The sequence below is a fragment of the Magnolia sinica genome, chromosome 15 (genome assembly GCF_029962835.1).
Source record: "Magnolia sinica isolate HGM2019 chromosome 15, MsV1, whole genome shotgun sequence".
In the NCBI taxonomy this organism is placed as follows: domain Eukaryota; kingdom Viridiplantae; phylum Streptophyta; class Magnoliopsida; order Magnoliales; family Magnoliaceae; genus Magnolia; species Magnolia sinica.
Genome location: NC_080587.1, coordinates 6,960,553 through 7,032,641, shown reverse-complemented (window position 1 = coordinate 7,032,641; position 72,089 = coordinate 6,960,553). Strand labels below are relative to the sequence as shown.

General features: G+C 40.4%; 2 protein-coding genes across 2 annotated transcripts; one reads left to right on the top strand and one right to left on the bottom strand.

The window, feature by feature from the left end:
- Positions 1 to 17,332: 17,332 nt before the first annotated feature.
- LOC131227913 (very-long-chain aldehyde decarbonylase GL1-4-like) lies at positions 17,333 to 34,665 on the top strand. Its single transcript, XM_058223747.1, has 5 exons — positions 17,333 to 17,451; positions 19,329 to 19,561; positions 32,735 to 32,954; positions 33,215 to 33,593; positions 34,459 to 34,665. Exons 1-5 carry the CDS (start codon positions 17,381 to 17,383, stop codon positions 34,648 to 34,650), a joined length of 1,095 nt encoding a protein of 364 aa, XP_058079730.1. The 5' UTR covers positions 17,333 to 17,380; the 3' UTR covers positions 34,651 to 34,665.
- An 8,616-nt stretch (positions 34,666 to 43,281) lies between these two features.
- LOC131227730 (very-long-chain aldehyde decarbonylase GL1-4-like) lies at positions 43,282 to 68,363 on the bottom strand. Its single transcript, XM_058223538.1, has 10 exons — positions 68,295 to 68,363; positions 67,900 to 68,123; positions 63,660 to 63,892; positions 50,876 to 51,095; positions 50,234 to 50,612; positions 49,253 to 49,360; positions 45,304 to 45,504; positions 44,629 to 44,730; positions 44,348 to 44,521; positions 43,282 to 43,549 (listed from the first exon to the last, which is right to left on the bottom strand). Exons 1-10 carry the CDS (start codon positions 68,352 to 68,354, stop codon positions 43,388 to 43,390), a joined length of 1,863 nt encoding a protein of 620 aa, XP_058079521.1. The 5' UTR covers positions 68,355 to 68,363; the 3' UTR covers positions 43,282 to 43,387.
- Between the last annotated feature and the right edge of the window lie 3,726 nt (positions 68,364 to 72,089).

Genomic DNA, 72,089 nt, shown 5'->3' with positions numbered 1-72,089 from the left:
AAGTACCTTCATAACAAGTATCATGCATATCTTTTGAAATATCATCTATAATATGATACTTGCCTTGAATCAGAAAAGGTTGATACACTTATACTCATAACCTATTGATCAACCACTTCTAACAAATGATTATTGGTTCATTTGGATTACATTGATATATCTAAGGATCATGTCTCCTATATATGCATTAGAGTCAAACCAAAGGATAAAACTTGATGTTTGGTGTAATTGTTAAATCTGAGGATTCTAGACCTCTAAACATTTTGATAATTTCATGCTGAATTTTCCCTCTCAATCATACCATGGAATCCCATTTTAGAATCATGCATAGTAGGAAATTCAGTCCTAGAGATCTTTTGAGTTCCAAGAAGACTTCGGTAACACTGAACTTACCTTTAGTGCTACCAAAATCGAGCCGCATCAAGTCATTTAAAAACATTTTTTTATATATAAAATGATTGTGTGTGCAAAAATGTTAATGAAAACTTGGCCTGATTAACCTTGCCCATTACACACTATTTGAGGGTTTTGGTGTTAATTGCAATGGTGAAATAGTTAAACCACTCCATACCACTTATCAACTCATATAAGGATACCATTGTTTTCCAAAACAACCTTCTGAATTACAAATACACAGAATTAAAAGAGGCTGTTTTGAAAGGAACTCACTATATGATCTATATGTGCGTATTTACTTATAGGATATGAACATCATTTCAGATTAATTATTATTTTACTTATACTTATTGTTTTAACCTATGATTTTAGTATAACATGGTTAAGAACAAAGGAAAGGAAGATGCAAATGGAGAAACCTCATATAGAAAAATCAGACCATATGCCCCTTATCAACACTCTAATGCCAGGGCAAATGAATTTACCTTTGATCGATTTATCAGACCTAGTCTCATAGAGTCTTAGGGGATAAATATTTATCTAAAATCAATGGGGTGGGACAACATCTTTTATTTAAGAGGAGAAATACAATATGACCTTGTTTATCAATTTCTGATTTTTTTTGTCATAATAGTCGAGATGATCCTCCGTCAATTAGCATCAATTACATGAACCAAATCAAGGAGATCACTCCTTTGATGCTAGGAGAACTCCTGGATCTTCCAATCACATATATGTCACCAACTAATCATTGCTTAAATGATCCAAGTGTCTGAAAAGAAGTGACAAGAACTCTGTGTGATGAGTCAATGATATCCAGAAACAGAAATAACTATTTATCTTCATTGCATCTGGACTCTACCACAAAAGTGCTTCACAAAATATTTGAGTACCAATGCATATCCCTGTGAAGTTTATGGAGATATACTTTCACTAGTTGTTCTAAATACCCTATATGATATCTATCGGAGAACCGAAATATGTTTACCCACTCTAATCGTGAGACATTTAATTCAAGTTTTCAAAGGTATTCACCACACAAGTCTTCCCTTTCCCAATATCATACACAAACTCTCCAAGTTTCTTACACTGCCCCCTACTCATGATACAATATATCTGGTAGTATATCTTACTAAGAAAATTTTACTCAAAATCGTCAAAACTAAGCAAAAATAAAATAGCGGCGAAGATGCTAAAGACACTCCCATGGCCGTTGGTTGGGACTCTTGTCGCACCCCAGTACCTGCACCAAGTTCATTATCTGTCAGCAATGGGTGCCTCATTCGCCAAAACGATCCAGTTCGTCAACTTCTTGAAGGATAGTCAAATGTAGAAGCTCATCTCCGGCAGTGCAAAAATCAACTCTCTGGGATTGAACTTAAGTAGTATCATGTTCACAAAACTAAGATATAAATGGGGTCTAATATGCAATATTTTACCCTCAACATTGTGTTGCTAAAACTGGATAATTTATTTTAATATGTTGGTTTTGGTATGCCCTTAAGGGTTTTTTTTTTGGGTTTTTGGACATTGACTTAATCTACCTAACCTTGGGATAGTAATTTTGAAGAAGTTTTGATATTATCTTTTCTGCTTATGTTAGATACTCTCTATATTGCTATCTTTTCTATCTAACATATGATTTGCCTGTTTATGATGATATATTCCTTACTCGGATGATGATCTTAATGCTTATTTCATCATAAGATTTATTCTCTTACCCTCTGTTTTATCCATTCTCAAATGTTATTGGAATATTTCTTGACTAACACTTTGTCAATAACTGACAAAAAGGGGGAGAAGAAACCTACCTACGAAAACAATGTGTGTTTCTTGCAGAAATTGTTTGTTTCCTTTATTGCAGGTTTTTCTTGGTAAACACTAAGGGGGAGCAACATGTCTTTGTATTACATGTCAAGTGTGGAGTTATAAATTTTATTTTTGATATGTAATCTTTATTATTTTGATATGTCATTGGTATGGACCATGACATGGTTGTAGGTAAGGTTATTTTTATCACGTAATTGACAAAGGGGGAGATTATTAGTGCACTTATTTGCAGCCATGTCTGTCAATTACATTACTAGTTGTGTCTTGATGCCGAATGAGTTATTGGCAAACGAAGACCAGTGACGCAACTGGAGCTGAAGCAGGAAAAGCTACATTGAAGATGAAGAACTGCTTCTAAGATTTTGACCTTACATATAGATGACCTTGACCCAATAGGAAAACCCATTAAGGTCATGTATCTAAAGCCAAACCCAAGTCCATATTGAATATCCCATAATCTTGGCTTAAGCAAGTCTTAAGTTGTTGAATTATTGGACAAAAATAGGAAAATATGTCCACTTTCGGTAGGATGAAGGTACCATTGAAGATACCTTCAGTGTTACCGAAGGGACTCAAAATAGTCTAGCAAGCTTACAACGTTAATTCGGTATCACCGACTGGGTATTTCGGTAACACCAACAGCCATCGACGAACAAAGTTCGGTGCCACTGAAAGAGATTTTATTCAGTCAGCAACTTGAGGAATTTAATTTGGTACTACCGAAGCAAGTTCGGTGGTACCGAAGGTCACTTCGGTTGCACTGAGAACTAGCCGTTTTATATCTATTGGAAGCTTTTATCTATAAAAATGGCTTGTGGGAACTTGCAAAATTAGTGGAGATAGGCACCATAGAGTTTCTAGTGTATCCCAAGCTTATCCTAGCCCATTTAGACTTTATCCATATGAGTTTATGTTCTCTTTATTGTAATCCTTCACTCTTATGAGCATTCAAAGCTCCTATTTAATGAAGAACATGAACTCATGCCTTCTTTAAAGTACTCGGACCAAACTAATAGAAATGTCCTTGGTTCTTTGATACTCTAGAGCGTCTATAGGTTGAATCTCTTAGGAAATCCACTTATTATCCTAGATAAGAGATTCAACCAACTCCCATAACCTTGGTCACCTTTTAGGTACATCTTATGCAAGATTTTTTATCATGGAGCTGAGCCAACAGGTAAATCTAAGCTATGCGATCAGGGGAGCACTGGGAAGCTGATTCAAGCTCAAGAGCGCGAAGATCAAGCAACCCGAGAACAAGTGTCATTCTAAGAGTTCAAAAGGTGCACTAGGAAGCTATAAAAGAGAACTCATCCGACAAGTAAGTGTCATTTTAAGAGTTCAAAAGGTTAGCCTCATTCCTTGTGAGGGATTGAGGCTAAGAGTTTGCTATCCACAAACTCGTTTAGGTTCCTAGTGTGGGACCTTGGCCAGTGGGCCTAAACTTAGGTACCTTATGTGGGACCTTAGCCCGTGGGCCTAAACAATAGGTGCCTAGTATGGGACCTTGGCCGATGGGCCTAAACAGTAGGTGCTTAATGTGGTACCTTAACCGGTGGGCCTAAACTCGGAAACCGGGCTCACAAAATTCCCGATCGCGAATCCGGCGCCGACGACCTCCGTAAAACTCCATTCTCGGATCCCGACACCCATTCACCAGGTTCCGATCCTGGGATACTACAAGGAGGGTTTCAAATCATCACCGATTCATAATGAGCATAACAAAAGCATAACCCACAAACAATAACCACAAGAACACCACCACAAAATCTACTATGATCAAAAACTTTTTAGTACAATGCAACATGAAAGGGAAAATACAATGTAGCAAAAGAAACAAAACTCCAGAAGCTCACCGCACGCTCCAACTACGGTGAGACTATGGCTACGGCTGCGTCCTAGCGTCACCAGCACGCATCAATCGTACATAAGCTTATAGAAAGCTTAAAGGGTGGTGTAAGTGTGTGCGCAATATGAGCATGCTCAGAATGTAAAGTCAGAGTAATGCAGAATCATGTTGATGAGTACATGAATGCAATCAGCCGTACCAAGGCTATGCAGTGCAAGATATGATTGCTTTCGGCCATAACACGGCCATGCGATGCGAGATGCAACTCAAGCATGCCAATCCTCATCATATATCATTACAGTTCTCATTCTGGACATTCACTAGGGTTCAGTACACTCCAAATGGCACTGCCGCTTTCCAAGCCGCACGTCCAAGTGAGCGTAAGAAACCTCACTATCCGCCTGACCAATAGTTTGCTAATACCTATCCGGCACGTCGATAGTGGACCCATTCACGAGCTGGTCAAACTCAGCCTAGTCTTGTCCCCTACTCTCAGGCGAGTAAGGCCACACCCCTTTCCAACCGACCATGACATAGTGGGAGACGCGGCCTGCTGGTATTCGACCCTCATGCACTCATATATCCACTAGGTCTCGACGTTAGAGTCATCCTCTGGTACCATCGGGTTTAGGAATTTTCACCCAGGGACATCTATGGTGCCCCAATCCTTAGTAACAATATTTTCGGTATCCAATCCTACCATCCACGATGTGTCTGTGGAGGCTATGGCCCTGATGTCGCTAGGACATACAGTAACTACAATCACACAAATACAAGTGCATGAATCACACTATCAGTCATGCAACAGTCCTGCGTGTACCATGCACTCATATGGGGTAACTTCGCCTATCAGGGAGCCCATAAACAGTCCGCCCGAAGGCATATGCTATGATCGGTCACTCCTCACATCAGGCATACATATGATGCGTATGATCATGAATCATGGATCTGCATATTATGTGGTGATGGGCTCTGATCAAAATGAAGATGGGCCTAGACGGCCTATATACTACAGGTATGGACCTATTAATGGGCCTTAGGGAGAGCGACAATGCGGACATTTAACCAACATTGTACTTGCAATGTGGACGTCAAACCAACATTGTTCCCAAGGCATGAACCATGATAGAATCACATTGTAATGGACTTATACAAATCTTGTGGAGCCTCGACCCAAGGCCCAAATACACCAAATGGGCCTCAAACCATGGGCTCATATATCTTAAGTGGGCCTTAGTGGGCAGGCCACAAATACATCAAGCTGGGCACATGATTCTTATATGCTTCACAATGGGCCTCATAATATGGGCCCTATACAAATCAAGGTAGGCCTCGGCAATGGGCCTTAAATCATCTCTAAGATAGTTGGACAGTTGGATGAAACATATGCATCATGATGGAGCCCACTCTAATGGAGGGTATGGTTTATAATACATACATCAGTGGGTCCCATGCAGGGCCTACCATAAAGTTTATTTCCCATCCAACCCATTGATAAGGTCATTCAGACCGGGGCCCACAGTAGTGTTTATTTTCCAAGCCACCTAGGGCCCAACATAATGCTTATTTTCCAACCAACTGTTCATATGGTCATGTGGACCAGGGTAGGGCCCACTATAATATTTATTTATCATCCAATCTCTTCATAAGGTCACGTGGGCCTGGATAGGGCCCACTGTAATATTTATTTTCCATACAACCTGTTGATGGGGCCGTGTGGACCAAGGGCCCACTGAAATGTTTATTTTTCATACAACCTGTTCACACAGGGTACGTGGTGAAGGGGGCCCACCGTGAGGCCCAGCTCGTCCTCCACGCGGCAGCGGCGGACGCTGCTGCTGCTGCTTTTATTATTTTTTTTTAAAAAGTTTACTTTTTCAAGGAATTTCCTAGGTGGGACCCTCATCAGTGAAATCCAGCCCACCCATTATGTGGGTCCCACTGGCCTAACGGTCCAGGCCGAATTTCAGAAACATCTAAAACTCAGGTAGGCCCCACCAAGTGATTTTATATGTTTTGACATGTCTTCACCTGATTGTAAATGGTATGGCCCACATGAGTTCCGTATAAGGTTGATTTTTGAATGGCCCACGGCCAGGGAGGGGGGTCAACGAATGGACGGTGTGGATGTGCAAAATACACATCATGGTGGGGCCCACGGTTGGACGTGGATCCAGCCCATCCGCCTGCCCTCTGGCGTCCCTGACAATGGCAGCAGCAGGCGCTGCTGCCTAAGCTTGTTTTTTTTTTTGAAGAAAAATTATTTTTTTACAAAATCTCCTATGTGGGGCCCGCATCGGATGAATCCACTCTAGCCATCAGATTCCATGGTCCAAGACCGATCAAATGAGTCTAATATACGGCCTGTTCTTGGCAAATAAAGGGATCTAGGTGGTTTTCAAGGGTGATACCGTTATTTCCTATGGTATGGCCCACCTGAGAATCAGATTACCCTCAGAGTTTGGCTCAACGCCTAAAATGAGCTGGGGAGAAGGATGGGCGGATTGGATTGAGAACATACATCAAGATGGGGCCTACATAGGTGGCCCACCCCAAAAAGGCAACTAACCTTTTGTTTTTGTTTTTTTTTTTTAAACACATCATGCCACTCTGCCTCACGTCCAGCGTCCAGGGACGCTGGACGGCATGGACACTCACAGCGTCATGGTGGGCCCCACTTAGACGTGGCCTACATCTTAGTCAAGGTGGGTCCCACATAAACGTGGCCCACCTGATATGGATCAATCTAATACTTGTGTTTCCCCTCCATCTTGGCCCATTAATGGGTTGGATGGCATAGATCCAACACATTCATCCAATGGGTCCCACATGAACTATATGATTCATGGTGGCCACACTTACCCCTCCATCATCACTACCATCCAGAGAGAGAGAGAGAGAGAGAGAGAGAGAGAGAGAGAGAGATACGGTGAGACAGAGGGACCCCGCCACTATGGGCCCCTCTTGATTAAATCAAATACAACCAAATGGGTCCCACCAACAAGTGGGCCCTAAAGATAAGATTTCAACGGTGGATCACCCACCTCGTTGGCCTCCTTCTTGATCCCTTGGCTTCAAATGCACCTTGCCTATGCCTTAGATGGTGGATGATGGGAGATTAATGGTGTGGATGAGAGATGGGAGGGTGTAGATGGAAGATGGAAGGTGGACCACACTTGAGAGGGAGAGGAAAGCTTGGACGTTGAGAGGTTTGAGTTGCTTGGAGATTTTGAGAAATGAGAGAGAAAATGAGGGAGAGAAAGAAGATATGGATGGGTGAGGTAAGATGATGGAGTGATGGGTGATGGGTTGGGTTTAAATTTTTGAAAAGTGGTATGGTTGTTGTTGAAAATGAGAAAAAAGATGAGTTGTAAGGGGGAAAGAGGGTGGACTATTGAAAAAGGAGGAACTGGGTTGATGTACTTGAGGTACGGCTTGCATTTATGATAGATTGATGGGACTTATAGTAGAGATTCCCTCGAAATCCGCAACGCGCGGTGTTTCTTCGGAACTAAACGGTAAGTGCCTTGTGTGGGACCTTGGCCTGTGGGCCTAAATGTTAGGTGCCTTGTGTGGGACCTTGGCCGGTGGGCCTAAACTATAGGTGCCTTGTGTGGGACCTTGGCCGGTGGGCTTAAACTCTAGGTGCCTTGTGTGGGACCTTGGGGCCTAAATGTGAGTTATAGGTGTAGGACTTTTGTTCTTGCGAAGAGCATAAATTTGTGTCCTTAGTGTAGGACTGTAAAGGTTATAGGTGAACCTATTTAAAACCTTTAATAGTGAAATCCAGTGCACTTTAGGATTGAGTATGGATGCCAGGAGTGGAGTAGGCATGTAGCTAAACCACTATACATGCTTGTGTTTGGGATTGTCATTTGCGCATATATTTAATCATGATTAAATATGCTTAAATGTTTAAATTCTTATATATGATTGAATGAATGTTATTTGATTGATAAGAAGCACTTCCCACACACAAGCTCACTATGATATAGGCTAGTTGCTTTATTAGTATATCTTAAGCTGCCTATGTGATTGGACCCTCTAACTAGCTTGGAAGCCATTAGAGTTCCATTACCTTACTGAGGTTATTTGTAAATCATTTATGTTAGGCAACAGAAATTTTTATTTGGTACAATCGCTTGTAAAGTCCTCTTCACCCCTCTCTAAGACTATAAAGACAGTTCCATACTTCTTCTAGTGCGGTGCAATCTACAATTTCACACCGTAGTTCCCACCTTTAAATTCACAAGTTTCAATTACATTACTTACAATTACTCTTTCCAACATTCAGATTTAGATTTACATCTTCTTCTAGTTCTAGTTCTAGTTACTTTTAGAAACGTACAACATTAGTCTCTGTGGATTCAACCTCAGTCTCACCGAGATTATTACCACATCACGACCCTACACTTGAGGTTGTGAACAACAATCGATGCTTTGGATTCTATGCAATCAATTACCTACATCTTTATAAGAGATCAATCTATTTTGATTCGTATATTTTAATTGAGAATTTTTTATTGATTTAACAAAATTATCTTTCAACTAAAATGAATCATTATTTCATTCTAGTTGAGTTATGGAGTTGAATTAAACGAATTACGTTAAGGAATTGTTAATTGTAGATTCTTAGATCCTTAGATACTTTATTATTATTATTTTTACTCTAATTACTTCACTGGATTCTTAATTCTTAAAAATTAAATTAGTTCTAGTTGTGTTCTTAACAAAAATTTCCCTATGGATTGACCTCGGATTCACCGAGTTATACTACTTTGCAGCTTCATACTTTGAGTTGAGTACATATTTTTGGCACTATTGCCGATGAATTAACTATATTGAGAACACTTTAGGTTAGGATATAAGCTTTTGCTATACCTTTTTATCACTTTTTAAATCCTAGTTACTTATCACCGGTAACATCCTTCCTCATTTCTTATTAATTATTTTCTATTTTCTCCTAGGATTTTGTTTTGGTATAGAAATTTGGTTTAGGTTTTTTATTTAGGGTTTTTATGTGTGTTCATGTCCAAGTGGGTCCATGATTACATAATGAGGCTTATAAGTTAATGATGTTTAGTTGAAGGACTTTCCATACATTATTGACTTAGAAAACACTTGAGTGCTTATGAATCAACTTGAATTATGGCTAATTATAAATAGGCTATACTATAAACGTAGTTAATTTAAACCCTAATAATTACACATAAAAAATCTTAATACCTAATTCATTTCAAAAATGCCCTGATTTTCTGAACAAGCTTTAGAACTCTCATTAGTGGGCCACTAGTTCCGAAACTATAGAATAATGTCTATCTCGCTGGGTTTGATGTCCATCGCGGGTGAAGAATCAAGATAATACCCAGAACTGCGTAACTTGGGTAAGTGGCCGAGTACTTGAAATGGGCAAATACCCTACGCTGAAGCCTGAAACTTAAGTGAAATAGACTTTTCGCACTTTCGTGAAGTCATGGCTTTCTGACCGTTAGATTGCAACCAAACTTAAGGTCTGAGTTAAGGATATTTTCCTGCTCATATCTGTATAGCCACGGCCCCGATCGATCACCGACGACTGTCCATCGTAAGTGGGGCCTCCACTGTTGATCGAAGAGTCCGATTGCCTCCTGATTCTGACAAACCATAAATCCTATAGTGGGTCACTTTTCCTCTGATGTGGATGAGCCAGTGGGCCCCCGGAAAGACCCTATAAGTGGGAAACAACCTCCCTTAGGGTCAATATAATGGATAAAGGGCCATTAGGCCCATTTACACCACTTTCGGCACTATATAAGGGCCTTGTTTAGGCACCCCCTCCTCCCATACGAATTTCATACCCTAGCTTGGGTGAGGGAGAAGAGAAAGAGAGAGATGGAGAGAAAAGAAAGAGAAAGAGAATGGAGAGTGTGTGTGTTTGAGTGATGGAAATCTTGGTGCTTGTAGGGTTAGTACTCATTTAACCAAACCTTTAGCTACTACCAAACTTCCACCAAATCCACCCATGCCAAGAATCGGAAGTAAAAATTATATCTTACCCTTCGATTAAGCAACCTAGTGTAGATTTCTAGTCATTAATTGTGTTTTCTTGATTTTGATTTAAGAATTTGTGATTTTCTTTAAATCCCTAACCCTATGAGCTCAAAATCGAATATTCCTTCTTAAGGTGCGGACCATTATGCCTAGGTTTCCATTTATCGACCCTTGAGGGTCTCAGTTAATGATTAGATGCCTGTAGATGAATTTATGCATGCTAGTATGTTAACATTTTAATTTTTACTATAATATATGCTATTGCTTGGATATGGATGCTCACGTGTTTGATGAAATGTCTGAGTGGTGAAATATCTTGCTTTGTCAATGTTCACATGCTTGATTTAATGCTTAGGTGGTTGTATTACTTTATGCGTGTTCGTATGCTTGATTTAATGCTTTAGTGAACGTAGTACACTATGGATGCTCACATGTTCGATGAAATGCCTAAGTGATTGTGTAATAAAACTTATGCTATAATTATGTGATATAGTGTTAGTTCAGAGCGATACTTAGGATTGTTACGATGTTGGGTCAGTTGGCTAACCGCCTGAACTAAAAGGGTGGCCTAAGTTAAGGCGGCCACCCTAGGCTTGTTCGATCGATCCGGGTTAAACATGGACTACCAACAGTAACCGGACTACATGGGCTACTTGCACCCAATGCCGATTGTGTCGTGATTCTCCTAGGTCAATCAAATTAGTCCACTAGCCGACTGATCATGTATGTTCATAATGTATGTCACGACTAAATGGAATCTAGGATACCCTATTCCCAGTGGATGTGTCCATTCATAACCGTTAGTGCGATATGATCTCACTAAGACTCATGAGTCGGGCATGGTGGTATGGGACACCGTGATCGAGCTGTCAGCCTACGCTAGGGTGACGAGCCTCCCCGTAGTGACCAGTGAGGACTAATGGAGGTGATAAATCATTGTTCGAATGACCCCCGTAAAATAACTGGCCGATGGTTCCGTGTCAGAGTACTATTTGAACGACCCAAGCGTGAATGAAATTGGGTGACAAGCCTTTTCCTTGTGATGATTTAGTTTTATGTGATAAGCCCGCAGCTCTATAACGCCCTAACCACTGTTCATTCAGGATGTGGTCTAATCGTGGGTTGAGGTGAGCCGTTTGATCCGGACCCCCTTCGAAAATAGCGCTCCAGTCGGTCGAAGCAGTATACTGTGGGTTGTTACAACCTCAGAACTGAGTGATCATACTCGGTTTAGGTGACCACCCATATCGGGTTAATCCTCATACATTTATGTATCATACCGTACCTTTGAAATTGTTGATTTGTGAGATAAACGGGTGACACTTAAATTTGGATCAATGGAACTGGTAAGGAGTCGCTACGTGTGGCAACAAGCCACGTGATCCGATAAGGACTCATGATATAACATCGGTATCCTAGCTTCGCCAATATGCTAGATGAATTGAACTTAATTACTCGGCTAACATGATCATTCACCGCATTGCATTAGCTTAGCATGTGGCGAATAGGCATGATTGTCGGGTGATAAGGAAGTGTTATTATTTGCGAAATAGGTGGTCGGATTCGCGTGTGAGGGAGTGTTGTTTGGAAAGGGAATGTATCATGTTATATCTTCATATGCACATTTTAAAAAAGTATTTATGAATTGTTTGATTTCTTATTTATCATTAACTGCATTGATTATGTTGATAACATGTGTAACTTAGGAGTAATGGGACCACTGAGTTAGCTACTCACTCCCACCTGGGATGGTGTTTTAAAACACCAACCAAGCGTATCATTGATGCAGGTACTAGTGAGACCTCAGCAGGTAGGCTTATATCAGGTTGTACCAACGCCGTTATGTTTTGGAGAATTAGGTGTAAATTAAAAGTTTTACACTTTAACCGTCTTAGGTATGTATATTATGGATTGTGGTTTGTATAATCTCATTTTGGGCGATCATCACTATAAGAATTGTATTTTTAACTCTTAGCCTTATATTTCTAAATCTATTGTTATCTCCACCTCACTTTGGATCCCTAATCGGAATTACACCACTCTGCCTATCTGTGTATGAAATGAATTTGAATTTGAATGAGGACACGTGTTCTTAACAAAAATTTCCCTATGGATTGACCTCGGATTCACCGAGTTATACTACTTTGCAGCTTCATACTTTGAGTTGAGTACATATTTTTGGCACTATTGCCGATGAATTAACTATATTGAGAACACTTTAGGTTAGGATATAAGCTTTTGCTATACCTTTTTATAAGATTTTTTAAAGCAAATTACTAACATTGGTATTTATTTTCTATTTTATCGCTTTTTGAATCCTAGTTCTCTATCACCGGTAACATCCTTCCTCACTTCTTACTAATTATTTTCTACTTTCTCGTAGGATTTTGTTTTGCTATAGAAATTTGGTTTAGGTTTTTTGTTTAAGGTTTTTGTGTGTGTTCATGTCCAAGTGGGTCCATGATCACATAATGAGGCTTATAAGTTAATGATGTTTAGTTGAAGGACTTTCTATACATTATTGACTTAGAAAACACTTGAGTTCTTATGAATCAACTCGAATCATGGCTGCCAATGCACCAAATTAACCTGAAAACGAGTCATACCAAGATGAGAACGAGGTACACAATGTTCCACTATTTAGGAGTTTACATGATTACTTGCAATAGGCGAGAACAACCACACCATATTGCATGGTTTTTCCAGTAAACATGGGCGATATTGATTTTAAACCAAGTGTAATCAACTACTCCCGAAATTCCATGGACTTGACTTAGAAAGTCCATATTTAAACTTAAAAGAGTTTGATGAGATCGTTGTAACATTGCATTATAACGTCTCACAGGACGTTATTAGACTAAAATTGTTCCCATTCTCATTGAAGGAGAGGGCCAAATCATGACTTCACTCCTTAAGGCCAAGATCCATCGGAACATAGGTTGAGGTGATCCGGGAATTCCTTAAAAAGTTATTTCTAGTTCATAAAACCAAAATGTTGAGAAGGAATATCATGAACTTCTCACAAGAGGAGGACGAAACATTCTTTCAATGTTATGAGAGATTCAAGGAGCTTTTATTTACTTGCCCACATCATGGCTACGAAATATGGCCGGTCATTAGCTTTTTCTACGGTAGACTAAATTCTAGTATGCGCCAATTTGGAGAGATGATGTGCAACGCCGAGTTCACGAGTAAGGATCCTAAAGAGGCTTAGGATTACTTTGATTGGCTAGCTTAGAATGACCAATCATGGGATATGTCTAATAAAGCTAGTAATACCAAGCATGTGACTAAGGAGAAAGGGAAAATTTATATCTTCAAATATGAAGATGATGTAAATGAAAGGATTATGGGTCTCACAAGGAAAGTTAAGGCCATCGAGTTAAGGGAAAGTAGAAGTTGTTCAAACCAATGAGGCTATAAAGCACTTATGGATTTTGTAAGAGCAATGCACAGCTAATTAAGGATTGTTTTACAATCCCTTTAAGAAGTGTTACAAGCTAAAGCTAAAGCTATGATTGCTTACTAACATCCATTTAGTGCCCCAAATTCAAATATGTATAATTCAAATTTTGTAACGCCTCGAATATTGGCACCCGAGTACGAAGACTTCGATCCCAAGTTCCTGGTTGTTAACTTAATAAAAAGTGCACGTGGACAAGTTCCCAGGGTGCTCTCGCAATAACCCATGATTAATAATCAGAGTAGCCTTAGATTAGCGGCATTAAAAGTCAAGCAGAGATAACAAATCTTAGAAATATAGGCTTAACGATTAAAGTACAATTCCAATAGTGGTGATCACCCAGAATGAGAATTATACAAGCCACAATGAACATACAACGAAATCAATGCATAATACACCTAGTGGGGGGCTCTAACATAGACATGCAAAAAATTGAAATAAATATAAGGTTTCTAATTTCACCCAACACTCCTAAGACTTCACGGTGAAAGTGCAAGCCAGTCCATGCCTTTCACCGAAGGTCTTGATAGAACTTGCATAAAAAACATCACATGGTTGGTATTTTAAAACACCATCTTAGGTGTGAGTGAGTAACTAACTCAGTGGTCACATTAGTTATAAGTTACACATGTTATCAACTCAATCAACGCGGGTAATAACCAAATAGGTAAACAAACACTACCAAAGTACTCTAGTTAAATTTACGAATGAGATTATGAAAGGATGCATTGTAACATCCTGAATTTTCGCGGCCCAAGTACATACTCATGCCCAAGAATTCTGGGTTTTAATAATGTATAAATTGGATGCTTTAAAAATCACACCATATATATATGTATATATATATACATATTATTTAGATCACATCCAGTTACATTTATGTAGATAACCATTCACGAGAATAAAATCGATTGTATTTATTATTTCGTTAAAGTAAAAAAGAATTTGACAATTTATCAAATGCCCTCTTAATGGGAGCTTATTACATTATCGAGTTTGCAAAGGAAATATAAAACTATCTTCTTATTCATTCAGTATAATCTTCCATAGTGAGATGGTCCTCTAGGTCTTCAATTTGTACATCACTTGCATCATTTGTACGATTGGAGAGGGTTAATGCCCTACTCATAGTGGTGGTTATCTTTTAAAATTACAATTAATTTAAGAGATTCATAAAAGTAATGCCAGAGTTGTTTTACGTCCAGTGGTCCACAACTACGAGGGGTATCAATATATGCAAGTAACCTACATAAGATGTATGCTGAAAAAGGCGAGCTAATAGTCCTAGAGGAGGGGGTGAATAAGACTATGCCAAATAAAAACTTAAAGAACTGAACTAATAAATAAACCAGAATAAATCACAGATCTCAATAGTACTAGTATTGAAAAATTGATTCAAATTTAGTTCGTAGGACAACCTTACACCAAAAATAAAGTTTTAGGTAGAACAACCTGATCTCACAAACGTTTGTAAGAATTAAGATCTTAAACTAAGTGAGAGATAAGAGAGCTATCCATTACAAGCATTCACCACATTTGCATAAATAAATTACAATCATTCACCACATATGCAAAAACTAAACATTCACTACAAACACCAGGAGTTATAGTGATTCGGTATGTACACCAACTATTCTAAAAAAAGCCACACCTACTCCACTCCCAATAATCAAAACCCATGTGATATTGGCGTTCAATAAAGACAAGGTTTTCACAAGTTCACCTTAAAACCTATACAGTTGTGATTTTAGAAGGGTTATCACAAACAAAAACCCCACGCTAAGATTTTCTGGCTATCTCAGTCAAAACCAATATATGAGATTTTCTCGATATCTTAAAGAAACAAAAATATAAAGATATAGAATGATACTTATCTTCTCTTTGAAGACATTCTTGATGTAGCTTGCAGAACTGCTTTGCTTGAAGTAGAATGTTCAATGTCCAGTAAAACAAACAAGGGTTTTAGGTTTCAGATTGATTTTAAATTAATTCAAACTACAGGCTACTTGTTTGAATTCCTCAAATATCAAAAGAAGAGTGATTAGTTTGCCAACCTAGATTTTCTAGCGAGTCATGGTCGAGTTTTCTCTTAATCATTGAGCAACTGATCGACCTACCCTTGGACGTCATACCCAGAGTACTAAGACCGATTTCTCTTCCTTAGTAGAATTAATACAGATGAAATTGGGGATGACCTATCCTATTTCGTCTTATCATGCAATGCAGGGCTCCCCTGAGTGTAGGGGCTTAGCATCTTGCCTGGTACTGAGTAATACCTTGGGGATCCTTATCAAGAGACGATCCGAGCAAGAGCTTAGAAATGTATGGGACTATGGAAGAGCTCGGTATCTGGTGGAAAAGAAGGCACTTCATCCTCTTATAGTCGAGCTTGAGGAACAGGCGGATTTCTTAGCGGTCGATTATTGCTTTCCGGTTATTGAGGAGCTCCTTGGTTGTGCTCGGCACTAACTAATCACACAATGAGCACATATGTCGGAGCTTACCTTTTCTCATTAGTCAATCCAGTTTTACCCATGACATATCTCTCATCCATTGTAATAATAAAAATAAAAAATATGCTTGTGTTCCCTTCTACTTACAAAATATTTGTGGTCAATGCATCGGGAAGAGAGAGCTCACCTCATATATGACTATGCTTCACCACATATACAGGAGACGTATGCATGTTTCACACGTAGAGGTACCACCGCAGCAAGCTCCACGGAATGATGGTTGGAGTCATCAAGTCAGTGTAACTTTCTTACATGTCACTCGTGTAATAGAACCCAAATTCCCAACACAATTCGCGACTGGCAATCCGGAGCCACGATCAAGGCAAGAGTAACTTGTTGTTTAAAGGGGAAAATATTTGATACTTGTTACATTGTGATAGATGACAAGTCAAATTAAACTGGTCGAATTACACATTCCAATTTAGATTTATTATCAATAAAAAATTACACTTACTTTACTAACTCAGATACGTGGACATTTATTGGATGGTTAAAAATGGAGAAATACCATTGTTCAATCAATCTAATTTTTAGGCAGTTAGCAACGTTGGATTATTTCACAATTTAGTTAATTAATTTTAACTCTTTCTTTTTCTTTCCTATTTTTTTTGTGTGTGTGTGTGTTTTTTCGGTTAGCTTGTTAGTACACACAACACCGTCAGTCCACACTCCACTGTTAGCCACCCCTACTAGGGAATCGATACCATGACCTCAACTGTTGAAACGAGATATCTTCTCTCCGTCTACCACTTGAGATATGGATAAGGGTGTTCAATTAATTTTAACTTGGTTAATGCATGCCATGTAAACAATTACTGACTTCCTGCAGATCAACGTCATTGGCTGCCTAAGTATCAAACAACTCCTCTCTATTTAATGAGATGCGATCCAGTGGAGAAGATCAGCACCAAAAGAGAAAAATAATATGGCTTCAAAACCAGGCCCTTTCACGGAATGGCCATGGCACAAGCTTGGTAGCTTCAAGGTAATCCCGTTTTGCCATCTATTTTCCACGGAATTATCCTCCAATGTGCATTTAGACAGGCTTAAAAGTTTAGTAATCTGTTTTTCTTTTCTTTTCTTTTTCTTCTTTTTCCTTCTTTTGTGGGGTATTGATGTCCATTCTTTTTTTATGGTGCGAATGAAGTACGTTATTTGCTGGCACCGTTTATGAGACGTAGCTTCTATATGTATTGCGTGGGAAAAGGAAAGAAGGATTTGCTTAACATGATTATCCCATTACTGCTGGTGTGAAGGTGACTTCACAACCAGATATGGATTAGCTTGGCTCGCTTTTAAATGGCCAGGAGCAAGCACAGGATACTGCACAGGAGTATTGAATTTGATCAGGTGGACAGAGAAAGCAACTGGTTAGCGCGCTCTCTCCCTCTTTCTCTGGCATGGGACCAGAATCCTCTACAACACCTGCTCTCTGTGGGGAACGGAATGGCTACTCCCTTTGCCACCAGCCTGTGGCTGGTGGTCGGTGCTCTGTCAACCCCACCATGATGTGTGTTTCATCCACTCCGCTCACCCATTTTTACAGATCATTTTAGCAAAAATGAGAGGGATATAAATCTCATTAGTACCACACTACATGAAAACAACAGTGATTGGATATCCACCATTAAAATCCTCCTAAGGCCCACTATACTGTTTATTTGACATCCAATATTGTTAATCTTGTCATTCCTATCGATGAACTGAAAACAAAAATAGTAGCATGAATCAAAGCATGGCCCACGAATATTTCAACTGTGGACGTTTACTTATCATCACGTTTTTGGCTCACTTGAGCTTCGGATACTGTTCATTTTTGACATCATGTCGTAAAATAAACTCACAAAACAAATGGACGGACGGGGAGGATTCTTCACAAACATCATAGTAGCCCCACCTAGGTTCCAACACGGGAACTTTCTGCCAAAGGCTTTCGTTTCCCTCTCTGTGCGCCCACCATGACCTGACATGCACTCTTTTAATGACTTAAGACCATCTCTAGCACATGCAAGAAAGCGGATTGGCTGGGTACCACACACCACCGATGTGGCTAGTGTGTTGACGTCACTAAGTTCTGTGGGTCCCAGAATGAGTTATGAGTTATATCTAAACCGTCCTTCTAGTTGGTGAGCTCTTCCTAAGTCTTGATTTGAAAAATAAGACTTCATTTCAGAGAATTATCTAAAAAAAAAATGAATCATATCCAAATATCAACTGGACCACACCACAAATAGCACCAGATAATGATTTTCAACTATAAAAATTTCGTAGGGCCCACCATAACCTTCATTTTCCATCCAATCTATTCATAAGGTCAAAAAGACCTGAATGAAGAGGAAAAACAAATTTCATATTGATCCAAAACTTCTGTGACCCCAAAAAGGATTTCAATGGTAGAAATTTAATCCCCACTACTTTTTGCAGTGTGGTCCATTTAATAGTTAGATCTGTCTTATTTTTTGTCTCAAGCCTTAAGACGAGCTGGCCAAGTGGATGAACGGTTTGGATATAACACATACCTCGTGATCAGACCCACAAAACTTGCTGACGTCAATACAGCAGTTATATAGCTGGTGTGAGGTATGGCTGGAAGTTTTTGTTTTGATATTTTTCATGTTAACCACGTATACGTATTGACATGTAGTTGTGTAAGGAAGTGAGGTGCTTGTAGGACCTGCACAATTGAACTCGACAGTCCATATCATATTGCAGACATCTTGAAAATATTGCACCAACTCGATGGTGCTAACCATCGCAAATATGGATGACCAAGATCATTTCGTGAGAACAGTTCCAATGACCCATCTCAAGCATCTAATTAGTGGGGGCTATCTTTGACTGGATGTGATTTTATAGAACCATCATAGTTATACGATGCAAACCATCTGATCTAAATCGTTAGGAGAGGGATGGTCAAAGTAAAAGTCCATAAGTGCAAGGTCTAAGTTGGGAAGGTAAGTTTTGGATCCTTCATAAAAGACACTAGATAAAAGGTAGGGTTTACAGTGGTAATTTTCTCCATGCATGGATGCATGGTTTTGATACTCGGTTTGGCATGAAATTTTCAAGGTGGCCCAAGGCCAGTTAGATTGATCAAATGGAAGGTACAGATGGATGGTATTATCTGCCTTCAGGTCCAAATGCAACTGTATTGCATGGGAAGGCTTCGGTGCACTCAGTGCAACAGAGCATTTTTCCTTTATGTTGTACTTACCGATGCCTCATATGTTTGAGAAATGAATGGCAGGGATGATCAGATACTCTTGAGTGGCATTGTTCTGTACTTGTCTAAGATGGTCGTCCCTGGAGCTACAAACGTGCCTTTATGGAGAACTGACGGTGTGGTTTTCATAATACTCCTTCACGTGGGTCCGGTGGAGTTGCTGTATTACTGGGCACACAGAGCATTGCACCATCATTTTCTGTACTCTCGCTACCACTCCCACCACCATTCCTCTGTCGTCACCGAGCCCATCACAGGTAAGAAATTCTTCATTTTCCATTGATTTTTCTTTGGGTGCGTTTGGATGCACCCTAAATCTCAAGAAGAATGGATTTTTATTTTTTATCTCATACGCACGCAGCGTGGGTACTCGAACCCATGAAGTCAAACGTTGAAACCTAGTCTGTCTACCAATGTCTACCTAAATCACCTGCACGTTGGAGCTACGTGAGACCCACCGTGATATATATGTGAAATCTAAACCGTGCATCTGGTGAGCCCAGCCATGGTAGGCCAAGATTCCAAACATCATCTCGATCTGTAACTCAGATGGAAATCAAGGAGGGTGACGCCTACCATCGAAACTCATAGATGAAGTATCCCTAGGTTGTGAAATCCCACTACGGCGTGAGTGTGTGGGTGGGTGTGTGTGCGGGTGGGTGTGTGTGCGTGTGTAAAAAAAAAAAAAGAAAAAGAAAAAGAAAAAAAAAAGTATGGTTTTCACCGTGTGTTGCATATACCATCCAAACCATTCATCAAGTTAGAACCCCCGGGGTGAAGCGACACAGAAAAAATCACTAGATCCAAAAAAACTCAGGTGGGTTACACCAAGTGACGATTGCACATTACTCTTTGTAGTTTGTCCCACCCTAATTTTGGATCAGGATGATTGTGGGGATGTGCGATGAGCATGAGGTGGAGTTTGGATAACACGTTACAGGTGGGCCCCCACAGCTCAAACGCATCATCTTAACTTGCGTTTGTACGGCATGTGAACAAAATCCATAGTGAAATAGGAAACGGATTGGCTACGCCCCCTGCCATCAGCCAATGGCTGGTGGTCGCTGCTCTGTGAGACCCATCATGATGGACGTGTTTCATCCATGCCGTCCATCTATTTTTCCAGATAATTTTATGCTATAAGACAAAAAATGAGATATATGCCAATCTCAAATGGACCACATTATAGGAAAGAGTGTTGAATGAGTTTGGACCATTAAAAACCTCTTGGGGGCCATAAAAGTTTTGGATCAAGCTGATCTTTGGTTTTTCCCTTCATCTGGTCCTGGATGACCTAATCAACAGATTGGATGTCAAATAAACAGTACAGTGGGCCTTAGGAGGATTTTAATGGTGGATATCCAATCACCATTGTTTTCCTGTGGTGTGGTCCACCTGAGATTTATATCCCTCTCATTTTTGGTATAGAAATCTAAAATAATCTGTAAAAATGGATGAACGGAATGGATGAAACACATACATCATAGTGGGGCCCACAGAGCACCGGGCGTAGCCAATCCGTTTCCAGTGAAATACAACATTCTACCTTTCATTGGGACATCCAAACGCAACCTTTTATGTATCTGGTACTTCATATGCTGTTTTTCCTACATAATGAACAATACATCAATGTTGAGAGATGAGCCCTGAGAATTCTCCCGGAGCATTCCAGATCATCAAGTCATAGTTTTTAGCACTAAACAGTTCATATGGATGTACAATCAATGGATCTGAACCATCAACCGTTGATGGTATATGATCCAAATCTTAACCTAGATGTAGTGGAGGATAATTTTACATGGACATTGCGGTGGCCTCCATGGAGCTTTCATGTTGCAGGAACTCCCTTATGTGTTGCCATAAACTCGTCACCCAAGAACAGTGGAGAGAGGCAAAGGGACTGCAGTCTTCCAAGGCACTTGTTTTACGCACTGAGTAAAATATGCAAGTCCATATTGCCCACCATATTTTAATTATAAAATTTACCTTGTTCATTAAGCTTTGTAGTCAATGTTAGGTCATGGGTGAAAAATTAGCTATATATATATATAAGCCACACCATATGAAACAGTAAGCACGGGATGCTAACTATAGGTTTTTGTTCGGACCGTGACGTTTCTTTCATGAGACTAGTTAACCAGGTTTAAATACAAACGTCTGTCAGGCAAACACTCAGCTAGGTCCCGCTGCTATGTGAAGTTACCAGCCACTTTCACGCACGATTTCCGCATTATGGTGCCGCATGAAGGAAAAGCCGAGAAGGTGCATTAAAAGACGTAAAGGAAGTGGGCCTATTTTAAATCATTCACTATACTGTAAAAATCTCAGACCGTTTCATGCCAAACAGCTATAATTTCATGTAGAATTTACTTTCTTAGCCTCTTTTAGCTAATGTCATGAAAATCAATTGTCTAGGCAAAAATTTCCAAATCTACAGGCCTTATATACAGTAGGAATAAATAGATTACGAAATTTAGAATAAAATGCCAGCGCATTTGGAATCTATATATATATATATATATATATATATATATATATATATATATATATATATATAAAATACGCAGCAGAGTTCTGAAATCATCTAGCAAAATGTATGATTTCACAAGTGCAAACTCAGACATGTGCAGGATATCCGAGCCCTGTATTAGATAGGATCCACTCTATAAACTTTTGGGTTAATTAAAAGATAGGGCTGGGCAAATATGATGATGTGCATCCCGTTTGCACTGTTCCCTACAGTGTAGTTCACTTGAGTTTTGGATTTACCAGATTTTGGGCTCACATTCAAATATCAACTGGTGCCACCAACATGGACAAACTAGATGTCACACACACCACAGTGGCCTCCACGAAAGTTTCAATGATGGGCATTTAATACCACTATTTCTTGTGGCGTGGCCCACTTGAATTTTGGATCTCCCTCTTGTGTAGGCTCATGCCCTAAAATGTGCTGGCAAAACATACGGACGCAGTGGATATGGCCCAAACATCACAGCAGCCCATAGGGCTTACATGGAATTTCCCCTGTTACAACCAAGTCTAACCGTGTCTTTTAAAAAAATAAAAACTCATGCACACACACGCCCACACACTCACGCCATAGTGGGCTTTCACCACCTATGGATACTCGAATCCTTGACAGGGTGTTGAAACTCCTGTGAGATAACTGAATAGCCCCAAAAATATTCAAATGGTGAAAATTTTCTTCTCAGTGTAATTTTTATGTTTTGCTTCATTCATCATATGGGTCAGCTTTTCAAACAGTCGGAATTGCTATAAAACTATCCCCATCCAATTGTTAAATCATTTAGGCTGGATCTTTACTCTTGCTCCGGTGGTAGCTAGGTGGCAGCTATACTCTCAGGAGTTTCAACACCGGGTCAAGGGTTCGGGTATCCATTGGTGGTGAAATCTCATTAAAGTGTGAGTGTGTAGGGGTGTGGGCGCTTGTAAAAAAATAAATAATAATAATAATCATTTAGGCCTTTTATTTTTAGTGCATGCTTTCAAACTATTTACAATGAAACACCTCAGGTTTGTAAATATGGAGAAAAAACTGTCTGGCTAACCTTGACTAACACTCAAAGACAAAATTATACCATTAAGATGTCTAAATGTTGGATTTGACCCCATCCACTTTTATACCCTATTGGGAGGGAGTGGGTATGCAGAAGGTTAATTTGATGAAGCCCAGCTTTATGTATGTGTGTGATCAACACCGTCCATCCATTTTTCCATCTCATTTTAGGCCATGAGCTCAAAAATGAGTTAGATCTGAATCATAGGAACCTAGGTCTCAAAAGTAGGCAATCTCGGAACCTTAAATGAGCCTGACTAGTATGAGTTAGATCTGAATCATAGGAACCCAGGTCTCAAAAGTAGGCAATCTCGGAACCTTAAATGAGCCTGACTAGTATGTTTCACTTGTGCATTGGATCTGCCTCATTTTTGAGATCATGCCCTAAAATGATCTATCAAAACAGATGGACAGCGTGGATTATTCATGAATGTCATGGTGGGCCCCATCTAGCTTCCCACTCCAGGACACTGACAGCCCATCTCTTTGTGACAATTACAAGGCGACATTTGGATGGCTTGTTGCCCTCATCGCAGGTGGGGTCCACAATGATGTTTGTGAGAAATCCACACTGTCCATCTATTTTGCCAGTTCATTTTAAGTCATGAGACTAAAAGTTAGCCGGATCTGACATTCAAGTGGGCCACGCAGATGAAAATAATAAAAAGAGGTTGCCTATCATTTAAACCTTTTTGAGCTCCAAGGTGATGTTTATATGCAATCTAACGGTTCATAAGGTCATCCCAACTGAAATGAACCGAAGAAAAAAAAATAAAAATTGCAGATCCAAAGCTTCTATTTTATATCATGTGACCATTGAAGCTTTGGATATGCCTCATTTTTTGAGGTCGTGCCTTACAATCATCTCGCAAAATGTACGGATGACATGGACTTTTCACAAACACCTGGTAGCCCAGGACATCTTATCTCTGTCAAGGAGCAGATTAGGTGCGACCCAGCCTCACCCAACAGGGTGAAGCCCTAACAGTCCCCCACCTTGATGCGTATATTGTATATCCATGCGAGTCCATCCATCCGTTTCTCCCCCTCATTCTAGAGCATGAGCTCAAAATATAAGCATATCTATATTTCAGGAGGGCCACACCATAGGAAACAGTGGTGATTGAACGCCCACCATTAAAACCTACCTAGGGCCCATCATAATGTTCGTTTGCAAACTAATATGTTGATAAGGTCATATGAACAAGCTTTTAATGGTCAATCACCACTCTTTCTTGTATTTTGGTCCACTAAACACTTGGATCTGCTTCATGTTTGGCACTATGGCATGAAATGAAACGTAGAACAGGATAGACCGCATGGGTATATATATATATATATATATATATATATATATATATATATATATATATATATATATATATATATATATATATATATATAGATATATATGGGAAAAGTTACTATACGCTCGACTGTATGTCGTTGAACGTCGGATTTGAGTTTTTGAAACCAACGGTTGAGATGTAAGCGCGGATTGAAGGAAGAAAACCGGTGAAGCACGTACACGGCCGCTGAAAAGTTACTATGCACTCGGCCTCACGAGACCGTCTCATGAGATTGAGTTGTGTGGGCCTCACCGTGATGCGTTTCGAATATCTACCCCATCAGTAAGATGCACCATTCCATCGTGGGCCTAGGTCAAAAGTCAAGTCAATCCGTGACTTTTGTGGGCCACACCACATACAAAAGTGGGGAGGGGCCATGTACCATTAAAACATTCATAATCATTTTTTGGACCTACCGAGATATGGTTTGTAAATCCAGCACATCCATTCTGTGCGTTCCACTTGGATGAGGGTTCAGACCAAGTTTCAGCAGCATTAAAAACTCAGGTGAGCCCCACCAAGTGCTTTTATATGTTTGTGGCTTGTCTTCACATGATTTTAGATGGTATGGCCCACCTAAGTTCCATATACGGTTTATTTTTGGGATATCCCATAATTTAGAGGGGACCCATCAAATGCTCGGTGTTGATGGTCGACACACATCACGGTGGGGCCCACACAGCTCTACCTCACGGAAGCTTATCGCGAGGTGGAGCGCAAAGTGCCTTTTCCAGATATATATACACACACACACACACCAAGGTCGGCCTTATGTTCAGGTCGCACGGTGTTGTGTGTGGCCGGGGCCAAATCTATTCCACTCCTCCCTACCGCGATTTCATGCTGACGTGAGCATTTGAATGTCCTAACCACCGCTGTCCTTGTTGTAGGTGGTGTCCACTGTTATTTTCGTAAGAAATCTATCCTCTCCGTTTGTTTTGTTAGCTCACGATAAGACATAAGAGACAAAAAAATCAGGCGTATCCAAAATATTAATTGGGCCACATGACCGTAAACAGTAGAAAGGAGTTATATATCATTCAAACTGTGTGGGCTCCACCGTGATATTTATATACAATTGAAATCGTTCACGAAGCTATTCAATTATTCATAAGGTCATTCCCAGTAGGATGAAGTAGAAAAACAAAAATATTAGCCTAATACAAAGCTTATGTGTCCCACGAATAGCCATACGGTCCCCACTCTTTTCTATTAATTATGAGGCCCACTTGAGCTTTGGATCTGCCTCATTTTTAGGTTCATACTCTAAAATGATCTGAAAAAACATATGGACTGGGTGGATTTCTCATAAACACCATGGTGGGACCTTCCGCCACGGGACACTGAACAACATGTAACAAAACTGGATATCATGTCAGATGTATGGATCCATCTAACGGTGGAAAACTTAAGTGGTTTGCTTTAAATAATTTAAAAGCATGTAATTTTGAAAAAAAAAAAAAAAGCCTAGACCGCAAGTCGTTATAAGAAAATATAAACAATAAAATAAATAAATAAAATAAAAATAAAAATAAAAACCCTTTTTTATATTGTTTTCTCCTCAAATATGAGTCCAGGACATGAAAATGTAGTACTGATAGAGACACCTGGGACGAAAGTACCTCTTTTTTTTTTTTTTTTTTTTAAATTAAAAAAAATGGAGTTTGGACATTAAAGTCAGTTAAAAGGTGGCATTGTATCATAAGATGTCCCACAAAAATATGTGGCTAATATTCAGCTGATGAACGCGTACGGACTGAGAAAAATAAAGCTTAGTTAAGGGAAGAGAAACAGTCACAAAAAGAACACGTAATAAAACAGAAGGATCTAGAAAGCAGTAGAATATAGAGAATGACTCCTCAATTACCATAGCCATTGGAGTAATGATAGAAATATCTAGAAGAATAAGTTGTGCAAAAGAAATCTATAAATAGCATATGAAATCAATAAAGTAAGGGGTCTCACACCAATCAAATCAAATATATCAATTTACTTTATCTCAGTTATCTTAGGAGTAGCAGTGATTTTTAGTTCTTAGTTATAATTCAAATCTATGATCATACGCTGGACTTAATTCTCATCTAATATCAAGTAGTTCTTTCAAGAGACGCATTCTTGCAGTTACTCTTAATGACTAATTGTGAATTTTTCCTTTTATTTGATTGTACTAGTATTTTGAACTTTTTCCTTTTATTTAATTACACTAATATTTTGAATAGTATTTTCTCGTGAAAGTCAAAGCACCATCTTCAGATGAAGAAATTTTTTTTTATGTGAGTGATCGAGTAAGCGACCAATCTTTTCAAAATATAGTCATATACGTTGATATTGGACATATCTCCTTATTTTGGCACTTGGGGGTCGAAAGATGTGTGGTTTGTATTGAGCCGCTATATTGATTATGGCATACACTCTACCGCACACACACATGATAGAAAACAAATTGACACAACCAATAGAACTCAAAACTACTCAACTGTCATGAATCTTCATTGTAAATCGGTTGTGCAAAAAGTGGAGTGCCAATAGATTTTTGCACGACCGGTGAAACTCAATGCCACTTGGTGGTTGGAAATATTTATTTGACACTGGTCGTGCCAGATCTGAACAGAATGCCAACACATGTGATTGATAAATTAAAAACCATATGATAGGGGTTCACCAGGTGCATGATTTTATCACGGAGGTTAAGATCCATGTAGACTAAGGTCCTATGAAATAAAATGGGTTTACTAAGGTTCCATGAAATAAAATATGTGAAACTTTTGAAAGAGGATGTGCGATACATTAATCAGGCCAAGTGACCGCTCAGTACCGATTTGGCATTGTCCAAATGGTTGAAACGGTGGGATTCACAATGAATACCCCGTGGAATAAAAGTTCAGTCAGAAGATAAAAAGTCCAGTCATTGGGTTGTCATAGGCCAATTTTTTTAATGAAAGGGCTCCCATTCAACGTGTGTGTGTGTGTGAAATGGTACCATGAGGCCGGCTTCATTGGAACTTCCCATGAGTTCAAGCTGTGTGGGCCCTACCATGATGTGCGTCGAACATCTACCGATCAGTCAGATGCACCATTCCATGGTGGGCCGCGGGCTTAAAAATCAATTCAATCTATGACTTGGGTGGGGTTACTCTCCCATTAAAGCATTCATAATAATTTATTAGGCCCAACAAGATATGGTTCATAAATCTAAACCATCCATTGTGTGTTCCACTTGGATGAGGGGTCGGACCAAGTTTCAGCCGCATCCAAAACTCAAGTAGGGCCCCAACATGCATTTTTATAAGTTTTAGGCATGTCTTCACATGATTTTAGATAGTATGGTCCACCCGAGTTCCATATATGGCTGATTTTTGGGATATCCTATAGCCTAAAGGTGACCATAATAGCATCACAGTGGAGCCAACACAGGTCAAACTCATGGGAAGTTCCCATGAGGTCGACCTCATAGTACCATTTCCATATATATATATATATATATATATATATATATATATATATATATATATATATAGAAAAGGTTCTATGTGGTCCGGGAACTTCTCATGAGGTTGAGCTGTGTGGGCCCACTGAGAAGTATGTCGAACATCAACACCGTGCATTTGATGGGTCCACTTTAAATTATGGGATACCCCAAAATTCATCCGTATACGGAACTCAGGTGGGCCATATCATCTAAAATCATGTGAAGACATGCCTAAAACATATAAAAGCACTTGGTGGGGCCCACTTGAAATTTGGATGCATCTGAAACTTGGTCTGACCCCTCATCCAAGTGGGACACACATAATGGATGGGTTGGATTTGTGAACCACATCTCGATGGGCCCAACAGATGATTATGAATGTTTTAATAGAGGGTAACCCCTCTCAACTTTTATATATGGTGTGGGCCAACAAGTCACAGATTGATTTGATTTTTAAACCCTAGGCCCACCATGGAATGGTGCATTTGACTGATGGGATAGATGTTCGACGCGCATTACGGTGGGCCCACACAGCTCGACCTCATGGGAAGTTCCCATGAGCTCACATAAAACCTTTTCCCTACACACACATATGTACATATGTACATGCATATATGTGCGTGTGTGTGGGAACTTCCCATGAGGTAGATCTGTATGGACCCCACGTGATGTGTCGAACATCAACATCATCCATTTGATGGGTCCCTTTTAAATTATGGGATATTCTAAAAATAAACTGGATGCGAAACTCAAGTGGGCCATAACATCTAAAATCATGTGAAGATATGCTTAAAACATATAAAATCACTTGGTGGGGCCCACCTAAAATTTAGATGCTTTGAAACTTGGTCTGACCCCTCATCCAAGTGGGACACACATAATAGATGGGCTGAATTTTTGAAACACATCTTGGTGGGCCCAAAAAATGATTTTGAATATTTTAATTGGAGGATAACCCCTCTCAACTTTTCTATGTGGTGTGGCCCACACAAGTCATAGATTGACTTGATTTTTAAGCCCGAGGTCCACCATGGAATGGTGCATCTGACTGTAAATGTTCAACACGCATCACGGTGGGGCCACACAGCTTGACCTCATTGGAAGTTGCCATGAGGTGGACCGCATAGAACCATTTCCCTCCACACACGCACATATAATGTATAACGTATGTGCGTGTATGAGTGCTCTGTGGGCATGGCAGCACGCACGAGATATGCACTTCTAATTAAGTCCCCGATCAAACTTTGGATGGAACCCTAGGCCCAAAGCAAAGAAACTAATAATAATAAAAATGCTGAACCATGATTCATGTGTGCCGCACCAAGAGAACGTTATTTTTTATAAGACCAGCTGTGGTGATTATATGAAATCCACACAAATCATTAGATGGCACGCTAAAATAAGCGTGGAGAAAAAAAAAAAAAGACCTACCGGTGATATAGGTGGGCGCCTCACCTACAATGTAGAAGGTGGGTGTTGCCTTGTACACTGTATCAAATCGCATCATCCACTTAAATTATAAATGTAGATGCCTAAAATTGAACCACTTACCTAATAATGGTCTGAGTGGATGTTTAAAATTCTTAATGACGGCCCCACTGATCTGGACCACTCGTCTACGATGAGGGACCAACTGCATGCTTATCCTGCAGCAGGTGAGCGTTGAAAAATCTGTGGGCCTACCATGATATATGTGTTCTATCCATACCATTCTTTCACTTTGCTAATGTAATTTAGGACATGAGCCCCCAAAAAGGAACATATCTAGATCTCAGGTGCACCACACCACAAGAAATGGTTATGATTCCACACCAATCGTTGAAAACATTGCGGGGACATAAAAATGTATTGAATCAAGCTGATATTTGTGTTTTGCCTTCAGCCTAGTCTTTCTCATCTAATCAACAAGTTTGATGGAAAATAACTATCCTAATGTACTCTAGGAAAATTTTAATGGTGGGCATTCAATCATCACCGTTTTCTATGGTAGGGTCCACCTGAGATTTCAATATGCTCCAATTTTTGAATCATGCCCTAATATGAGTTGGAAAAATGGATTGATGGCATGAATGAAAACACGTATATCATGGTGGGCCCACAGCTTTTCCAGCACCCAGGTAGTGGCAACGTCAGCGTCCAATCCATTCCTTATGCTAAATCAGCGTGTATACGTCCATTGGGTGGTTTAACTGGGGCCGGATCCCATCATGTATCCACTCTCACCATCAGGTAATTGGCCCAATTTTAGGAGTATAGCTGAAAAAATCAGCGACCTTGCAATTAAAAATAGCGAACAGGGCTACTCTTTTTTTTTTTTTTTTTTGGGTTAGCTTATTAGTTCACACTCATGTCAGTACACACTCCACGTTAGCCACCCCCGCTGGGGATCCATACCAAGACCTCGAGTGTTGAAACGAGGTATCTCCACTCAGTCTGCCAGTTGAGCTATGGATCTGGGTGTCGAACAGGGTGACCCTACCCTCCAAACTGTTTCTTTTGTTTTGGCCCGTCTGAATTAAGGATGTGTTTGAGTTTTGGGCCCAAGCATCCAGTGGTTCATGTAGATTTCATATAATCATCATAGTAAGCCTTGTAAAAAAATAAAAATTAACAGTTCATTTAAATATCTCAACTGTTTTTTTTTTTTTGGGCCCTGAGTCAAGACTCAGCTTAATTTTTTGTCCCAAAGCCTAACACGTGATGGCACAATTAGCAGTGGGAGTGCATTTCATATGTACATCACAATGGGCCTATAAAAACTATGGGTGCAGGTTTTATCGAGCGTAAGGACTGAGGATGTAGTCCCTGCATTGGGAATTATTATATAGGGTTGTACATCGAGCCGAGTCGAGTCGAGCTAGGTGAAGCCTCGGCTTGACTCGTCTATGCTATACTTGAGTTCGAGCTCGAGCTCGAGCTTGCCCTCGAGCTCAATATTGAAGCTTGGCTTGTTTGCCAAAACTTCTGAGTCGAGCTAGTGGTTCGGGTCAAGTTGAGCCTTTTTTTTTTTTTTTTTTTGAGTTAGCTTGTTAATACACACCCATGTCAGTACACATACTCTATGTTAGCGACCCCAACTAGGGATCGATACCAAGACCTCAAGTATTTTGAGTATAGTCGAGTTTGTTCATATGCCAACCTGCGCCTAACCCAACCCAACCCAACCCAACCCAACCCAAACCCACACCCAACTCAACCCGGTGCCCAACCTAGCCCCCACCCCGACCCAAACCCGACTCAATCCAGTGCGGTCGGGTAGGGTTTTTTAGTAAAAACTTCTAAGTTTTAACTATTATTATTATTATTATTTTATTTTTAAAGTTAAAAATATCATATATATTTAATATTAATATAATATATATAATATATAATATTAAAATATATTATTTGAGCCGAGTCCGAGTTGAAATGCACTATGGTCGAACTCGGCTTGAACTCAACTTGAGCTTTAGAAAACAAGCTTGACTCGCCCCGAGTCTGCCTTTCAAGCTGAGTCAATCCGAGCTGACTCGTGCCGAGTCGAGCGAGCTTTTAGAGCTAGCTCCACTCGTGTACAGCCCTATATATATATATATATAGAGAGAGAGAGAGAGAGAGAGAGAGAGAGAGAGAGAGATGCTGACCTGGCAACAGGTTTTCACGTAAATTTTGTAAGAACTTTTGACGAGCGGGGGCATCCATAAAGATGAAGACCCTCTAGACATGGGTGCCAAACCAAACAGCTTTTAGTTATTCCGAACCGAGGACTGCTACCTAGAGATTTCTTTTTTTTTGATTGACTTGTTAGTACAAACCCATGCCAGTACACGCACTCCATGTTAGCCATCCCCGCTAGGGATTGATAACAAGACCTCAAGTGTTGAAACGAGGTATCTCCACTCAGTCTGCCAGTTGAGCTATGTATCTGGGTGTTGCTACCTAGAGATTTCAGTGCCAAACGAAACAGTTTTATTTATTGCGAACTGAGGACTGCTACTGGAGATTTCACCCTGGTAAATAGGTTGGGAGCAAGAAGCTGATTTGGGGCTGATTATACGGATACACTTTCAGATGGAAGGATAGCAGCTGCGTAGCAACTCTCAGTGGCATCTCATCATTGAAAGCGTCAGCTTGTAACAGAGATTGTTACCATATCAGCGATGCAGCAGCAGAACCCTGTGAAGTTGTATGGATGCTGCATCGACGGAGATGAGAGGATTTTGGTTTACGAGTATTTTGAAAACAAGAGCCTTGATTATGCACTATTCGGTGCCAAACGTGTGGCTATTTCTGTAAAACCATATCTTGAGCAATGACTAAACTGATGAATGCGATGGCCGCTCGTAAGAGTAAAAATAAAAAATAAAAAAATAGAAAAAAAAAAGGGTTTGGAGGTTTTCACTTTCGTATAGCCCACTAGATTTTTAAATCAAACTAAAAAAATTAGCCTTGAATGTTTCATGAGGTGCCTCGTCTAGTAGACCATCTGAATTTTGGTCCATCCTGGCCCAAGCAGAGCTTAGGCCTACATTGGAAAATGCAGGCTGAGCTTGTTGGACAGAGCTCAGCCCAGCCCTTGCCCTGTCCATTGGCACCCTTACGCAAAAGGTAAGACCTGTTGTAGATGAGGCATAACTCCAAAATCAGCTTTGATTAAATGATAAATACATCTGATTTGTTGGATTGGGAACATTGACTAGTAGTCACAGATTTTCTATTTGCACACGTGTAAACAAAATTTTGGTAGAATCACATGTGCGAACAATAAATTATAGTGCTCCTGGTTGCATATGGATACGTGGACAGTCCAATTAATCAATATGGACCATCCACTAGGTTGAGCCCACACTTCCTGGACCACCATCTGAAAATCACATTAATTGGATGATCCGCATGCATGCAGGCAATAGTTGGCCTTGTTTCCTATGACCACTCGTTGTCCATGGATGCGATGGTTAGGTTCATCTGACCAAAGTCCTCTTTCCTTGGAATTATACAGAAATTCATAATTCAATCATAATCCATTTTTATTTTCCTTTTGCTCCTCCTGCAGCTGTGATTCATCCGTTTGCAGAAATGGTTTTTTACTTCATGCTCTTCACAATCCCTCAGCTGACCGCGGCACTTATGGGGACGGCTTCCATCTCAGCCATCGCTGGGTATTTCACGTACATTGATTTCATGAACAACATGGGCCATTGCAACTTCGAGCTGGTCCCCAAGTTACTCTTCTCGATGTGTCCACCTCTCAAGTACCTCATGTACACGCCCTCGTAAGTCTCCTCTCATTCATTAATATTGGATCATGAACCTTAGACACTGTTTGGTAATATGGTTTGATGAGGCTCACAATCACATGCTGCATGTGGGCGCATGGTTCGGTGGTCTAGACTGTTAATCAGATGGGGATGCAACAATCTCTCGCATTCAAAGATCCAACCATTGGATCAGTAGCCTAGGTTGAAAACATATATATATATATATATATATATATAGGTTGAAAACATATATAACTAATGATTGTCCCAAACAGGTTTCATTCGCTTCACCACACGCAATTCCGGACCAACTACTGCCTCTTCATGCCTTTCTATGACTATATATATGGCACCATGGACAAATCGTCAGATGCACTCTATGAAGCTTCACTCAAAGGAACGAAGGAGGCTCCACATGTGGTCCATCTCACCCATCCAACTACCCTCTATTCCATTTACCATCTACGGCTAGGAATTGCTTCGCTGGCTTCTAAACCATATGCTTTCCAACTGTACTATTCATGGATGCTGTGGCCCATTTCATCGGGGTTCATGTTGCTGACGTGGATATTTGGTTCCACCTTTACGGTTGAATGGAACAGGTTGCATAAGCTAACAATGCAAACATGGGCAATTCCAAGATACAGTTTCCAAGTAAGAGGACACATGGGCATTTTACATGAGGAATAATTATCAGAAAGGTGAATTGGCATCAAACATGCCAACGCCACGCACACGTGTTTGGTCTATTAGGAGACATAGATGGTTCATGAAAATTTGACCACATCTTTATTCAGTTAACATGTGGCCCACATGGTTTGAGTTTTGGGCCAGCCACACACATGGATGGCCCCACCAAATCAATGGCCTGGATTCAACACATTTGCGTGGATCATGTCTTCAATCCTCCTCATGGGGATCTCAATAGCTTCTCTCATATACCATATATTTGTGTATGTTAGATAGACTTCCTTTTAATAGTTCTTATAACGAGGTTTCCTACAATACATCCCGACGTACTGCTATTTTTACGGTGATATGAATGTTGGATCGTAGTAATGTTTCAATATCCAAACCACTTCTGGATAGGAGATGCTCCAAAATTCTGAGATCAAAATATTTCAACCATTTGATCATTTTACTCTTTTCTTTTTCAAATTTGGACAGTCTCCTAATTAAATCATTGCTTTGTTTGGTACCGATAGATCTTCCCATGTCCTCTCTCTCTCTCTCTCTCTCTCTCTCTCTCTCTCTCTCTCTCTCTCTCTGATATCATCCATCCACGAATCATACATATGCTTTGGGCCATGTGAGCACTGAATCCAACAGCTACAATCCCAACATAAAAATCTCTCTCTCTGATATCATCCATCCACGAATCATACATATGCTTTGGGCCATGTGAGCACTGAATCCAACAGCTACAATCCCAACATAAAAAGTAGCACGACATCAGGATGTATTTGTGGAAAAGTTGTTTTCCTGATTAATAGGTGTATGATATTATCTTCATGTGCAGTATTTATTATCATGTCAAAGAGATATAATCAATAGCTTGATTGAGAAGGCCATACTAGAGGCGGAAGAGGCAGGGGTTAAAGTTATCAGCTTAGGTCTTCTAAATCAGGCAAGATTATGCAAACTGTTTACATTTTGTAATGTGGGCATCCTTTCATTTTCCTGTAAACTGACACAAAGTTTTCATCTTTAGAGAGGGAAAAAAAAAACACATTAGGGATCTCTCATCTCCTCCCTACACAGTGCACACATCAGAAACTGTGTGGTTCAAAATGACATGTTTATAACCTTAATCCCACTTGATGAAAAAATGGCCCAATTTAATTATGTAATTATACAATTGCGTTGTGTTTAGATGCATTAATGAAATGACATTCGAGAACTAGTTAGTGGAAATGATTAAGTTGCTACCCTCAAACATTAATCATCATATGTATCCTTCAAACTGTAGTTGAATTACTGAAATGCACATTTGAGTTTCAACTGAGGAAGTGCCATTTTTATAGAAATAGCATTTCTACGTCTGATTTTGTGAATTTATTTAAAATGAATTTTGATCTCTTTCATTTCTGCTTTTCTATTTCCTTACCCATATTTAAAAATAATAATAACAATAATTTTTAAGAATTTGATGGAAGGTAGAACAACTCATCTATCCACGAATTGCCCCACATATAGTCATATGTGCCGCCATCTTCTAGTGTCTCACCTCTGCCATCATCCATCTTCAAGACCCGTCATCAGAGGTGATCTGATCTTCCCTAATCGAGCTGGTTTAGGATACTTGAGAGAGATTTAGCAGCTCTCTCCATCTTTTTTTCTTTCGATTCTTGGTTTGGTGGGCCTGATTTTCCTTTTTTGCTAACAGGCCCACCCAGGCTATGTACAGTTACAACTCCATGAATACAAGTCTTTTGAAAAAAAAAAAACAGCACCCCATTTTTTTATTTTCCAAAAAGAACTCCATATATATATATATATATATATATATATGAAAAGACTTTACAATAGAGAGCACTTTGGGCTGTCTCTCGTAAAAAAAAAAAAGGACCAAGAGGAGCCTATCATGAGGAAAAGAAAAACAAACAAACAAAAGCTAAACTGAACAGGACAACCTGACCCAGAACCACCAAAACTAAAGGCCCCTAGCAGCCCCTATTGCCCTCTCGGGCAAAGCCTAATGAGCCCAACCCTCCTCTATCAAGCAGGGCTAGGCCCCAAATACGATGAGGAAACTCGAAGGCTTGCGTGAATGTGGAAAGGGACTGCTGAAAGCTCCCCAATTTGGCCAGACCATCCGCTGTGGCATTCCCTTCCTTAAAATATGGCAGACGGAAAACAAACATCTGCCCCTGATTTTCTGAATTTGGGACAACCAATAGCCCTAGTGTACTGCCCCCTAAATCTTGCCATTTAATAAGTCTACAACCATTTTGGAATCAGATTCCACCTGAACCTTACTCAGCCCCCTCTGCAGACACATGACCAAATTGTCCTAGATTGCTCTAAGCTTCGCAATGTTGTTGGATCCCAACCCGTAGCTAATGGCGAAAGCGAACATAAGCTTGCCTTTCTCCCCTCTATAGACCCCCTCCACCTCCCACCAACCCAGGATTGCCCTTAGACGACCCGTCTACATTCAATTTGCACCAGCCCACAACCGGTGGGAGCTACTTCATAATCGAAGTTACCATCTTTTGCGGAGGAGAAGCAATAATCCCCAGGGCCTTGAACGCGATCTCACTGACCAGAGATCTGTTGGTGGTTTTTGGAAGCCCCAGACTAAGCATTTTAAACCACCGGGTAATCCTAAAAATCGTTTTGGAGGGGAGGACCTTTAATCCATCAAATCTCGCTTTATTTCTAGTTTTCCAAATGTCCCATAGGATGATTATAGGAGTTAGGCCATGCGGGAGAGTTGAATTACCCAAAGGAGATGAGGCTGTCCACAAGGCCATTAATATGTCTTCCACTGACTGGTTGTCCAAGATTGTGATACCAAAAATTGATCTGAAGTGGTGCCACACTACTTTTGCTAGGGAGCCCGCAATGAAGAGGTGCAGCAGCGTCTCCTTAGTTGGACTATGACTCCCACTTGCCCCGCAGCAATCACACTTCAAAACCAAATAAACTCCCCTGGATTGAATTCTGACATCAGTTGGGCTGGTGCCTTGTAAAAACCTCCAAGAAAAACAGGAGATCTTAAGGGGAAGCATAGAGTGCCAGACCCATACCGTCCAACTTCTCCTTTGCCTACTTGAATGGCTGGCCTGCCACGCTGATTTGACAAAGAAGGAGCCCAAAGATTCCAATGGCCAGAAATAGGAATCTAGGTCCTCTGAGTTGCAGAAACCACCTTGGAAAATAAAGTCGATGACCTCCTAAGGAAGAAATGAGAAGACAGAGGGGGGAAGAGGACCATTTGGGCCAAGATGTATTTTATATTGTTTCGACATAATATTTTATCCTAAAAGTGGACTGAAAGTAACAAAAATGTTATTTAAATTTTAAACATTATCTAAATAACTTCAAGGAATGAAAATCTCTCTAAAAAAAGCTAGCTTGAGATGAAAGTCACTCAAACATCAGACTCTTCATGTAGGGCCAACGATGGTGGCCCACTATTTATAGGGTCACAGTACTCCAAAATGAAATATGATGATCCATGTAAAATGTACTTAAGATTTAAGATAAGGGTTTCATCATGGATTAAATGAAAATTGATAGTGGAGATTCGCTTGGCATGAATGTTGCTTGCATCATGGAATGATTTTCCAAAATTTTATGTTTTTCAGCCATATTATCAGGAGAAATCTCAATGACAATAAGATATTAGAATGTTTATTATAAAATATTTCAAAGATTTTAGAAGTGTAGGTATAAATTTACTTATTTTAACTCCAAAATAAAATTGAGATAAACTTATGATAATTTCAAGATAAGATTGCGAAAATTTTAAAAATTGACGAGAATTTGAATTTCTTGTGATTTTATTGGAACAATATCATTTAATCAAAGTTTGGCGATTACATCACCAGATTTAACAAAATCTCCACGACACTTGTCACACCGGTCATGGACAACATACAGTGTTACGGCACAACAAGTCAACCACTTCAGTGACATGGTGTCGAGTCTACCATAAGTTACGGTGGTTAAGAGCTTTGATTTCGACCCATGGGAAAATGTTCATATGGTGCATAGATGGCCTCTGTGGGCCTACTATGATGTGTGCATCAAATAGACCCCATCCATGAGATGCAGCATTTCAATGTTCAGCAATGAGGCGAAAAATCAACCTAATAGAAAACTCAGTTGGGCCACACCACAGGGAATAGGCAGAGGAAGACACCTAACCAATTAAACCTTCCAAACTTATTTTGTGGGAACCACCCAAAAGTCTGACCTATTTTGTGTATATGCCATCCACTCCGTTCACTAGATTCTCCACCCAAGGGTGAAGGAACACACCAAAAATTAGGTTATTACTCAGGTGAGCCATACTACCCAAGGTGAAGGAACACACCAAGAATCAGGTTATTTCTTAGGTGAGCCATACTAAGTGAATATAGAGGTTTTAGGTACGATTTTTCACTTTTCCCTTTAATGTAATGTAGCCCATCCTGGCTGAATTTTGGGCTCTCTTGAGGAGATAAATACGATGGGCTACAAGCCAAGTATGTCATACCTTAAAATCTATGAGTGTGTTGGGTTTGGTGCCTGCTCCTGGAAGAAAGAAGGAAAAAGTTCAATGATCAAGTAAGAAGTGTATCTTCATCGGCTATAGCGAGAAGTCAAAGGCATACAAGCTCTACAACCCACTAACCAATAAGCTGGTGGTGAGTAGAGATGTGGTGTTTTGTGAGGAAGAAACGTGGAAATGGAACGAGGGAAATTTGGCCAAAGAAAAGCAGGTCGAGGTCGAAGAATACAAAGAAGAGAGACATGAGAATCAAGAGTAGACGCCCACAACACCTTCGACTGAATCGTCTGCACGCAAAAGTCCAGGAGTACGTTCCATCTCTCCTAGAAGAACTCCATCAAATCAAAATTCAGCCAGCACATCTTCATCTAGCTCTCCTTCACCTTTGGATCCTATCAAAATGAGATGCCTCAATGAATTTACACTGAAACCGAGAAAGTAAATTTGCTTTGCCTATATGCGAATCATGAGCCTCTTACGTTCAAGGAGGCAGTGAATGAAGAATGCTGGAAAACAGTTATGGAAGAGGAAATCTATGCCATCGAGAAGAATCACGCATGGGAGCTGACGTCACTTCCTAAAGGCCAGAAGACCATTTATCTCAAATGGGTGTATAAAATCAAGTGGAATAGCAATGATAAGATCGAATGGTATAAGGCAAGGCTCATAGCAAAAGGCTACAAACAGAAATACGGGGTAGACTATGAAGAAGTATTTGCCCCCGTTGCTCGCCTTGACACTGTTAGGATGATCGTCTCCCTTACAACACATCACAGTTGGATGATCTACCAACTGAATGTAAAATCTGCATTTCTAAATGGAGTACTCGAGGAAGAAGTCTATGTTCACCAAGCTGAAGGTTTTGTCATGTAAGGGAAGGAACACAAGGTGTATCGGCTGAAGAAAGCTCTATATGGGTTGAAGTAAGCCCCACAAGCTTGGAATGCACGTATCGACGACTATCTTTAAGAGAATGACTTTAACAAATGTCTGTATGAGCATGCGGTCTACATAAAAATGAATACTCATGACGATATGCTCATAGCCTGCTTATACATTGATGATTTGTTATTCACTGGAAATAGTCAGGTGATGTTTGAAGAATTCAAGCACGTTATGTTCAAAGAGTTCGAGATGATTGATGGAGGCCTGATGTCATTCTTTTTAGGCATTGAAGTGAAGCAACAAGTCGGTGACATTTACATATCCCAGAAAAAGTACACAAAGGAACTTCTTGAGAAGTTTCAGATGGTTGACTATAAAGCCGTAAATAAACCCATTACAATAGGCCTGAAGCTCACAAAAGATGGAAAAGGAAGAAACGTCGACTTAACCCTATTCAAAAGTCTAATCAGAAGCTTAAGGTACCTCACAATTGCTAGGGCAGATATAGTCTACAATGTTTGGCTTCTAAGCTGATATATGAAAGCCCCAAAAGAGTCACACTGGCTAGCTGCAAAACGAGTACCGAGGTATATCAAAGGGACTATTAAATTCGGTCTCTTTTATCCGTACGATGATGAGGCGATGCTGTATAGATACTTTGATAGTGATTGGGGTGGTGACCAAGATGAAAGAAAAAGCACCACGAGCTATGCTTTCTATCTTAGGTCGATGGCATTCACATGGAATTCAAAGAAGCAGAGTGTGGTCGCCCTGTCCACATGTGAAGCTAAATACATAACAGCTTCATCCACTGTATGTGAGGCGATCTGGCTAAGGAATCTACTAAAGGAGCTGAAACATCCATAGGAGGATTCCACTGTTATGTACGTGGACAACCAGTCGGCAATCGTGCTTGCCAAACATCCAGTTCAGCATGGAAGGAGTAAGCACAACGACACAAGATATCACTTTCTTAGAGATCAAGTAAAAAAGAAATTGGTAAAGCTGAAATACTGTCATACCACTGAACAAGTGGCAGACATCTTCACCAAAGCATTGCCAACTGACACATTCAGGAAACTTAGATCAATGCTCGGAATGAAGTCGGTTTTGGTTTGAAGGGGAGTGTTGGAAGCGGTAGATTCTAGCAAATCCAAAACCGTGTCTAAAATATGTGTGCTAGCTATGTTAAGATTGCAACAGATTTATTTCTTAGATTTTTTCTATGTTTTTTTTTTTCGAAAACTTGCCTCGAGGGCTTCTCATATATCATAAAAGAAACCAATTACATTCAGGAGACCCCTAGGAATAAAAGACCCTAGGGGTAGCCTATCATAATTCAAGCTAATTGTGCAAAGAGCCCAAAAAAGGAAAAAGAAGAGAAAACGAGGGAAACAGATTCAACCCCTTGCCGCCCTAGCACTTTCTCTAAGAGAACTTAGGCCCACCTTGTCAAGAAAAAGGAGACCTCTAACTTGGGCCGAAAGGTCCGCCCGACTGCTCATCATCATGGTTGTTTGATCCCTACTTCCCAACCAGGCCATTGCATCCGCTGCCCCATTGCCTTCCCTAAAGATATGCCGAAAAAGGAACTGCCCCCTACACCTAAGCCAGTTGATCCTAGCAATCCAATACCCCCATTTCTATCCAGGGCTGAGGGACCCACTCAAGAAGTTCACCACGAGCTGGGAATCGAATTCCACCTCCACCCTCAACAAGCCACTAGCCAGACATTTCTCCATCCCGTCGTGGATAGCCTTCAATTCCGCATTGACGTTAGACCCTACTCCATAGGCCGAAGCGAAGCAAACAGGAAGCTGCCCCTGTCGTCCCTACAAATACCCCCTCCACTTGAGTTGCCCGGGTTGCCATTGTCGACCCGTCAACATTAAGTTTCACCCAACCCGAATGAGGTTTAACCCATCTAAGCACCATTGGGTAGTTGGTAGAGGGATACTGCCGTCTACCCTCCAGATCGCTATTAGTCAGTCCCCTGAGTCGGTCAAGATAGCTGGACGAATCATAGAATGTGGTATCCTGGCTGACAACCACATTACTATGCAGCAGACCATTCTTAATTACCGAGAACCACCACTTACTCCTCGCAATCACGTCCACAGCCGACGCGCTCTTTTTGTTAAAAACAGCGGCATTCCTGCATTTCCAAATACTCCACAAAATGATGCAAGGAGCCACCTTATGCAGAACCGAGCGTGACGCGCTAGCTGGTAGCCACTGCCCCCTACCATTGGGCCAACCAAGATTCACATAGATGCCGAAGATGTTTCCAAAATAACTCCAAGCAGCCCCAACAATCTAGCTGTTAAGAAACAGGTGGGATATCGATTCGAAGGAATGGCCATGTGCCACTTCTGCCTTGCAGCAAGCGCACTTGGACGCCAGTGAAATGCCGCGACCTTGAACTGCAACATCGACTACCGTCGCCCTCATTAAAACTCTCCAAGAACCATCTAGAGAGGGGTATTCTCAGTCATTTCACATGAGGTAAAAGCCTATAAAAAGACAATCTTGTAAATGTTTTCATCATTCCAAGTTCAGCAAAAAAAAAAGGGTTTTCTCTCTCTTTCATTGTTTATTTTTTGTTTCATGGTGGCTGCAGCCATAGGTTAGAAGAGAGTGGGTTTTTAAACCCAACAGATCTCACGTAATTTTTTGTCAAGATGACGGCTCATAACTTCATCATGCCTGACAAGGATTATGATGCTTGGAACCAAAAGTTCGGCATTGGGCCGATCCTTCCTCGCCTTTTCATTTTTCGTTGGACTTATCGCTACGCCGGAGGCTCGGTGACAGCTTCATTGACAGATGATTATCATGTAGAGCAGCAGGAGATGGATGGCGATGACGATTAATACGTGGGTCACATTTAGCTGCTACCTTTGGCTGGGGTCGTCCTTTTGTTTTGTTTTATGTACGACTCTTAAGCACCTACATTCTATTTCTGATGGTTTAGATCCTCTTTATCATTTATTTGTGTGCCTTAAACGGTTCTCATCAATGAAGTATGCTTTTTGATTTCCTGTTTCCACCTTATTGATACTTAACCTTGATATTTTGATGCTTGAGAGAGATAATGGATGGTATAGATCGCCATTTCTTTGCACTTTAATGGCCTACCTTGCCACTTGGCCCTTCTGGTCAACGGTTGGCCGCTTCAAGTATCTGCCGTCATGGAACTATAGGTTGGAGATCCAAACCATCCAATGGAATGGCACAACTATATTGATGCCCTAGAATCTGCAGGTTGGCCGACTGGTCAGGTTGGCCACAATTCGCAAAACAAATGTACCATTCTGAAAATCATTTTGGCCAAAGTTTTCTAATCCATCAAACTATTTCCATTATTTGGTCCACATGATGATTGTATTAAATTTTGTTGGGCGCAGTAATTCATCCATCAGGTTAGTCCGACCTTGTACTTGCTGGTCGAATTATTATGTGATCCCCATTATTGGAATTGTAAAAATGGGTTATAAAAAGTTTTTCAGAGCCATGCTTTTGTACTTTAAGCTGGGGTCTACATTACCAGTGGATCAATCTGATTATTCAGCTACACTATTAATATAGTTGTGCTGTTCTGATGGATTGTAGCTAGGAAGTAATTCATTAGAAATGTTTTTTTTATCCCTTTTCAGCAGGCGTTTGTTTGCACCAAATATCATGAAATTTCATGTTTAATCAGTCTAATTATTGCAATCAAACAGACACTAAACAATGTCAGGTAATCACAATTTAGGTTTCGGATCATCTGACATGAAATACTAAACTTTGATGCCTCTTGATATAGGAATTTCCTCTCTGATACCAATTGCTTTAGCCTGCTAGTAAAAATTCAATAGCTCAGCCATCCAGCAATGATTTGAGCTTTTTTCGTCTTCTACAAGCAAGCACCATGTACGTGGTGGATTCACCACAAGCGGGCCTGCATTACTGTCTGATTGGAGTGTTTTTTATTTTTATTTTTGAAATCTTGGAGACATGTTTGTATGATAAACAGGCCTTAATACTTAGCTCTATCTGCTGCAAGGGCCTGCAATACTGTGGGATTGGAGGTGTTTTTAAAAAAAAAAAAAAAAACAAAAAGGAAAAAACTTAAGAGACATGTCGTATGATAAACTGGCCTTAATACTGCAAAGTTTTCAAACCATAAGCTAAGGACGCAAGCAGACTTGCGACAGTTTGTTGAAGCAAAGAAACAATAAAACACACATAACATATGATAGTATAGGTCTATAATATTCTCATGTTTAAACGTAGCATAAGTACTTAGAGATAATTAAGTATCTAAGAGGCCTTCTCCCATCTTTCAGACACATCTAAATCACTTATGCACCAATGGAAGGAATCCGTGCCGAAGAGCCGCATCCCATACCTTTTCAACATTGAGAATTTCATGGCCGCACTCGTGTGTGTCCCATCCTTCCAATGCATGCACTATTCCAGCCACGCGGCACGCACTCATCACCCGCCTCGGCAGCCAGTTCTATCACATGTGCACACACCCCAAAAAAAAGTGTTATCCCTCTCTTGTAAATGAACATTGGTGCATTTGATTGCACAAGGAATCCAATTGCAAGTATTCGTTTTAATCAAGAGGAAATGAGGAAAAGCTAATGATGTTTCATATGATCCTATTACTCAAAAGCACATCCAAAACAATAACTAGGGGTGAACCCTAGTCCGGCTTTAATCCTTTAAGCCCTGGACCTAATTGGGCTTGAATGGCCTTGGCCCCATGGGCACGGTACATGTATAGTAATCAAAGGTTTAAAATGTTTTCGTCTTGAAATATCCTCCATCCATAATATTTACAACGTATAAACCATGGTTTCAAGACTCGTATGAGTCTGATACAATTTTCCAAGTTGACTCAGGATTCAGTTGGGCCCGATCCAATTCAATACCATGAGTCACCCCTCACTCTACTTCGACTTGGGCAATTCATGACTCAATTCAGGGTCCGACAAGTTGGTCAAGCCACCGAGTCTTTTAACCATGGTATAAGAAATTTGGATCAATGAAACGTCGCCCCGGATTACAAGGTTTGTCTTTAAACTACACATTAATTATGTCAAATGGGAACAATTAACAAGTATCTTTAAACCATTATAACAGTGCCCCACTTAATCATTGGACGGGGCCATTCATCAGGCACCAGGCCTAGATCTCAGGCTCTGACCTGGCCCTCGGGCCAAGTTTTGGGCCCAAGTCTCAGTCTGGGTCGCCTATCCAGTTGCCACCCCTAACAATAACAAGGTTACATGGGAAGTTGTGGACTAACCTCACAAGCATGCATGTTCTCGAGAGCCGGAGGAATGACCATTGCAGGATTGGTGTGGTAAACACAGTCCCTTCGCAGTCTCTTAGGAGGAAATTGGGAGAAGGGAATGAAATGAGTGCCTCTGGGAGCCATTCTTTGTTCTTGATCTTTCAATCCATCTCCTACTAACCATGCCTGAGTTCACACATGCAGCTATCAAAACGTGTTTTTCACCACATTATATTCTCACTTCTTAGTTTTTGCATGAGGGAAAAAAATAATGAAAAGACAGAAAAATCTACCTCAGCTGTATTATAAACGTTGGTGTGGAGCAAGCAACACCTATTCTTGGCTGGCAGGCGTAATTTCAGCTTCTCATATTCATCACTACAGACGGTAATTATCTGTTCTCATGAAACCTCTAATCAGCAAAAATAGAAATCCAGGTCGTCCCCATCACTAGGGGCTTGGACACATGGCTCGAGCCCCATGGCTAGGGGCTTGGCAACATGGCTCTTCAAGTCATGGCCGCGGTCTTGGCCTTTGATTACCTACATAGGAAAAATTTTCTTTTCTTTTCCAACTAAAAAGCATGCCTTCTATAAATTGAAGGGATTTTGGGGTCCCCTATTAGAACTTATTTCCCAAAGGAAGCCTATTTTGGTGTTTTCTCATTAAATTAAAACAATGAAAAGAAGTGACATTTAAATCATATATGCCTAATCAATTCACTTGGGCCCTGTTTGGTAGATGCCCAAAATATTTTAGTTAACATAAATTATGTATTAGAGATCTGATAGCTAATGCATAACAAGTTCATGCCATTTTAGTTAATAATAATTAAGTATTACTAGATCAAGAACTCTTTATACACAATCATGGTTAAATAAAATGAAATGAACTCAGTTTTAGGTGTCTACCAAACGGGATTTAGGAGAGAAAACCAACAAGTCAAAGTGTGGGTTAATCATATTTACCTTGACACCCCTTTGGCATAAGGTTAGTGCAATTGCATAGCCTGTCTTGGAAAGGATTCCTCTCAGCAGGACCCGTTCTGTTCCTTTGGGAATGCTATAAAGCACGATAGCAACTGCCAACGAAGTTCCATCCACAATTCTAATATTGAGTTTTGGGTGCTTTGTGAGATAAAGTTCCCCATATCCGTTCAACTCCTCCCCCTGAAATTTGGTCTCAAGTTGTAACTGTAGTTATACTTACGGGATGTGGCAGAAATTCACAAAGATGAAAAGTGCATGCAACACATGGGTAATATGGTACACTTTAATTATTTATATGTGGGTCCCAATCCTGTTCCATGGGCCATCGTGTTTATCTCCTCAAGAGAGCCCAAAATTCAGCCAGGATGGGCTACATCACATTAAAGGGAAAAGTGAAAAGTCGTGCCTAAAACCTCTATATTCACTTAGTATGGCTCACCTAAGAAATAACCTGATTCTTGGTGTGTTCCTTCACCTTGGGTAGTATGGCTCACCTGAGTAATAACCTAATTTTGGTGTGTTCCTTCACCCTTGGGTGGAGAATCTAGTGAACGGAGTGGATGGCATATACACAAAATAGGTCAGACTTTTGGGTGGTTCCCACAAAATAAGTTTGGAAGGTTTAATTGGTTAGGTGTCTTCCTCTGCCTATTCCCTGTGGTGTGGCCCAACTGAGTTTTCTATTAGGTTGATTTTTCGCCTCATTGCTGAACATTGAAATGCTGCATCTCATGGATGGGGTCTATTTGATGCACACATCATAGTGGGTCCACATAGGCCATCTCTACAATGCACCATATGAACATTTTCCCATGGGTCAAAATCAAAGCTCTTAGCCACCGAAACTTATGGTAGACTCGACACCATGTCACTGAAGTGGTTGACTTGTTGTGCCGTAACACTATGTTGTCCATGACCGGCGTGACAAGTGTCGTTGAGATTTTGTTAAATCTGGTGATGTAATCGCCAAACTTTGATTAAATGATATTGTTCCAATAAAATCACAAGATACTCAAATTCTCGTAAATTTTTAAAATTTCGCAATCTTATCTTGAAATTATCACAAGTTTATCACAAATTTATTTTAAAATTAAAATAAGTAAATTTATACCTACACTTCTAAAATCTTTGAAATATTTTATAATAAACATTCTAATATCTTATTGTCATTGAGATTTCTCCTGATAATATGGCTGAAAAACATAAAATTTTCGAAAATCATTCCATGATGCAAGTAACATTCATGCCAAGCGAATCTCCACTATCAATTTTCATTTAATCCATGATGAAACCCTTATCTTAAATTTTAAGTACATTTTACATGGATCATCATATTTCATTTTGGAGTACCATGACCCTATAAATAGTGGGCCACCATCGTTGGCCCTACATAAAGAGTCTGATGTTTGAGTGACTTTCATCTCAAGCTAGCTTTTTTTAGAGAGATTTTCATTCCTTGAAGCTATTTAGATAATGTTTAAAATTTAAATAACATTTTTGTTACTTTCAGTCCACTTTTAGGATAAAATATTATGTCGAAACAATATAAAATACATCTTGGCCCAAATGGTCCTCTTTCCCCCTCCTCTGTCTTCTCATTTCTTCCTTGGGAGGTCATCGACTTTATTTTCCAAGGTGGTTTCTGCAACTCAGAGGACCCAGATTCCTATTTCTGGCCATTGGAATCTTCAGGCTCCTCTGTCAAATCAGGGGGGCAGGCCAGCCGTTCAAGTGGGCAGAGGAGAAGTTGGGCAGTATGGGTCTGGCACTCTATGCTTCCCCTTAAGATCTCCTGCTTTTCTTGGAGGGTTTTACAAGGCGCCAGCCCGACTGATGTCAGAATTCAATCCAGGGGAGTTTATATGGTTTCGAAGTGTGAATGCTGCAGGGCAAGTGGGAGTCATAGTCCAACTGAGGAGACATTGCCGCACCTCTTCATTGCGGGCTCCCTAGCAAAAGTAGTGTGGCACCACTTCAGATCAATTTTTGGTATCACAATCTTGGACAACCAGTCAGTGGAAGACATATTAATGGCCTGGTGGACAGCCTCATCTCCTTTGGGTAATTCAACTCTCCCGCATGGCCTGACTCCTATTATCATCCTATGGGAGATTTGGAAAACTAGAAATGAAGCGAGATTTGATGGTTCAAAGGTCCTCCCCTCCAAAACGATTTTTAGGATTACCCGGTGGTTTAAAATGCTTAGTCTGGGGCTTCCAAAAACCACCAACAGATCTCTGGTCAATGAGATCACGTTCAAGGCCCTGGGGATTGTCGCTCCTCCTCCGCAAAAGATGGTAACTTCGATTATGAAGTAGCTCCCACCAGTTGTGGGCTGGTGCAAATTGAATGTAGACGGGTTGTCCAAGGGCAATCCGGGGTTGGTGGGAGGTGGAGGGGGTCTGTAGAGGGGAGAAAGGCAAGCTTATGTTCGCTTTCGCCATTAGCTACGGGCTGGGATCCAACAACATTGCGGAACTTAGAGCAATTTGGGACAGTTTGGTCATGTGTCTAAAGAGGGGGCTGAGTAAGGTTCAGGTGGAATCTGATTCCAAAATGGTTGTAGACTTATTAAATGGCAAGATTTAGGGGGCTGCACACTAGGGCTATTGGTTGTCCCAAATTCAGAAAATCAGGGGCAGAGGTTTGTTTTCCTTCTGCCATATTTTAAGGAAGGGAATGCCACGGCGGACGGTTTGGCCAAATTGGGGAGCTTTCAGCAGTCCCTTTCCACGTTCACGCAGGCCTCCGAGTTTCCTCATCGTATTTGGGGCCTAGCCCTGCTCGATAGAGGAGGGTTGGGCTCATTAGGCTTTGCCCGAGAGGGCAATAGGGGCTACTAGGGGCCTTTAGTTTTGGTGGTTCTGGGTTAGGTTGTCCTGTTCAGTTTAGCTTTAGTTTGTTTGTTTTTCTTTTCCTCATGATAGGCTCCTTTTGGTCCTTTTTTTTTTTTTTTTTTTTTTTTTTATGAGAGACAGCCCAAAGTGCTCTCTATTGTAAAGTCTTTTCATATATATATATATATATATATATATATATATATATATATATATACATATATATATGGAGTTTAGAAATAAAAAAATGGGGTGCTGTTTTTTTTTTTTCAAAAGACTTATATTCATGGAGTTGTAACTGTACATAGCCTGGGTGGGCGTGTTAGCAAAAAAGGAAAATCAGGCCCACCAAACCAAGAATCAAAAGGAAAAAAGATGGAGAGAGCTGCTAAATCTCTCTCAAGTATCCTAAACCAGCTCGATTAGGGAAGATCAGACCTCTGATGACGGGTCTTGAAGATGGATGATGGCAGAGGTGAGACACTAGAAGATGGCGGCACATATGACTATATGTGGGGCAATTCGTGGATAGATGAGTTGTTCTCCTTTCCATCAAATTCTTAAAAATTATTATTATTATTTTTTTTAAATATGGGCCGGTAAGGAAATAGAAAAGCAGAAATGAAAGAGATCAAAATTCATTTTAAATAAATTCACAAAATCAGACGTAGAAATGCTATTTCTATATAAATGGCACTTCCTCAGTTGAAACTCAGATGTGCACTTTAGTAATTCAACAACAGTTTGAAGGATACATATGATGATTAACGTTTGAGGGTAGCAACTTAGTCATTTCCAATAACTAGTTCTCGAATGTCATTTCATTAATGCATCTAAACACAACGCAATTGTATAATTACATAATTAAATTGGGCCATTTCTCATCAAGTGGGATTAAGGTTATAATTAAACATGTCATTTTGAAACACAGTTTCTGATGTGTGCACTGTGTAGGGAGAAGATGAGAGATCCCTAATGGATTTTTTTATTTTTTTATTTTTCCCTCTTTAAAGATGAAAACTTTGTGTCAGATTACAGGCAAATGAAAGGATGACCACATTTCAAAATGTAAACAGTTTGCATAATCTTGCCTGATTTAGAAGACCTAAGCTGATGACTTTAACCCCTGCCTCTTCCGCCTCTAGTATGGCCTTCTCAATCAAGCTATTGATTATATCTCTTTGACATGATAATAAATACTGCACATGAAGATAATATCATACACCTATTAATTAGGAAAACAACTTTTCCACAAATACATCCTGATGTCGTGCTACTTTTTATGTTGGGATTGTAGCCGTTGGATTCAGTGCTCACATGGCCCAAAGCATATGTATGATTCGTGGATGGATGATATCAGAGAGAGAGATTTTTATGTTGGGATTGTAGCTGTTTTATTCATTGCTTACATGGCCCAAATCATATGTACGATTAGTGGATTGATAATATCAAAGAGAGAAGAGAGAGAGAGAGAGAAAGAGAGAGAGAGAGAGAGAGGACATTGGAAGATGTATCGGTACCAAACAAAGCAATAATTTAATTAGGAGACTGTCCAAATTTGAAAAAGAAAAGAGTAAAATGATCAAATGGTTGAAATATTTTGATCTCAGAATTTTGGAGCATCTCCTATCCAGAAGTGGTTTGGATATTGAAACATTACTACGATCCAACATTCATATCACCGTAAAAATAGCAGTACGTCGGGATGTATTGTAGGAAACCTCGTTATAAGAACTATTAAAAGGAAGTCTATCTAACATACACAAATATATGGTATATGAGAGAAGCTATTGAGATCCCCATGAGGAGGATTGAAGACATGATCCACGCAAATGTGTTGAATCCAGGCCATTGATTTGGTGGGGTCATCCATGTGTGTGGCTGGCCCAAAACTCAAACCATGTGGGCCACATGTTAACTGAATAAAGATGTGGTCAAATTTTCATGAACCATCTATATGTCTCCTGATAGATGGCTAAGACCAAACACGTGTGCGTGGCGTTGGCATGTTTGATGCCAAGTCACCTCTCTGATAATTATTCCTCATGTAAAATGCCCATGTGTCCTCTTACTTGGAAACTGTATCTTGGAATTGCCCATGTTTGCATTGTTAGCTCATGCAACCTGTTCCATTCAACCGTAAAGGTGGAACCAAATATCCACGTCAGCAACATGAACCCCGATGAAATGGGCCACAGCATCCATGAATAGTACAGTTGGAAAGCATATGGTTTAGAAGCCAGCGAAGCAATTCCTAGCCGTAGATGGTAAATGGAATAGAGGGTAGTTGGATGGGTGAGATGGACCACATGTGGAGCCTCCTTCGTTCCTTTGAGTGAAGCTTCATAGAGTGCATCTGACGATTTGTCCATGGTGCCATATATATAGTCATAGAAAGGCATGAAGAGGCAGTAGTTGGTCCGGAATTGCGTGTGGTGAAGCGAATGATACCTGTTTGGGAAAATCATTAGTTATATATATATATATATCTATATGTGTGTTTTCAACCTAGGCTACCGATTTTCAACCTAGGCTACTGATCCAATGGTTGGATCTTTGAATGCGAGAGATTGTTGCATCCCCATCTGATTAACAGTCTAGACCACCGAACCATGCGCCCACATGCAGCATGTGATTGTGAGCCTCATCAAACCATATTACCAAACAGTGTCTAAGGTTCATGATCCAATATTAATGAATGAGAGGAGACTTACGAGGGCGTGTACATGAGGTACTTGAGAGGTGGACACATCGAGAAGAGTAACTTGGGGACCAGCTCGAAGTTGCAATGGCCCATGTTGTTCATGAAATCAATGTACGTGAAATACCCAGCGATGGCTGAGATGGAAGCCGTCCCCATAAGTGCCGCGGTCAGCTGAGGGATTGTGAAGAGCATGAAGTACAAAACCATTTCTGCAAACGGATGAATCACAGCTGCAGGAGGAGCAAAAGGAAAATAAAAATGGATTATGATTGAATTATGAATTTCTGTATAATTCCAAGGAAAGAGTACTTTGGTCAGATGATCCTAACCATCGCATCCAGGACAACGAGTGGTCATAGGAAACAAGGCCAACTATTGCCTGCATGCATGCGGATCATCCAATTAATGTGATTTTCACATGGTGGTCCAGGAAGTGTGGGCTCAACCTATTGGATGGTCCATATTGATTAATTGGACTGTCCACGTATAATTTATTGTTCGCACATGTGATTCTACCAAAATTTTGTTTACACGTGTGCAAATAGAAAATCTGTGACTATTAGTCTATGTTCCCAATCCAACAAATCAGATGTATTTATCATTTAATCAAAGCTGATTTTGGAGTTATGCCTCATCTACAATAGGTCTTACCTTTTGCGTAGGGGTGCCAATGGACAGGGCAAGGGCCGGGCTGAGCTCTGTCCAACAAGCTCAGCCTGCATTTTCTAATGTAAGCCTAAGCTCTGCTTGGGCCTGGATGGACCAAAATTCAGATGGTCTACTAGACAAGGCACCTCATGAAACATTCAAGGCTAATTTTTTTAGTTTGATTTAAAAATCTAGTGGGCTATACGAAAGTGAAAACCTCCAAACCCTTTTTTTTTTTTTTCTATTTTTTTATTTTTAATTTTTACTCTTACGAGCGGCCATCGCATTCATCAGTTTGGTCATTGCTCAAGATATGGTTTTACAGAAATAGCCACACGTTTGGCACCGAATAGTGCATAATCAAGGCTCTTGTTTTCAAAATACTCGTAAACCAAAATCCTCTCATCTCCGTCGATGCAGCATCCATACAACTTCACAGGGTTCTGCTGCTGCATCGCTGATATGGTAACAATCTCTGTTACAAGCTGACGCTTTCAATGATGAGATGCCACTGAGAGTTGCTACGCAGCTGCTATCCTTCCATCTGAAAGTGTATCCGTATAATCAGCCCCAAATCAGCTTCTTGCTCCCAACCTATTTACCAGGGTGAAATCTCCAGTAGCAGTCCTCAGTTCGCAATAAATAAAACTGTTTCGTTTGGCACTGAAATCTCTAGGTAGCAACACCCAGATACATAGCTCAACTGGCAGACTGAGTGGAGATACCTCGTTTCAACACTTGAGGTCTTGTTATCAATCCCTAGCGGGGATGGCTAACATGGAGTGCGTGTACTGGCATGGGTTTGTACTAACAAGTCAATCAAAAAAAAAGAAATCTCTAGGTAGCAGTCCTCGGTTCGGAATAACTAAAAGCTGTTTGGTTTGGCACCCATGTCTAGAGGGTCTTCATCTTTATGGATGCCCCCGCTCGTCAAAAGTTCTTACAAAATTTACGTGAAAACCTGTTGCCAGGTCAGCATCTCTCTCTCTCTCTCTCTCTCTCTCTCTCTCTCTCTCTCTCTCTCTCTCTCTCTCTCTATATATATATATATATATAGGGCCCAAACGTCCAATCACTAGGATCTTCCAAAATGGCACGAGTCAGCTCGGATTGACTCAGCTTGAAAGGCAGACTCGGGGCGAGTCAAGCTTGTTTTCTAAAGCTCAAGTTGAGTTCAAGCCGAGTTCGACCATAGTGCATTTCAACTCGGACTCGGCTCAAATAATATATTTTAATATTATATATTATATATATTATATTAATATTAAATATATATGATATTTTTAACTTTAAAAATAAAATAATAATAATAATAATAGTTAAAACTTAGAAGTTTTTACTAAAAAACCCTACCCGACCGCACTGGATTGAGTCGGGTTTGGGTCGGGGTGGGGGCTAGGTTGGGCACCGGGTTGAGTTGGGTGTGGGTTTGGGTTGGGTTGGGTTGGGTTGGGTTGGGTTGGGCGCAGGTTGGGCGCAGGTTGGCATATGAACAAACTCGACTAGACTCAAAATACTTGAGGTCTTGGTATCGATCCCTAGTTGGGGTCGCTAACATAGAGTATGTGTACTGACATGGGTGTGTATTAACAAGCTAACTCAAAAAAAAAAAAAAAAAAAAAGCTCAACTCGACCCGAACCACTAGCTCGACTCAGAAGTTTTGGCAAACAAGCCAAGCTTCAATATTGAGCTCGAGGGCAAGCTCGAGCTCGAGCTCGAACTCAAGTATAGCATAGACGAGTCAAGCCGAGGCTTCACCTAGCTCGACTCGACTCGGCTCGATGTACAACCCTATATAATAATTCCCAATGCAGGGACTACATCCTCAGTCCTTACGCTCGATAAAACCTGCACCCATAGTTTTTATAGGCCCATTGTGATGTACATATGAAATGCACTCCCACTGCTAATTGTGCCATCACGTGTTAGGCTTTGGGACAAAAAATTAAGCTGAGTCTTGACTCAGGGCCCAAAAAAAAAAAAACAGTTGAGATATTTAAATGAACTGTTAATTTTTATTTTTTTACAAGGCTTACTATGATGATTATATGAAATCTACATGAACCACTGGATGCTTGGGCCCAAAACTCAAACACATCCTTAATTCAGACGGGCCAAAACAAAAGAAACAGTTTGGAGGGTAGGGTCACCCTGTTCGACACCCAGATCCATAGCTCAACTGGCAGACTGAGTGGAGATACCTCGTTTCAACACTCGAGGTCTTGGTATGGATCCCCAGCGGGGGTGGCTAACGTGGAGTGTGTACTGACATGAGTGTGAACTAATAAGCTAACCCAAAAAAAAAAAAAAAAAAGAGTAGCCCTGTTCGCTATTTTTAATTGCAAGGTCGCTGATTTTTTCAGCTATACTCCTAAAATTGGGCCAATTACCTGATGGTGAGAGTGGATACATGATGGGATCCGGCCCCAGTTAAACCACCCAATGGACGTATACACGCTGATTTAGCATAAGGAATGGATTGGACGCTGACGTTGCCACTACCTGGGTGCTGGAAAAGCTGTGGGCCCACCATGATATACGTGTTTTCATTCATGCCATCAATCCATTTTTCCAACTCATATTAGGGCATGATTCAAAAATTGGAGCATATTGAAATCTCAGGTGGACCCTACCATAGAAAACGGTGATGATTGAATGCCCACCATTAAAATTTTCCTAGAGTACATTAGGATAGTTATTTTCCATCAAACTTGTTGATTAGATGAGAAAGACTAGGCTGAAGGCAAAACACAAATATCAGCTTGATTCAATACATTTTTATGTCCCCCGCAATGTTTTCAACGATTGGTGTGGAATCATAACCATTTCTTGTGGTGTGGTGCACCTGAGATCTAGATATGTTCCTTTTTGGGGGCTCATGTCCTAAATTACATTAGCAAAGTGAAAGAATGGTATGGATAGAACACATATATCATGGTAGGCCCACAGATTTTTCAACGCTCACCTGCTGCAGGATAAGCATGCAGTTGGTCCCTCATCGTAGACGAGTGGTCCAGATCAGTGGGGCCGTCATTAAGAATTTTAAACATCCACTCAGACCATTATTAGGTAAGTGGTTCAATTTTAGGCATCTACATTTATAATTTAAGTGGATGATGCGATTTGATACAGTGTACAAGGCAACACCTACCTTCTACATTGTAGGTGAGGCGCCCACCTATATCACCGGTAGGTCTTTTTTTTTTTTTTTCTCCACGCTTATTTTAGCGTGCCATCTAATGATTTGTGTGGATTTCATATAATCACCACAGCTGGTCTTATAAAAAATAACGTTCTCTTGGTGCGGCACACATGAATCATGGTTCAGCATTTTTATTATTATTAGTTTTTTTGCTTTGGGCCTAGGGTTCCATCCAAAGTTTGATCGGGGACTTAATTAGAAGTGCATATCTCGTGCGTGCTGCCATGCCCACAGAGCACTCATACACGCACATACGTTATACATTATATGTGCGTGTGTGGAGGGAAATGGTTCTATGCGGTCCACCTCATGGCAACTTCCAATGAGGTCAAGCTGTGTGGCCCCACCGTGATGCGTGTTGAACATTTACAGTCAGATGCACCATTCCATGGTGGACCTCGGGCTTAAAAATCAAGTCAATCTATGACTTGTGTGGGCCACACCACATAGAAAAGTTGAGAGGGGTTATCCTCCAATTAAAATATTCAAAATCATTTTTTGGGCCCACCAAGATGTGTTTCAAAAATTCAGCCCATCTATTATGTGTGTCCCACTTGGATGAGGGGTCAGACCAAGTTTCAAAGCATCTAAATTTTAGGTGGGCCCCACCAAGTGATTTTATATGTTTTAAGCATATCTTCACATGATTTTAGATGTTATGGCCCACTTGAGTTTCGCATCCAGTTTATTTTTAGAATATCCCATAATTTAAAAGGGACCCATCAAATGGATGATGTTGATGTTCGACACATCACGTGGGGTCCATACAGATCTACCTCATGGGAAGTTCCCACACACACGCACATATATGCATGTACATATGTACATATGTGTGTGTAGGGAAAAGGTTTTATGTGAGCTCATGGGAGCTTCCCATCAGGTTGAGTTGTGTGGCCCCACCACGATGCATGTCAAACATCTACCCTATCAGTCAGATGCACCATTCTATGGCGGGCCTAGGGTTTAAAAATCAAGTCAATCTGTGACTTGTGTGGGCCACACCACATACAAAAGTTGAGAGGTGTTACCCTCCATTAAAACATTCATAATCATTTGTTGGGCCTACCGAGATGTGGTTCACAAATCCATCCCATCCATTATGTGTGTCCCACTTGGATGAGGGGTCAGACCAAGTTTCAGATGCATCCAAATTTCATGTGGGCCCCACCAAGTGCTTTTATATATTTTAAGCATGTCTTCACATGATTTTAGATGGTATGGCCCACTTGAGTTCCGTATATGGCTGCTTTTTGAGATATCCCATAATTTAAAAGGGACCCATCAAATGCATGGTGTTGATGTTCGACATACATCACGGTGGGGCCCACACAGCTCGACCTCATGAAAAGTTCCCATGGCTCAACCACATAGAACCTTTTCCATATATATATATATATATATGGAAATGGTACTATGAGGTCGACCTCACGGGAACTTCCCATGAGGTCGAGCTGTGTGGGCCCCAACATGATGCATTTGATGGTCACCTTTAGGCTATAGGATATCCCAAAAATCAGCCATATATGGAACTCGGGTGGACCATACTATCTAAAATCATGTGAAGACATGCCTAAAACTTATAAAAATGCATGTTGGGGCCCTACTTGAGTTTTGGATGCGGCTGAAACTTGGTCCGACCCCTCATCCAAGTGGAACACACAATGGATGGTTTAGATTTATGAACCATATCTTGTTGGGCCTAATAAATTATTATGAATGCTTTAATGGGAGAGTAACCCCACCCAAGTCATAGATTGAATTGATTTTTAAGCCCGCGGCCCACCATGGAATGGTGCATCTGACTGATCGGTAGATGTTCGACGCACATCATGGTAGGGCCCACACAGCTTGAACTCATGGGAAGTTCCAATGAAGCCGGCCTCATGGTACCATTTCACACACACACACACGTTGAATGGGAGCCCTTTCATTAAAAAAATTGGCCTATGACAACCCAATGACTGGACTTTTTATCTTCTGACTGAACTTTTATTCCACGGGGTATTCATTGTGAATCCCACCGTTTCAACCATTTGGACAATGCCAAATCGGTACTGAGCGGTCACTTGGCCTGATTAATGTATCGCACATCCTCTTTCAAAAGTTTCACATATTTTATTTCATGGAACCTTAGTAAACCCATTTTATTTCATAGGACCTTAGTCTACATGGATCTTAACCTCCGTGATAAAATCATGCACCTGGTGAACCCCTATCATATGGTTTTTAATTTATCAATCACATGTGTTGGCATTCTGTTCAGATCTGGCACGACCAGTGTCAAATAAATATTTCCAACCACCAAGTGGCTGAGTTTCACCGGTCGTGCAAAAATCTATTGGCACTCCACTTTTTGCACAACCGATTTACAATGAAGATTCATGACAGTTGAGTAGTTTTGAGTTCTATTGGTTGTGTCAATTTGTTTTCTATCATGTGTGTGTGCGGTAGAGTGTATGCCATAATCAATATAGCGGCTCAATACAAACCACACATCTTTCGACCCCCAAGTGCCAAAATAAGGAGATATGTCCAATATCAACGTATATGACTATATTTTGAAAAGATTGGTCGCTTACTCGATCACTCACATAAAAAAAAATTTCTTCATCTGAAGATGGTGCTTTGACTTTCACGAGAAAATACTATTCAAAATATTAGTGTAATTAAATAAAAGGAAAAAGTTCAAAATACTAGTACAATCAAATAAAAGGAAAAATTCACAATTAGTCATTAAGAGTAACTGCAAGAATGCGTCTCTTGAAAGAACTACTTGATATTAGATGAGAATTAAGTCCAGCGTATGATCATAGATTTGAATTATAACTAAGAACTAAAAATCACTGCTACTCCTAAGATAACTGAGATAAAGTAAATTGATATATTTGATTTGATTGGTGTGAGACCCCTTACTTTATTGATTTCATATGCTATTTATAGATTTCTTTTGCACAACTTATTCTTCTAGATATTTCTATCATTACTCCAATGGCTATGGTAATTGAGGAGTCATTCTCTATATTCTACTGCTTTCTAGATCCTTCTGTTTTATTACGTGTTCTTTTTGTGACTGTTTCTCTTCCCTTAACTAAGCTTTATTTTTCTCAGTCCGTACGCGTTCATCAGCTGAATATTAGCCACATATTTTTGTGGGACATCTTATGATACAATGCCACCTTTTAACTGACTTTAATGTCCAAACTCCATTTTTTTTAATTTAAAAAAAAAAAAAAAAAAAAGAGGTACTTTCGTCCCAGGTGTCTCTATCAGTACTACATTTTCATGTCCTGGACTCATATTTGAGGAGAAAACAATATAAAAAAGGGTTTTTATTTTTATTTTTATTTTATTTATTTATTTTATTGTTTATATTTTCTTATAACGACTTGCGGTCTAGGCTTTTTTTTTTTTCAAAATTACATGCTTTTAAATTATTTAAAGCAAACCACTTAAGTTTTCCACCGTTAGATGGATCCATACATCTGACATGATATCCAGTTTTGTTACATGTTGTTCAGTGTCCCGTGGCGGAAGGTCCCACCATGGTGTTTATGAGAAATCCACCCAGTCCATATGTTTTTTCAGATCATTTTAGAGTATGAACCTAAAAATGAGGCAGATCCAAAGCTCAAGTGGGCCTCATAATTAATAGAAAAGAGTGGGGACCGTATGCCTATTCGTGGGACACATAAGCTTTGTATTAGGCTAATATTTTTGTTTTTCTACTTCATCCTACTGGGAATGACCTTATGAATAATTGAATAGCTTCGTGAACGATTTCAATTGTATATAAATATCACGGTGGAGCCCACACAGTTTGAATGATATATAACTCCTTTCTACTGTTTACGGTCATGTGGCCCAATTAATATTTTGGATACGCCTTATTTTTTTGTCTCTTATGTCTTATCGTGAGCTAACAAAACAAACGGAGAGGATAGATTTCTTACGAAAATAACAGTGGACACCACCTACAACAAGGACAGCGGTGGTTAGGACATTCAAATGCTCACGTCAGCATGAAATCGCGGTAGGGAGGAGTGGAATAGATTTGGCCCCGGCCACACACAACACCGTGCGACCTGAACATAAGGCCGACCTTGGTGTGTGTGTGTATATATATATCTGGAAAAGGCACTTTGCGCTCCACCTCGCGATAACCTTCCGTGAGGTAGAGCTGTGTGGGCCCCACCGTGATGTGTGTCGACCATCAACACCGTGCATTTGATGGGTCCCCTCTAAATTATGGGATATCCCAAAAATAAACCGTATATGGAACTTAGGTGGGCCATACCATCTAAAATCATGTGAAGACAAGCCACAAACATATAAAAGCACTTGGTGGGGCTCACCTGAGTTTTTAATGCTGCTGAAACTTGGTCTGAACCCTCATCCAAGTGGGACGCACAGAATGGATGTGCTGGATTTACAAACCATATCTCGGTAGGTCCAAAAAATGATTATGAATGTTTTAATGGTACATGGCCCCTCCCCACTTTTGTATGTGGTGTGGCCCACAAAAGTCACGGATTGACTTGACTTTTGACCTAGGCCCACGATGGAATGGTGCATCTTACTGATGGGGTAGATATTCGAAACGCATCACGGTGAGGCCCACACAACTCAATCTCATGAGACGGTCTCGTGAGGCCGAGTGCATAGTAACTTTTCCCATATATATATATATATATATACCCATGCGGTCTATCCTGTTCTACGTTTCATTTCATGCCATAGTGCCAAACATGAAGCAGATCCAAGTGTTTAGTGGACCAAAATACAAGAAAGAGTGGTGATTGACCATTAAAAGCTTGTTCATATGACCTTATCAACATATTAGTTTGCAAACGAACATTATGATGGGCCCTAGGTAGGTTTTAATGGTGGGCGTTCAATCAGCACTGTTTCCTATGGTGTGGCCCTCCTGAAATATAGATCTGCTTATATTTTGAGCTCATGCTCTAGAATGAGGGGGAGAAACGGATGGATGGACCGCATGGATATACAATATACGCATCAAGGTGGGGGACTGTTAGGGCTTCACCCTGTTGGGTGAGGCTGGGTCGCACCTAATCTGCTCCTTGACAGAGATAAGATGTCCTGGGCTACCAAGGTGTTTGTGAAAAGTCCACGTCATCCATACATCTTGCTAGATGATTGTAAGGCACGACCTCAAAAAATTAGGCATATCCAAAGCTTCAATGGCCACATGATATAAAATAGAAGCTTTGGATCTGCAATTTTTATTTTTTTTTCTTCGGTTCATTTCAGTTGGGATGACCTTATGAACCGTTAGATTGCATATAAACATCACCTTGGAGCTCAAAAAGGTTTAAATGATAGGCAACCTCTTTTTATTATTTTCATCTGCGTGGCCCACTTGAATGTCAGATCCGGCTAACTTTTAGTCTCATGACTTAAAATGAACTGGCAAAATAGATGGACAGTGTGGATTTCTCACAAACATCATTGTGGACCCCACCTGCGATGAGGGCAACAAGCCATCCAAATGTCGCCTTGTAATTGTCACAAAGAGATGGGCTGTCAGTGTCCTGGAGTGGGAAGCTAGATGGGGCCCACCCTGGCATTCATGAATAATCCACGCTGTCCATCTGTTTTGATAGATCATTTTAGGGCATGATCTCAAAAATGAGGCAGATCCAGTACACAAGTGAAACATACTAGTCAGGCTCATTTAAGGTTCCGAGATTGCCTACTTTTGAGACCTGGGTTCCTATGATTCAGATCTAACTCATACTAGTCAGGCTCATTTAAGGTTCCGAGATTGCCTACTTTTGAGACCTAGGTTCCTATGATTCAGATCTAACTCATTTTTGAGCTCATGGCCTAAAATGAGATGGAAAAATGGATGGACGGTGTTGATCACACACATACATAAAGCTGGGCTTCATCAAATTAACCTTCTGCATACCCACTCCCTCCCAATAGGGTATAAAAGTGGATGGGGTCAAATCCAACATTTAGACATCTTAATGGTATAATTTTGTCTTTGAGTGTTAGTCAAGGTTAGCCAGACAATTTTTTCTCCATATTTACAAACCTGAGGTGTTTCATTGTAAATATTTTGAAAGCATGCACTAAAAATAAAAGGCCTAAATGATTATTATTATTATTTATTTTTTTACAAGCGCCCACACCCCCACACACTCACACTTTAATGAGATTTCACCACCAATGGATACCCGAACCCTTGACCCAGTGTTGAAACTCCTGAGAGTATAGCTACCACCTAGCTACCACCGGAGCAAGAGTAAAGATCCAGCCTAAATGATTTAACAATTGGATGGGGATAGTTTTATAGCAATTCCGACTGTTTGAAAAGCTGACCCATATGATGAATGAAGCAAAACATAAAAATTACACTGAGAAGAAAATTTTCACCATTTGAATATTTTTGGGGCTATTCAGTTATGTTTTTTTTTTTTTTTTTTTTTTTATCAACTTTAAACCTTCCAAGACACTGTTAGACTTGGATCCTTGCTCTTGCTCGGGTGGTAGACTCTCGAGAGTTTCAACACCCTGTCAAGGATTCGAGTATCCATAGGTGGTGAAAGCCTACTATGGCGTGAGTGTGTGGGGGTGTGTGTGTGTGAGTTTTTTTTTTTTTTTTTTTTTTTTTTTTTTTTTTTTTTTTAAAAAGAAAAAAAAAGAAAAAAAAGAAAAAAAAAAGAGAGACGTATAGACTTGGTTGTAACAGGGGAAATTCCATGTAAGCCCTATGGGCTGCTGTGATGTTTGGGCCATATCCACTGCATCCATATGTTTTTCCGGCACATTTTAGGGCATGAGCCTACACAAGAGGGAGATCCAAAATTCAAGTGGGCCACTCCACAAGAAATAGTGGTATTAAATTCCCATCATTGAAACTTTCGTGGAGGCCACTATGGTGTGTGTGACATCTAGTTTGTCCATGTTGGTGGCACCAGATGATGTTTGAATGTGAGCCCAAAATCTGGTCAATCCAAAACTCAAGTGAACTACACTGTAGGGAACAGTGCAAACGGGATGCACATCATCATATTTGCCCAGCCCCATCTTTTAATTAACCCAATAGTTTATTGAGTGGATCCTATCTAATACAGGGCTCGGATATCCTGTACATGTCTGAGTTTGCACTTGTGAAATCATACATTTTGCTAGATGATTTCATAACTCTGCTGGTGTGTGTGTGTGTATCCCAAATGCGCTGGCATTTTATTCTAAATTTCGTAATCTATTTATTCCTACTGTATATAAGGCCTGTAGATTTGGACATTTTTGCCTAGACAATTGATTTTCATGACATTAGCTAAAAGAGGCTAAGAAAGTAAATTCTACATGAAATTATAGCTGTTTGGCATGAAACGGTATGAGATTTTACAGTATAGTGAATAATTTAAAATAGGCCCACTTCCTTTGTCTTTTAATGCACCTTCTCCTCTTTTTCTTCATGCGGCACCATAATGCGGAGATCGTGCGTGAAAGTGACTGCTAACTTCACATAGCAGCGGGACCTAGCTGAGTGTTTGCCTGACCGACATTTGTATTTAAACCTGGTTAACTAGTCTCATGAAAGAAACGTCATGGTCCGAACAAAAACCTATAGTTAGCATCCCGTGCTTACTGCTTCATATGGTGTGGCTTATATATATATATAGCTAATTTTTCACCCATGACCTAACATTGACTACAAAGCTTAATGAACAAGGCAAATTTTATAATTAAAATATGGTGGGCCATATAGACTTGCATATTTTACTCAGTGCGTAAAACAAGTGCCTTGGACGACTACAGTCCCTTTGCCTCTCTCCACTGTTCTTGGGTGAAGAGTTTATGGCAACACCTATTACAAGGGAGTTCCTGCAACATGAAAGCTCTATGGAGGCCACCGCAATGTCCATGTAAAATTATCCTCCACTACATCCAGGTTAAGATTTGTATCATATACCATCAACCGTTGGTCCCACCAGATGAATGGTTCAGATCCATTGATTGTACATCCATATGAACTATTTAGTGCTAAAAACTATGACTTGATGATCTGGAATGCTCCGGGAGAATTCTCAGGGCTCATCTCTCACTTGACCTGAGTTTTTTTGGATCTAGTGATTTTTTGGTTCTAACTTGATGAATGGTTTGGATGGTATATGCAAAACATGGTGAAAACCATACTTTTTTTTCTTTTTCTTTTTTTTTTTTTTTTTACACACGCACACACACCCACCCACACACTCACGCCATAGTGGGATTTCACCACCTATGGATACTTCATCTGTGAGTTTCGATGGTAGGCATCACCCACCTTGATTTCCATCTGAGTTACAGATCGAGATGATGTTTGGAATCTTGGCCTACCATGGCTGGGCTCACCAGATGCACGGTTTAGATTTCACATATATATCACAGTGGGTCCCATGTAGCTCCCACGTATAGGTGATTTAGGTAGACATCGGTAGACAGACTGCGTTTCAACGTTTGACTTCATGGGTTCGAGTGTTGAAATGGTAAACTTGTTGGAACAAGTCAGTCCTAATAATAAGCAAGTGGTTGCCCACTGAGTTTGAATTTGTACCGTTGTTGAAGGAGTCTTTCAGTTACGGTTTAGTTGAGAAAAAAGAGCAAAGAAAGTAGAGTTGGTTTTAATTTCAGCTATTTATGTATTGCAGCTTTTGGTAACTGTGTGTGTAATGAAAATTACAATAAAAGTTAAAAATATTGCAGTCATTTCAGCTAGCTATATTCTTTTTAAAATTGAATATACAAGAGGTGCACCACCAGTGACCCCAGTTTCGTACTCCTGCTATCAGCTGCCCACTTTTGCTATCATCGAGTACCCACGTTGCATGCGTTTGAGATAAAAAATAAAAATCCATTCTTCTTGAGATTTAGGGTGCATCCAAACGCACCCAAAGAAAAATCAATGGAAAATGAAGAATTTCTTACCTGTGATGGGCTCGGTGACGACAGAGGAATGGTGGTGGGAGTGGTAGCGAGAGTACAGAAAATGATGGTGCAATGCTCTGTGTGCCCAGTAATACAGGAACTCCACCGGACCCACGTGAAGGAGTATTATGAAAACCACACCGTCAGTTCTCCATAAAGGCAAGTTTGTAGTTCCAGGGACGACCATTCTAGCCAAGTATAGAACAATGCCACTCAAGAGTATCTGATCATCCCTGCCATTCATTTCTCAAACATATGAGGCGTCCGTAAGTACAACATAAAGGAAAAATGCTCTGTTGCACTGAGTGCACCGAAGCCTTCCCATGCAATGCAGTTGCATTTGGACCTGAAGGCAGATAATACCATCCATCTGTACCTTCCATTTGATCAATCTAACTCGCCTTGGGCCACCTTGAAATTTTCACGCCAAACCGAGTATCAAAACTATGCATCCATGCATGGAGGAAATTACCACTGTAAACCATACCTTTTATCCAGTGTCTTTTACGAAGGATCCAAAACTTACCTTCCCAACTTAGACCTTGCACATACGGACAGAGCATTTGAGGATGAAAATACCCCTACTTTTCAAAGTGATTTTTCATTTCTGTAGACATTAGCTACGGATTATAACCGTAGTGTGAGGCAGCATAAGCAGGATACTTTCATCCTCAAATGCTTTGTCCGTACGTGCAAGGACTAACTTAGGAAGGTAAGTTTTAGATTCCTCGTAAAAGACGCTGGATAAAAGGTGGGGTTTGCTGTGGTAATTTTTTCTCCATATATGTCGTTTTTACTTGGACCATCCATCTTTTGACGATTTAGATCAGATGGTTTGCATCGCATAACTATGATGGTTCTATAAAATCATAACCAATCAAAGATAGGTCCCACTGATTGGATGCTTGAGATGGCTCATTAGAACTGTTCTCACGAAAGATCTTGGGCATCCATATTTGCGATGGTTAGCACCATCCAGTGGTTGCAATATTAACCATCTATCCAATTGTTGCAATATTTTCAAGATGTCTGCAATATGATATGGACTGTCGAGTTCGAATGTGCAGAGGAAACGGATTGGCAACTCCTCCCACCACCAGCTCACTGGCTGATGGTCGGTGCTCTGTGGCCCCACCATGATATATGTGTTTCATTCATTCCGTTCATCAATTTTTACAGATAGTTTTATGGCTTGATCCTAAAAATGAGAGGGATATAAATCTCACCTCGACCACACCACATTAAAACAATAATGATTGGATATTCACCATTAAAATCCTCCTAAGGCCCACTATACTATTTATTTGACATCCAATCTGTTGATTAGGTCATACAGGCCCAGATGAAGAGAAAAAACAAAGATCAGATTGATCCAAAACTTTTAAGGCCCCCAAAATGTTTTTCATGGTCGACCCTCATTCAACACTGTTTCCTGTCAGTCACGTGGTGCACTTGAGATTTCAATATAACTCATTTTGAACTCATACTGTAAACTGATCTCTAAAAATAGATGGACGGATGAAACATATACATCATGGTGGGGGTCACATGGCACCGACCACCAGCCATTGGCTGGTTTGAGGGGGAGTACGTAGCCAATCCATTTCCATGTGCAGAGGCGCAAGCACGCGCCAACCTTAGGGTCCGTTTGGCCAGGTGGATTGGAAGGGATTGAATGGTATTAGGGTGGATGGCATGGATTTCAAGGTAATGATGGTGATGTCAGTGGATTGTCTTAAGATCCATGGGATTGCTATATCCCGGGATTGCTATATCTAGTCCGTTTGGCACACCCAGCCAATCCCGGGATTAAACCTTCCCATCCCTTCCAATCCCTCAAACCAAACACATCTCGGGCAAATTTGAACGGATTAGGGTGGATTGGATGGGATTTAAAGGTAATGATGGTGTTGCCAGTGGATTGTCTTAAGATCCATGGGATTGCTGTATCTGCCAATCCCTGGATTTAACTTCCAATCCCTTCCAATACCATCCAATCCCTTCTAATCCGCCCAGCTAAACAGGCCCTTAGTTGTCTTCCCATCCCTACTGTTCCATGTGTTGTGGCCCACCTTACTTGTCTATCTAGATTTTTTTCCCGAAAGCAAATAGGCTGGTGTACCTCACACAGTTTATACAACTGCTATATTGATGTCAGCAAGTTCTGTGGGTCTGATCATGAGATATGTGTTATATCCAAACCATCTATCCATTTGGCAAGATCGTCTTTAAGGCTTGAGACGAAAAATAAGACGGATCTAACTATCAAGTGGACCACACTAAAAAAAGCAATGGGGTATTGAACTTCTATCATCATTTATTTATTTATTATTATTATTAATTTTTTAAAGTTAGCTTGTTAGTTGTTAGTACACACCCATGTTAGCACACACACTCTCTGATTAGCCACCCTCACTGGGGATTGACACCAAGACCTCAGGTGTTGACACGAGGTGACTCCACTCAGTCTTGAACTTCTACCATTGAAACCCTATTCGGGTTACAGAAGTTTTGGATTAATAAGAAATTTGTTTTTTCTTTCCATTCATGTCTTTGTGATCTTATGAATATGGTGGGCCCTACAAATTTTTTAATGGTGAAAATCATTGTCACTGCTACTATTTGTGGTGTGGTCCATATGATATTTGGATGTGATTATTTTTTTGTTAATGCTCTAAAATGATCTCTGAAAATAAATAAACGGTGTAGATATAATAAATACATCACTATGGGCCCATGTAAGTTTGATGTCCTTTAAACCGTTCGTACAACTGGAGCTGGAGGAGCGTAAGTGCTCGTCTCCGCACGACACGTACCTACATCAGCTATATAGGTGATGTGTGGTACACCAGCCAATCGTCTTCCTTTTTTCCAGGCCCTTGTACTGAGAAGCGCACCCGACTGAGGGAGTGGATGTCAGACAGAGAACGGTAGGTGGGAGTCCGGATCCTCTGTTATCAGGTCAACCGATAATTCCTGATACCCAAATTCTCATTGGTCTACGTCACCACTCACTAAAAAAACAAAAAAATATATAAAACAGCTTCAGACGCCCAACCATTAGGGTAACAGGAATCCTCTGTTGACCTGATAACAGAGGATCCCGACTCGGTTGGTGGATGTCAGACGAAGTTACTGCGCAAGTATGCTGGGTGGGGCCCAATGCAATTTATGATAGAAATTCATTCCGTCCACCAGTTTTGAAAGCTCATTTTAATATGGGGGACCAAAAATTAGGTGGATACAAGACTCAAGTGGGTCACACCAGAGGAAAAATTGGGGAAAGAAATTCCCACCGTTGAAACCTTCATGGACTCCATCTTAATGTTTATACGCTATCCAAACCGTTTATAATGTCATTCGAAATGGGATGAAGTGAAAACAGCAAAAATATAGCATGATATAGAACTTTTATGGCCAAAAGAATGAATCAACGGTTCTCACTGAATACCCAATGTTTCCTCTCGTGTGGCCCAAATGAGTGTTATATAAAACTATTGTTTGGTCTCACGTCCTAAAATGAGCTCTCAGAACGTATGGACGGGTTGAATTTTACACAGACATCTCAGCGGGTCCCACCCAGCATCCTTGCGCAGGAACTTCCTGCGAAAGGCTTTCGCAGGAAATCCGCGTCCATGGTAGGCGCACAGAGATGGAAACGGATTGGCTACTCCCCGTACACCAGCCGCTGGTGGTCGGTACGCTGTATGTGTTTCATCCATGCCGCCTATCTATTTTTACAGATTATTTTACGGTGCGAGACAAAACATGAGGTATATCCCAATCTCAAGTAGACCATATTACAGGAAACAGTGTTGAATAAACGTCAACCGTTTAAAACATTTTGGGGGTTATAAAAGTTTTGGATCAAGGTGATTTTTGTTTTTTTTTTCCTTCAACTGGGCCTGTATGACCTAATCAACAAATTGGATGTCAAATAAACAGTATAGTGGGCCTTAAGAGGATCTTAATGGTGGATATCCAATCACTGTTGTTTTCATGTAGTGTGGTACTAATGAGATTTATATCCCTCTCATTTTTGCTAAAATGATCTGTAAAAATGGATGAGCAGAGTGGATGAAACACACACATCATGGTGAGCCCACAGAGCACCGACCACCAGCCACAGGGCTGGTGGCAAAGGGAGTGGCCAATCTGTTCCCCGCACAGAGAGCAGGTGTTGTAGAGGATTCTGTTCCCATACGAGAGAGAGAGAGAGAGAGAGAGAGAGAGAGCTCACCAGTTGCATTCTCTGTCCACCTGATCAAATTCAATACTCCTGTGGAGTATCCTGTGCTTGCTCCTGGCGGTTTGGAAGCGAGCCAAGCTAATCCATATCTGGTTGTGAAGCCACCTCCACACCAGCAGTAATGGGATGCTCATCATGTTCAGCAAATCCATCTCTACTTTTCCCATGCAATACGTATAGAAGCTACATCCCACAAACGGTGCCAAAATAACGTACTTCATTCGCACCATAAAAAAAGAATGAACATCGATGCCCCACAAAAGAAGGAAAAAGAAGAAGAAGAAGAAGAAGAAAAGAAAAGAAAAACGGATTACTAAACTTTTAAGCCTGTCTAAATGCACATTGGAGGATAATGCTGTGGAAAATAGATGGCAAAACGGGATTACCTTGAAGCTACCAAGCTTGTGCCATGGCCATTCCGTGAAAGGGCCTGGTTTTGAAGCCATATTATTTTTCTCTTTTGGTGCTGGTCTTCTCCACTCGATCGCATCTCTTTAAATAGAGAGGAGTTATTTGATACTTAGGCAGCCAATGACGTTGATCTGCAGGAAGTCAGTAATTGTTTACATGGCATGCATTAACCAAGTTAAAATTAATTGAACACCCTAATCCATATCTCAAGTGGTAGACTGAGAGAAGATATCTCGTTTCAACACTTGAGGTCATGGTATTGATTCCCTAGTGGGGGTGGCTAACAATGGAGTGTGGACTGACGGTGTTGTGTGTACTAACAAGCTAACCGAAAACACACACACACACACACACACACACACACACACAAAAAGATAAGGAAAGAGTTAAAATTAATTAACTAAATTGTGAAATAATCCAACGTTTCTAACTGCCTAAAAATTAGATTGATTGAACAATGGTATTTCTCCATTTTTAACCATCCAATAAATGTCCACGTATCTGAGTTAGTAAAGTGTAATTTTTTATTGATAATAAATTTAAATTGGAATGTGTAATTCGACCAGTTTAATTTGACTTGTCATCTATCACAATGTAACAAGTATCAAACATTTTCCCCTTTAAACAACAAGTTACTCTTGCCTTGATCGTGGCTCCGGATTGCCAGTCGCGATTTGTGTTGGGAATTTGGGTTCTATTACACGAGTGACATGTAAGAAAGTTACACTGACTTGATGACCCAACCATCATTCCGTGGAGCTTGCTGCGGTGGTACCTCTACGTGTGAAACATGCATACGTCTCCTGTATATGTGGTGAAGCATAGTCATATATGAGGTGAGCTCTCTCTTTCCGATACATTGACCACAAATATTTTGTAAGTACGGGGGAACACAAGCATTATTATTATTATTATTATTATTACAATGGATGAGAGATGTTATGGGTAAAAATGGATTGAACAATGAGAAAAGGTAAGCTCAGACATATGTGCTCATTGTGTGATTAGTTAGTGCCGAGCACAACCAAGGAGCTCCTCAATAACCGGAAAGCAATAATCGACTGCTGAGAAACCCGCCTGTTCCTCAAGCTCGACCATAAGAGGATGAAGTGCCTTCTTTTCCACCAGGTACCAAGCTCTTCCATAGTCTCATACATTTCTACGCTCTTGCTCGGATCATCTCTTGATAAGGGACCCCAAGGTATTACTCAGTACCAAGCAAGATGCTAAGCCCCTACACTCAGGGGAGCCCTGCATCGCACGATAAGACGAAATAGGATAGGTCATCCCCAATATCATCTGTATTAATTCTACTAAGGAAGAGAGATTGGTCTTAGCACTCTAGTATGACGTCCAAGGGTAGGTCAGTTGCTCAATGATTAAGAGAAAACTCGACCATGACTCGCTAGAAAATCTAGGTTGGCAAACTAATCACTTTTCTTTTGATATTTGAGGAATTCAAACAAGTAGCCTGTAGTTTGAATTAATTTAAAATCAATCTGAAACCTAAAACCCTTGTTTGTGGTACTGGACATTGAACATTCTACTTCAAGCAAAGTAGTTCTACAGGTGTTAAGAGTCAAATATTGCATATTAGACCCCAGTTATTACCTGAATTTACGAACATGATACTGTTTAACGGCTTATTTTAATCGTGTTTGTGGTGCAATGCGAATTCACAAGCGTAAGACTGAAAAGGATGCTAAAAGCATAGATTTAACGTTCTATAATCACCAAGGCAAGGGACGGACTCCAGAGGACCGAGATCAATGATTTTACACGGCCAAGATTCGAGAAAATCACGTGTTTCACACTAAAGAGGCTTGAAAGTCATCCTGAATGCAAGATCACTGGGTTCTCACCATCCATTCAGTTTGAAACTTTAGATTGGTCCTAAGGATCATAAATTCACCATACACGTCGAATTTCAGCCCTTAGATCCCTGTGAAAGTGGCCCCAATGACAGATCATCCCATAAACCGTTGATTCTGGGCCTACCTGCAATCTAGATATGCTTCAAACGTTGGCTCAACCCCTAAAACTAGCTGAGAAAAGGGATGAATGGATTGGATTTCTCAAAAACATTTCAGTGGACCCCATCCGAGCAGTGTGTGCATAATCTACTGGTGCACTAGCCGTGCACTGCAGTCAAAGTCAGGTCAAACCAACTTTGACCCGCGACTCCAGCCAAAAACAGAAATTTTCATTTCCTGCTGCGTAAAAATAGAAATAGGGAGTGCGAAGGCAACGTCAGTGGGCCATCATCATGGTCCAAAAGATCAATCCGAACCGTTCATAGTATCCAGAGGTGGGTGCTAACCAAAACCCAATAGTTTTTATGATTCCATGCTCAGGTTCAAGGCTTCAACAGCAAATAAAACACTGCTACGTCCAGTGATGGTGTGGCCCATCTGGATCACGGATTCACACCAAACTTGGGCCTGTGATCTTGAGATGATGCAATTGTCTGAATAAGGGAGTGATTCCCTAGAAGGACGGCCTATGTGGACCCCACCGACTTCAGCAACAACAAGGAAATCAGTGTCTTACGCAATCCATCCGGTTTGAACGAGTTGTGGACCACCAAACAGATCCAATTGAAAATCCAGGCCGTCTATCTTATTCACACCCCAAAATCGTCCGTAGGGACGTTTTTCGTTACGTCGTTTGTGGATGCTAGCAAGTCCAGCGCCAGCGACTTTTTCGGGTTCCACGCAAAGCGTCCGCATTCTCCGCATTTTGCTGCGAAAGGAGTGCGTAAACTCCACCGTCCGCATTCTCCATGCACGAGATTCCTTCACCGACTGATACAGCCGACCGACCTTGGTGGTATTATAAAAGAAAGAAGAGAGAGAGAGAGGGAGGATCCGAATTCCTTGGACGTGCACAAGAGGGAGAGTAGAGTTTGTAGCATTTTTATTTTTATTTTTCTCTTTTATTTTTCCTTTCTTTTAAGGTGTAGCCTAATCATGTTGCTAGGCTAAACCTCTTAGCTAGGGCTAAGAGGTGAAGCTTGTAGTGTGATTGGGTTGTTAACTTTGCTTTGATTCATGGTTATTGAACTCTTGTGGATTTTAGTTTGATTATTAAGGAATACTTTTAGTTTTTAATGGTTTATTGTGACTCAAATTACAGTAGATCTGCAATAGCTTTGAGTATGTTCTTTTCATTATGAGATTGTGAACTTCGGAGGCCCTGTTGTTCACCATTGTCTCCTTGACATAGTTAGGTGATGGAAGCCCTTCCTAACTTTCATAATTCTCTTATGATTGGCTGTGGGTTTGGTAAATTGTTGTTGTTTGCCATAGTTTCCTGGGCATGGTTAGGTGATGGAATCACTTCCAAATCTACACAAATCGTATCTGTTGATGATAGATCCATAAGACGTTCAGAGATCTGACAAATTTCTTCTTACCAATTAGATAGGATGAGACTCTGATTCCAGTTGTGTCCTTGAATCAATACAAGGTAGCTTCCCAATTGCTACAAGTGGATCCTTGGCACCCTAGTTCACACCTTTATTTTTATTAGTTTTTAATTAATCTATTCACAATTATGTTCACTCCCCAAGTATAGGGTTGTGATGTAGTAATAAACTCGGTAAGACCGAGGTCCAATCCACAGGGACTGAAACTTGTACGTTTCCTGAAACTAAATAGAACTAGAACTAGCCTAAGATGCAATCTAAATCAAATATAAATTGATGAATAATGGTGAGAGATTAATGTAAAACTTAAGGAATTCAGAAGAAGAAAATTAGGGATTCAGAG

Bases quoted from the DNA above. Each gene is read 5' to 3' on its own strand.
- LOC131227913 (XM_058223747.1), top strand. From the start codon at position 17,381: ATGGCCAGGAGCAAGCACAGGATACTGCACAGGAGTATTGAATTTGAT. The intron at 17,452-19,328 runs GTTAGCGCGCTC...AATGAATGGCAG, and splicing joins GTGGACAGAGAAAGCAACTG to GGATGATCAGATACTCTTGA. The intron at 33,594-34,458 runs GTAAGAGGACAC...CTTCATGTGCAG, and splicing joins TTCCAAGATACAGTTTCCAA to TATTTATTATCATGTCAAAG.
- LOC131227730 (XM_058223538.1), bottom strand. From the start codon at position 68,354: ATGGCTTCAAAACCAGGCCCTTTCACGGAATGGCCATGGCACAAGCTT. The intron at 63,893-67,899 runs GTGAGCTCTCTC...AATGAATGGCAG, and splicing joins GTGGACAGAGAATGCAACTG to GGATGATCAGATACTCTTGA. The intron at 44,731-45,303 runs GTAAATATGATT...TCATGAGAACAG, and splicing joins TATGCCAAAGGGGTGTCAAG to ATAATTACCGTCTGTAGTGA.